Here is a 72,089-nt window from a genome sequence, read left to right on the forward strand (position 1 = left end):
ACCTTTGCCTCCCAGGTTCCAGTAATTCTCCTTCCTCAGCCTCCCAAGTAGCTGGGATTACAGGCACCCACCAAGATTCCCAGGTAAGTTTTGTATTTTTAGTAGAGATGAGCTTTCACCATGTTGGCCCAGGCTTGTCTTGAACTCCTAACCTTGTGCTCCGCCCATCTCGGCCTCCCAAAGTGCTAGAATTACAGGCGTAAGCCACTCTGCCAAGCCTAAAAAGTTCTTTTTAGAAGTAATGTATTCATTGACTTGTGTCGTTGTATGATTATTTCTTCAATCAAAAGATATTTTTATGTGCCAAGCACTACTCATAATTTCTTTAAGGTTAAAGAGTAGCAGCCTACCTCCTCCAAAGACATTGCAAAAACAAAGCTTCCTGGATAATTCAGATGAATAGTCTTGTGTACAAATTTCTCTTCTTCTGCTTATCACAAAATTGAGATAATCAAGTTTACCTTACAGGTTCAATGTCAAAAAGGACCACCAGTGAATCCTTTTTGGGCAGTCAACAATCTAGCTCAATGTTATCTATAGTTTTTAGAATAATGGATATGTACCTTGAATGTCTTAAAACTCTATGAATGGAATTTGATGAATTCATCTTCAGGGCAAGAAAATCATCATTAGATAGATAATAATAGCAAATATATATGTCTTTTTTTCTTCTATCCTTGACATATATATATGTTATGTGTTAACATATATATTTTATATATATATGTTATGTGTTGTTATTGCCATTTTATAGGTGAGTAATCTGAAACACAGAATGGTTCAACAACTTCTGCAAGATCACACAATTGTAGCAAATGGTAGTGACTGGATCTGAAAACAGGCAGATTAGCTGCCCTGCCTGAATTCATAACCACCACTCTCTGTTGGCTCTGGAGATATGATTCAATAAAGAGTCCAACTCTGCCAAAGCAGCACCAAAACAACTAGATGCTGGCTACAGATGTAAATGAATTTGAGTAGCTAAAAGATACTTTACCCCTTCTTTAACCATCTCTCCTCCACCAGCCCACACAGATTCACATTAACACAAAAATCTCCATTTGAACTGAAAGTGAACTTTCATTATTAGAAATTAATTTCTGTGTTCTTTTTTTTGTTATTTTATTTTATTTTATTTTATTTTTTGAGATGGAGTCTTGCTCTGTCGCCCAGGCTGGAGTGCAGTGGTAGTCTCGGCTCACTGCAAGCTCTGCCTCCTGGGTTCACACCATTCTTCTGCCTCAGCCTTCTGAGTAGCTGGGACTACAAGTGCCCACCACCACGCCCGGCTAATTTTTTGTATTTTTAGTAGAGATGGGGTTTCACTATGTTAGCCAGGATGGTCTCGATCTCCTGATCTCGTAATCTGCCCGCCTCAGCCTCCCAAAGTGCTGGGATTACAGGCGTGAGCCACCAGGCCTGGCCAATTTCTGTATATTAAGCTGTGATGAGTTGGTGTTAAGAGCAACATGTTATACATTTTAATTTAGGATAAACTGATTTTGAATCATTTTGATCCAATTGTACTAACATTATTGAGCACATGCTGTATTATAACAACTATGCTAAGATCTGTGTGTGTATGCAAAAGAGCTTGGATATCCCACAGACAACACAACAACACAATTTTATCTTTACAATCCAAGCTTTTGAGGATTCCACAGACTCAGAAAGATTTAGATTAGAAGTGTATATGACTGAAGGGGAAAAGGGCTCCAAATACAAGCAACATACTATTTCATTTGAATAGGAAGAGTCTCATTTTGCTTGGAGATGACAGTTGATGGGAGTGGTGGTTAGGGTGGTAGGCTTCATAGATAAGGTGAAATTTGAATTGATCCTTGAAAGGCAGACACATTTTTGTGAGTTAAGGACATATTATCAGGAGTAGTTAGTTCTAGGAACAAAGTTGGGTCAAGGGTAAGGCTGTAATAACTCTCATTGTTCATTGCTTTTTTGTGTGTCTCATAGTCTTATATGCATAATGATTTCATGTGCTTTAGTCTGTATCAGTCAGGGGACATTGGCAAATAACAAACCATGTTAGGCTGCAAAAGCAAGCTACAGAATGGGCCTCCAAGGTTGACTCCCTAACACCACCACAGAGCTGGCTTGTCTGGGGAGCTCTTTCTCCTACTAAAATAAAGAAACTGAGGAAACATGAAACTGCTGGCTTCACCCTGTCTGTGCTCTAGGAATCAAAAACCTGCTCCCAAATTTGCTGGATTCAAATTCAGATCTTGGTAGCCACTCTCCACCCAAGCCCTTAAGGTTTTCTTCAGCGCTGCCTTTCTTTCTTCCCATATAATTCAGTTGTGAAGTCGAGTTTCACAGTAGTGAACCTCATTGACAGAACATCATCACATCCAGAACCCTCCATGAAAGGGAATGTTGGAGAGGTCATTTTTACATTTGTAGCCTCTACAGTGCAGAGTCACTAAAAGGAAACTGGCATCGAGGTGTAGCAAGCCAATCTACTCTGTCATTGTCTGAGAAGTTATATCAACATATTACCTTCAACTATTTGAAAGAGGCCTCTTTTATGGAATCTCTTCTAGAGGGTGGAGTTGGAGGAAACTGTAAAATAGAGACGTCACATGCCATACCAGACATTGTGAATTGATCCGGTCACTTATACCCCTGAGCTCTAAAAACAACCTCTGGATATTTGCTCCCAAAATTTGCTCCCAAAGTTGATGCATTAGGTAAAAATCTCTATGGCATTTCTGGCTAAGGACATGGAATCATGTAGAAAGACAAGCCACAGAGAGTCAAAATAAGGCACAGAAATATATTGGGCATGCTCAGTAAATGAAGGGTTAAGTCATGCCTCATCACTGTTTTGTTTAAGGCTAACCCCAGAAATAAGAGTTTTATTTAAATCACTACAATTATTTATACTTTCCTCAATCGAGGAACATTATTCCTGAGGTCTTGGCTAGAACTTTATGCAGCCATAGAAAAAGTGGCACAGTGACCTAGCCAGAGAGAATGCATCTAACTTAACTGTGCCTGCATAATTGCTGGCAGCAAGCTGCATTCCTGCAATTAGGGCTCATCAGTCAGGCTGGCAGCTGCCCAGGACGATGCTAGCACACTCCATGGAGCCTGCGGAGAGAGCCAGAGTGCAGGAGCTGGGAGACATTGTCAGGCTGCTTTCATCTGAGTTACAGGAGGAGCCACGTCTGGACCATGTGGATAATTGTTTGTTTGCTTTTTGTCACATTTGGAATCAATGTAAATAAACCCGATCTGCAAAGGAGAAAGCAAAAGCCCAAAGCACCTGGAGTATTTTGATGGAACTCAGGAAGCTGAAAGCTTGTTGGCAGCCATGAGGGGGGAAAATGACAAATGCTACACCAGGGGGAGCAGGGAAATGGATCGAATGGTCACTCCCTGATGGTGTTCCATTTTGCAAATTTCTTGAGAGGTTATAAGGACCCATTAAGACACAGTCTCTGGAATGGAAGAAAGAGGTGATCTGCATTCAGGATGTGATTTATTTGCTCCATATAAGATATAAAATATCTACCCTTAAAAATGTGGGCATTAAGTAATTTGTTTAAAAAGAGAAATAAATGGAGTGTTTATATAGACATAGAATGCAAATTCATGATAAAGGAGGCAAAAATATGAACATCAAACACTTGAAAGACAGGGACAAAGCCTGTGCAGTGCAGAGTGGTGTCTCCGGAACTCCTACGCAGGAGAAACCGGGCTCAAAAGCAAGGATCTGCCCGGAGTAGGGTTGAGGCGACTTATCTAAGAAGAGCACTTGCTGAACATTTTAGATAAGATGTGGGGCGGGGGAGGAGAGAAAGGGGCGGGAAAGCACTTGTCTCTAGTCCCTAATCAAGAAATGGAAAAGAAGAGTGTATGTGAGCTACTTTTCTTTTTCTTTTTTTTTTTTTTTTTTTGAGACAGTCTCACTCTGTCGCCCAGGCTGGAGTGCAGTGGCATGATCTCAGCTCACTGCAACCCCTGCCTCCCGGATTCAAGGAATTCTGGGACTACAGGTGCCTGCCACTAAGCCTGGCTAATTTTTTGTTTGTTTGTTTTTTGTTTTGTATTTTTAGTAGAGATGGGGTTTCACCATATTGGTCAGGCTGGTCTCAAACTCCTGACCTCAGGTGATCTGCCCGCCTTGGCCTCCCAAAGTGCTGGGATTTCAGGGGTGAGCCACCGCACCCGGCCATGAGCTACTTCTTTCCCCTTCTTCCCCGTAGCTCAACATCATTTTGGTACTGCCACTGTTAGAGACTTTTTGGTACCAGGTAGCTTGAAACGTTCATAAAATTATAGATCATGCCAAGTTTATCTCCATAAGCCGAGGCCTCCCATTGTGTTCGCTTTTACCCTCCCATAAGAAATTCCATGGCCCTATGTCCTTCCTCTTCAGAAACAGAGTGACCTCTTACTCCTGCCTTCATCTCTCAGAAAACATGCTGTTTTCTGGAAATAATCAAGTATCTCTTTTTTGAAGCTTGGTCTGAATTTTTTACTGCAATATTTTCCTCCAGGAATATCTTCAGTTACAGGAACTGTAAATTTTAGCATTTGAACTCTTTTTGTACTCTTATCAGTGTTACCTATTCCCTCATTCTCTTCCAACAATAGTACTGAACAAACCAGCCACATTCTGAGATTACAGAGAAAGTAAGAGACAGACACTGTCTTCAAGGAGCTCACTGTCTAGTGGGAGAGAAAGGAAGTCAGAGAAGTCTGCAGTACAGTGTCATAGCTACCAACCACAACTGAGGTTGGAGTGGGGTCTAACGGAGGTTAGGGAAGAAACACATTGCCTGGGAGCATCTTCCAGGAAGTAACATCTGAACTGGATAGTAGACTGAGATAGTTAAGACCGTGAAGAGGGGTGGTTCTGTCTGAAGGAACTTCAGATGAAGAGCCACAGAAGCCGGAAGGCACAGTCATCTGGGGAAACAGTGCAATCACTGAGTGTTTCAGTTCAGCTACACCCCAGGGCTCCTGTGGAGGCTCAAAGGTATTAGGTAAGCGCTAGGTCAGAAAGTGGTGCATTTGCCTTCCTGAGGAGTTCTGACTTTGTTCTAAATTAGGTGTTGAGAAATTGCTGAAGGATTCGGAAGAGGGGAATGAAGGCTATTTACTTCACTCTGCACTGACACTTCTGCCTGAAATTGCAACCCTCACAGACTCTTGCTTAAGAGGTAGTGCTATCTATGAATGATAGGTGTCACCTGACTAAAATCACAGGTGCTGTGACTGGCAACCCACGAGAAACCCTGGATAAAAGTTAAACCAATGTCTTTGCTACCTAACTGTTCAGAACCTTTCTCATGCTCATGTACATGGAATTACTCCAGAAAGTAAAGATTTACAATCAAATGGAATTAGAAAAATTAATTTTCTGAGAAAAACACACTGAAAACCATAATCTCTAGGAGGTCTTTTTAGAAACCTGAATACTTTACCTAGGATTTTTAATTTGGTAACCCCAAGAGAAATGAGAATCCAAAGGGAAACTTTTGCATTTAAAATTTTTAATTTTTCAAGTTTTCACATGAACCCAAAGAGAGAGAATTAATATAATGAATCTCTGTATACCTATCTCCAGATACAGTAACTGTCAACTTTACCCTTTCTTCATTTATCACCCCCTCCTTCACTTTGCTGTGTATTGCTATGTACTTTAAAGCAATTTGCTTCTCAGGAAGCACAAATGTCTGGTAGTCCCACTTTTAGTGATGCAAAGATTGATTCTTGGTTTAGGTGGCTGTTGCCTCATCCCTCTGTTGACAAGTTCCCATCAATCTTTTAGCACGAGTATTTCACTGGTTGTTGAAAACAATGATTTTTCTCTCTCTGTCATTTAGCTGAAATTGAGGGAAGGCTTTCCTTCATCATCTAGAGTTACTTATTTACTTTTAAAAAGTTATTCAAAGCAGCTAGGAAAAATGTAACATTCTCTTTACCATTTTTTTTACAAAAGTGGTTGTTACCATAGGTAGCTACATCCAATTGCGGAAGAATGTGGTTATGTTTCGCTAGGATTGTTTATAGTGTGTTATTTCTCTCTCTCTCTCTCTCTCTTTGTCTCTCTCTCTCTCTCTCTCTCTCTCTCTCTCTCTTTGAATGCATCATGAACTTATGGGTTTTTATAGATATAGTATATATCATTCCATTTTAGTCATTCTTTTGATGCTTAAATTGACCTATCAAAAGCCACTTTTCTTCTGGTTTCTGTGCACTTTTAACATAACCTCCTTAGTCTCTGAAAAGTCTTTGCTCTGGGGCCTCTCAAGGTCTCTCAGACTCATCTTATGCATTCCCTGCTCCAAACTGGATTCAGTCATTTTTTCTAAGGATCCCTGGTTCCAACTACTACAGAAGGATATTTTGAGACCTGCTTCTAGGCATAAGAGAGTACATATCGATTCTAGATGCTCCATGACTGGTCTCAAACTCCTGACCTCAAGTGATCTGCCCACCTCGGCCTCCAGAAGTGCTGGGATTACTGGTGTGAGCCACCGCGTCCAGCCTGCAACCTTTTTAAAAAATTGTTAGGCTGGACGTGTTGGCCCATGCCTGTAATCGCAGCACTTTGGGAGGCTGAGGTGGGCAGATCACTTGAGGTCAGGAGTTTGAGACCAGCTTGATCAACATGTGAAACCTCATTTCTACTAAAAATACAAAAAAATTAGCCAGGAGTGGTGGTGGGCACCTGTAATCCCAGCTACTCAGGAGACTGAGGCTGGAGAAACACTTGAACCCAGGAGGCGGAGGTTACAGTGAGCCTAGATCGCACCATTGCACTCCAGCCTGGGTAACAAGAGCAAAACTCTGTCTGTCTCTGTCTCTCTCTCTCTCTCTCTCTCTCTCTCTCTCTCTGTGTGTGTGTGTATATATATATATATATATACACACACATACATACACACACACACACACGTATATGAACTTCAGGTTTAGTGTTTTGTTTCTTTTGGCAAACATAAGAAAATGTGTATGTACCTTTTTATTTCCTGTCTTACACAGAAATAGCATGTTATATTCAGTTTTCTACACTTCTCTTTATTAACTTAACAACATAATCCTGATATCATTCCATGTCCATACATAGAGCTCTTCCTCATTCATTTTTACAGTTTGCTAGTAATCTGTTCTGTGGATATGGATAGACCATAATTTATTCAGTCAGTGCTCTCTACAAAAACGTTTGTTGTTATTCCTTTCTTTTGCTAATGCTAATAATGCCACAGGAAATAACCCTGTGTTGTATTGTTTTCTAGCGTAAATTTGGGTAGGATTCCTAGAAAGAGGACTGAGTCTAATGATATCTACATACACAATTTTGCTAGATATTTCCAGATACCCCTCTTTGGCGATTGTGCCATTTTGTTAGTATTTCTCCAGCTACAGTCTCCACAGCAGAATATACTGACAACTGAACGGAAACTTAGTGATCTGATGGGTAAAAAAATGGTAACTCAGTGAAGTGTTTTTTTTTGTTTTTTTTTTCTTATTTTGAGTGATCTTGGGCATCTTTTGAACTTGTTAAGGGACAGCTGCATATCTTCCTTCTGAAAAACTGTAAGTTTTGAGAAAGAAGAGTTTAATAGAAGAGAGGAGACAGGTAAGTGTGCAAGCATGGCACCTTCAAACTTTCAACTAACACCACCCATCCCCATCATTTACATTGGAGAGAAGGAGGAATATCAGACCCTCACTTCAAAGTGGACTTTTAGTAACCAGGCAACAGATGAAAGTTTCCAAGCCCTGGAGGGTGCCATGCTTAACAAATGAAATCCCTGGGGTCAAATTACCCAATCTCTCCTGATTTTCTTCATCTTAATTCTTCTCTCTCTTCATAAAATCAAAGAATTTTAAAGCAGCATAGGTCCTTTAAATCTTTAAAATCGAATACCTTTATTTTACAGATAGACCAGAGTGGTGACCGGATGCTTGTTCTCATGATTAATTTCTTGTCTGTTTCCTAGTGCCACACCTTCCTGTCTCCTTCATGACAGGGGTCACTGATGGTAATAAGGAGTGTTGCTTAGCTCTCCTTGACGTAAACAAGGAATAGGAAAGATAAACTTATCCTTTTCCTGGGATAGTAATATTTCCTATTCACACCTTGTTACAAGTTCATACCTCTTAATGTATGAAAAGTGCTTCTCCTCCCAATTCTAAGGGCCTAGATATACCTGCAGTCTCCTTGTGTTTCTCTCATCACATAATTTGTCCCTCATTCAAGAGGAGTGAGTCAATGAAATCTAATTATTTTCAATGCATTATCTCATCCTATTAAATGTGAGCATGTCAGGAAGAACAAAGAACATGTCACTTTCAGCTTTATGAATATAATAAATATAATAGTAACTATGTAGGAAAACCGCAGAACCACATATTGTGGGGAATTAAAAATATTGTTATCTAGGAAATGATTGTCTAGTTGGGAACGTAAGTTATCTATAGGAAAATATTTTCAATGCAGTGCAGAAGATGCTTATCATAAATGCTGCCAAGTTAATATTAATGTGAAGCGAAATAAGGGACTGCCAGGTGGAGAGTGTAGGCTAAGGAGGCTGCATTTGTATTTCAAATGCAGTTGCATGACTTATTTTATCTGTGTGAGACTTCCTTTCTCTTTTGCAAATGGATATTAAACAGCATAACTGACTCATAGTGTCCTATGAAGCTTCAATAAGAAGAATTTACAAGTGCCTTATAGTGAAAGTTCCATAAATGTTAGCCATACTGTTATGATGGCTGAGAGAAGTTAAAGAAACATGTGGGGTAGGGGACCTGAGAAGAATCGCTGGATTGAGTCATTAGCAAGTCTCTGGTGACTTTCAAAGGGACTGTTTCTGCCAACTACAAAGGCAGGAAGGCAAAGGGCAGCAGGTTAAGGGGTAAATAGGCAATAAATACTTGCCATACAGAAATCAATAGAAGCAGAAATCAATAGAGCTAAGAAAGTTCATCCATTTGAGAGACTGGAAGGTGAAAATGAAATAAGTAAAATAGTAATATGATAAAACATGTTTTTTTCCTTAGTTAAGGAACGAGGAAAGTAACCCTGCAGAGCAGAAGACATTTAACCTACAGGGGTGGCAGAGCAGGGTCTGGCGAGACTGAGAGAGCTTTAGGTTAATGCCACAGGAGTCCGGAGTGAAAGAGGAAAGAGGTCCATTCTTGAGAGAGCAGCACACCATCAGATTCATATCCCGCTGGATTAAGGGCATTTTCTTACTAGACAAACTACCTTTCTATTATATCCAAAGCTAAGGGACCACAGAGAATTATATGACCCCAACTAAAGGTTGCAGCAAGCTGTGGCATTAACGAATTGAGTCTCAGGACCTTGAAATGTGTTTAGCTGTCATTTGAACAAATGGTCTTCAGTACAGATTAGGCACTGGATGGTCTGCTGCAAGGAATGTAACTGGCATCTCTGTATTCATTGAGGATTTCAGTAGGAAAGAACTAAGAACTATGAAAAGTATCAAATGTGACTATGCCAACATAAATAGACACATTAAGTAACTAGATTTGAAATAATCTGTTTTGTTTCTGGCTTTAATGTAAAAACTGACCTCAGATACAGACTCCTATATTTAATCTTCAGAAACATTTTTCTGTCCTTACAAAGAGATTGAGAAGCTTGGGTGATCATTTTATTTAATGTCAAAGTCCTATTTTAAAAGCAATTATAAAATAGAGTAGCAAGCAGATGTCCATTCTTTCAGTCTGCTGTGACGAATCACAACAAATCTATCATAACAATTGTATTAAACTATGTAATCTGCTCAGTGAAGCAAGTAAGATAAACCAACATAAACAATATCCAGAAGGTAGTGATTTCACTAGTTATAATGAACGTGTTATAATAGTCTCTCATGGCTAAAAATGTGAGGTTCTTGGAATCATATCACAGATATAATTCCAGTTTATCAGTGAAGACTTTTTCAATTTCTCTGATTCTCAGTTTCCTCATCTCTGAGATGTAAATAATAATCCCCAGGATTAGTGATACAGAGAATATGAATACAAAGTGGCTAACACAGTACACACCACATTACTTCTTAAAAACTGCTATAGATTCTTACATCTGTTTTCCTTACTTGTTCTCTAAATTTTAATCTCAACTCAATCTGAGGGTGTGAATTCCATGAAAAGGCATCCAAATCCACTTATGAAAAATGCTTTATGTTGGTACATCCTTGAGGACAGACACTACCTGCCAGCAAGTCCAAAGCCAGTTTTCTCTCCTACTTTTGGATGGGTGACTATTTCTCTGGTTAAATATTAGACAAAGGCTGTGGACAGTGGCTCATGCCTGTAATCCCAGCACTTTGGGAGGCCGAAGTGGGCAGATCACCAGAGGTCAGGAGTTCAAGACCAGCCTGGCCGACATGGTGAAACCCTGTCTCAAAAAAAAAGAAAAAAGAAAAATTAACTGGGCAGAATGATGGGTGCCTGTAATCCCAGCTACCCTGTCTCAAAAATAAATAAATAAATAATAAATAAATAAATAAATAAATAAATAAGCAACCTGGGCAGGATGATGAGTGTCTGTAATCCCAGCTACTTGAGAGGCTGAGGAAGGAGAATCGCTTGAACCTGGGAGGTGGTTTCAGTGAGCCAAGGTTGTGCCATTGCACTCCAGCCTGGGTGACAGAGAAAGACTCCATCTCAAAAAACAAACAAACAAAAAATTAGACCACCTAGCTGGAGTAGTTGGCTTACATCTAATTTTTTTAAGCCTTTAAAAAGCCATCATACCCAGGAAGCTTCACTTAGGAACTGAGACAGGGGAGAGGAAGATTTCCATCCCCCTAATTTATTCACACACTAAATGGCCTGGGAGTTCACATGGCTAAGAGTGTGACTTGCCTTTTTCTTGTCTGAGCACACATATTTGAACTGGGCTGTAATTATGAGAAAATACCATCTTGGGTGCCTTGGCTGGCAAAAAAAAGACAAAAAACAGGATTGGAAACACTCAGCAATTGGACTCACACCCAGAAAAGTCATTTTGTGCACACCCTTGCTTTAAATAAAAAGCATGTTTCAAATGTTATAGACAGATACATCCACTAAAAGATAAAAAAAAAAAAAAAAGCAAGACTTAAAATTTCTTGTAGGTCCTTTCAAGTATGCCTGAGTGTTTATTCTAAGTCCCTTATGTTATAATTAAAGCCTTACCTTCAAATATTTTCTCTGATTTCCTAAAATGATTTTGCTGTATTTTCCTGCCTCCCTGAGTAGATCTCTGCCTTAGAAAACTAATCTGCCAAAAGGCGTTCCTGTGGAGATATACTGCCAAGGCAGGAAAAAAAAAATAGTAAACATTAGAGGCATTTTTACTGCTAAAGCCCCAGAAGCAACAATCTTATCTCTAAGTCTGTAACATAAGCACATTAATCTGATTTGCATGTCATCTAAACAGAGAATGGGTTTGGAGAGCTCTGTATCATCTCAAGTGAAAATTAGATTAGCAATGTCGTTTAATGTTGGCCAATAAAGAGAGGAGAAAGTATGTTTAAATAATTTTAAATGTAAAAGAGTAAAATAAATGGAAAATGTACAGTTCTTTAAATAAAAAGTAGCTACTGTTCTATCACAATGATATGATACATTATAAAAGTATACAGTCTAACTTGATAAAGGAATAGGGGTTGAGTCTATTTTTCTGAAACAGAATATAACTTTGGATCTTAAACACTCTCATGGATCTATAACAGCCATGAAAATATTCGTTGGTCACTGTACCTAGGGCTTAAAATAAGTTAAGGAAGTGGATGACTGATGAAATCCCCACACATTTTACCTTGTGGTATGCTTTCTTACATGTTTAATTTATGTAGAGCCCTTTGGGGAATATTGACTGTGTTTTCCAGAGACACATTTTTGAGTTCATCATGTCTTTTATCAATGTTATCACTTAAGAAAGTGGTATTACTATTACATCAATATTTTATAAAAACATAGGTCATTTCTAGTGACAAAAAGGACTTTAGTTACTAAACCTGAGCTTCATTTTGATTTTATTTTTCTGAGAAAAGCTTAGTATTACATCGAGTTTCAAGTAGATTTTTTTCACATGTTAACATCTCTCAGAAAGATCATTTTTTATCATGTTCCAGATTGATTTCCACCATCAACACCCTTACGTCTTCCCACCTGAAAATAAAATATGAAATATAACAAGTAAATTACAATCTACTTTGGTAAATAAAATGAATTTAATGATAAAGAACAAATAGGCTCAGGGCCCCAGTTCACTTGTTCAAAGAGGGAAGACACTAGGGTAAAGTCATACTTCCTTTAATTACATAGCTTCAGATGTCATACAGCGTCACTTCTGCTTCATTTTGTTGCTGAAGGCAGTTGTAAAGTTCTGCCCAGCTTGAAGGGAAGAAAAAATAGACTCTGCCTTTCAGTGAAGGACTGTCAATATAACACTGTAAGAAATGCATGTGGGACAGATTATATATTCATTCACTCTTTTTTGAACAATACAATGTCCGATCCCGGGGCTCCCCGCTAGTTGGGTAGAACATAGGCTAAATTTAAGCCCTCACTTCCCTCCTTGGCTATCACCCTTGCACAGTGAGCAACCTTCATAACCATACATGAAGGCCTTATTTAATGGGTCAAAGAGACCTTTGATATTACTTATGCCTCTCTTTACCTATGTGACTTGAGAAAGTTATTTGAATATTCTTTATCTAAATTTTCATACTGTATTGTGGTGAAAATTAAATGAGACAATACTTTTAATGTGAATAACACAATGCTCAATATGAGTTTTCTCTTATCCTTGTGTGAACAAATCCATTAGATTTAACCATATGAAATTGCCATATTTGAAGGTAAAAAAGGGTTAAATATAGGCAATTTCACTAGATTTCCCAACATAATAAATTTTTATTGATAAATCATAAAACAGCATTTTATTCTGTTAAACCGTAAAAGATCCTCAACTTGCATAGAAAATATGTCTTAAGCTATTTCTGATTTTAAATACAGATAACTTATGGACTTAATACTAGAAAACCAAATAAAACCTGTGATTGGAAGAATTGCCCAATTGCCTTTTTTACTATTTGACTTTGGTTCCCCAATTCATTGTTAGCATAGGATGACTCAAAAATTCATAAGCATATGAAAGCCCCTTCTATTGTTGTCATGTTTTTAATTGGACTAAGATTAATAATTTGCATGTTGGAGGCCGGGCGCGGTGACTCACACCTGTAATCCCAGTACTTTGGGAGGCCAAGGCAGGTGGATCACGAGGTCAGGAGATTGAGACTATCCTGGCCAACATGGTGAAACCCCATCTCTACTAAAAATACAAAAAATTAGCCAGGCGTGGTGGCGGGTGCCTGTTGTCCCAGCTACTCGGGAGGCCAAGGCAGGAGAATCGCTTGAACCTGGGAGGTGGAGGTTGCAGTGAGCTGAAATCGCACCACGGCACTCCAGCCTGGCGACAGAGTAGATCTGTTGCCAGATCTACTCCGTCTCAAAAAATATATATATGTTTATAATATATATATATTTATAATTATAATATTATTATTATTTGCACATTGGCTGGATAAAGGGATAATATTTACTACTTTTTTTCCTCATATCTTTTTTCCCCTCAAATGTAAGTTTTCAAACTGCCTACTCTTCTTTTATTAAAGCTCATGCCTTCTCTGCATTCTTTTGAGATCTGCTTCTCAATGTCTAAAAAGTCCATTGTTAGCTCAAATTTCCCCCCTCTGGGCATCAAGATTAGAACCCATATCTTCAGCAATGACAGAACAACCCATTAATCTGTTGTATCCCCCTGGCTCTCTGCCCAGTTTTGCACATTCAGAATGATTTACTGTATTGAAATTTTCCACATTATTCAGCATTGGCAATCCATCATCTGAGCAAATTATATATCTAGCCTCCCATCAGTCCAAATGTGTTTAGATAATGAAGCTTCTCCAAAGCTTCAGTCATCCCAAAACTGTGTTATAGAAAGGTGCATAATTCACAGTCATTGGAAATGTATTATAAAGGCAGGAAGTTTCTCCTTCCTGAAAATTTTTTTTATGTGCTAGAGAAATAAATAAAATATAAAGTCAATTAAGTTACTTCCTTCAAAAGGAGTAAGAAAAAATTAGAAGTGTGGAAAAATGAATAAATAAGAAAGAATTTTATATTTTATTCTTACCTGACACTTCGGCATGTTTCTATTTACATTAAAACCTTATTAATTGCTTAAAGGGTTATCTTTTGTCGTTGCATTGATATGTGACCCATAGTCAATAAACAAAAGAAAATGACAGAAAATGACGCTGATGTATTTAGGGACAGACAGATCCCATCTGAAAGTACAGAGTCTATTATGGCCAGTTATTGGTGAGATTTGTCATCCCTGTGGTTCTGTCTCTCAACACTATTTCCCACAAAGCATTCTCAATACTTAGATTTTAAAAACTGAACATTAATGATTTTCATCGGTTATATTTAGAGTGATCTTTTATTCTGGTCTGCTCAGAATGCTGTAGTTTATACCTGCTGTCCTGTAGCCTGTCTGGTTATTGCCCAAGTCCATCTCAAAAGTATTCTGGTATGGACAATGACATATAAAATCCCTCTCTCTTTAAAAATTATGTTACCCTCTTCTTGTTATGAAGTCCAAAAGAAGAGACAGACCCATTCATAACCAAAATAGATTAGATCCCTCCAATTAAATAGATCTCTCTCTCTCTCTTTGTATTGTTAGTGGAGAATTATAAAGAACAATAAGTTGGACATAAGTGTAGAGGATTTGTATAATATTTTAACAATTTACTCAAATTTAGTAATGAAGGGGTCAAGAGGTAATGTTTCCATTCCTTTGACACGACTAAGATACAGGAATGAATAATGCAGATCACAGTTCAATTAGTCACTGAACCCTTCAGTTACAGCGTTTCCTCTCTCTCAACTGCTGATTTGTTGTTTCCGTCATCTCTCTAATAACCCCAGCAAGTGACCTCCCACCTCTATTTGAACATCGCTCCTCCTATCCAAAACCTAAACCACCTCTGAAATCCTCCTAGGCAGGCCTACCGCTTAATACAGAAGCTTCTCAACTTACAACAGAGCTACGTCCTGATAAACCCATTGTAAGTTGAAAATATCCTAAGTCAAAAATGGGCATTTAGTATACATGATGGGATGTGAAAACACAACACACAATATCCAAAAAGTGCCAGCAACAGAATACACTGGAGAATACTAGCTGCTTACCCTCCTGATCATAGGACTCACTGACAGCTGTGGCTTACTGCCACTCCCCAGCATTGCAAGAGTATTGTATCACATATTACTAGCTCAGGAAAAGATCAGCATTCAACATTTGAAGTACGGTTTCACTTTCGCATCATCATGAAGTTGAAAAATCCTAAGTCAAGCCATCCGAAGTTGCGAACTGGACTGTCTGTACGTTCTTTCTTGTGTTGAACAGAAGTCTATTTCCACATGACTTCTATTTGTAATTACAGATTCTACACTGTAATCTCTTTCTTTATAAAACAAGTCTTAGAAGTTTGAAGTATGCAGTCATATTCTTCAAGAGTTTCTCGTCCTGCTTAAACATCTCCTTGTGACTGTTAAAAAATCTTCCAATTGTTCTATTTTTTTTTTCAGTACCTCTGGATAAGATTCGGTTTGTTAATATTTCATTTATAATGTGGTTCTCAGATCTATAGATTGTTTTATGAAGTTTATGTGATATATGTGTTCCCTCCATTTAGCAAAGTTGGTGTGACGTATAAAAAGAAATAATAAATAATACATATTTAATATTTATATTCTAGTGTCTATGCTTAGAATTTCATATTCATTGTTAATCAAAACTAATTCTAAGAAGTAGTTACAGCAATTTTCCTATTATGCAAAAGAGGAAATTGAGCTCAAGAAAATTAGGTAAAATGCAAGAGATCACTCATGTAAGAAGGTAAGTAGAACATAGAACACAAATCTAGATCTGCCTGATCCCAAAGCCTGCTCTTCACCATCTTAACCTTCTACATGTGTGTTTTTTTCAGACTACATACATTTCCATTAAGTTCTTTATTATTAGAATCATTGGGTTTTGGGGGGTTTTGTTTTTCAGTCTTGTTGGGATTTTTCAATGTTAATTCTTTCACCCTGAATATTGGGTATCTCTTGTAACTTTTTAGCATCTATGCATATGTTCAATTTGCTGATAATACTCCTATCCAAATCCTTCATGAGAATATGCAACAGCACAGGGCTGGAAAAGGGGGTCAGAGTCAGATTGCTAGAGATTTCCCTGCATACTGGTATTGATAAACACCTTGTGTATATACCAGCTTGTATTTAATTAAGTTATTGTGGTTTGGTCTATGTATCATCTTATTTATTTTAAATATATTATTTTAGAAAACTTTAGTAACATACTCATACTGCTGTGGTTTGAATATATCCCCCAAATTTTGTGTGCTGCAGACTTAATCCCCAAATGCATACATATGTTGATGATGATTAGAGGTAGGGCCTTTGGGAGGTAACTAGAATTCGATAAGGTTATCAGGGTGGGGCCCCCATAATTGGACTGCTGGCTTTGAGAAGAAGAAAGGCCTAAACTGACAAGCAAGCATTCATAGGCTCATTGCCCAGAGCCACCTGAGGACTCTGCTCCCTGTATTCTGCTTCAGTGCCCCTCAGATGCCCCACCTCGATAGGCCCCAGGTGTGGCTTAACCTACCACTTCATAAGGTAAAAGCTGTAAACTTTAGCAGCATCTATGTGTGCCAATTCTGCAGCCACACAGTATGCAGGAGCTGTGGGTATATGGTTTCCTCCACCTAGATTGCAAAGCATATCACAAACAGCCTGGGCTCTCAGACAGAGACCTGTCACAGAGGTGGATCCACTGCACAGAACTACTAGGGCAATGCAGATTAGAAATATGAGGTCAGAGATGAAACAGCCCCCACTATGACAATGCACAGTAGAGCCACAGAGGCAAGGCCACCCACAGGACTCCAGAAAGATGGAATAAAGTGGGGCTGGAAGAAAAGAGGGCTGATAGTATAATTCTAAGAAAAAAAAATTAGTAACATGCAGAAGAATTGGAGTAATAAGGAAGAAAAAACAGAGGAGAAAGAGAGAAGTTGTCAGAGAAGTTGAAGCATCGAAAAAGGAAAACTTATGAGTCAATTTTGACAGGACCTTTTGAGCATTGCTTCCTAAGTATTCTCACAGCTTTTCCCTTCCATTTTTTAAACTAATGAAACAATTTGAAACCTTACATTCCAATGTATGTTTTTTGTAATACTTATACAGGCAAAAATGAATTAATACAGAATACATTTGAACTTGTATGTTAATGTTGTCTTATATTTTCAATATTAGCTACTGGTATTTTTAGTTGTATCTAGCTTTTCTCATTTTAAAAATTAAGTTTTTCAAAATAAATTTGTAATTATAACACCCTTATGAAAATATACCCCCCAAAAGGAAAAATAAATGCAAACACAACAAAGAAATAAAATTAATTTTGATAAATTCATATATTTTTAGGGCACTTCCACTGAAATATCCAGAAAATATCTCTGGGGTCTGGGGGAAATCTCAGTCGTGATAGATTAGGGACAGGTCTGAAATTTCAGTGTCTGAAATCACAGATGATTTTATTGTAAGAAACTTGAGACCCTTATCCAATAGTGAGTTCAAATTTTCATTAAAGTCAGGAAACATTTTGATAAAAACAATATTACACAGAAGTTCAAAGCAATGATTACATAAACAACTAGCTCTAGCTATGTCCCATACAGACTGAACTATAAGCCCTGCAGTTAAATGGTGAGTTTCCAATATGCCACAGCTGCAAGTGCTGCTGGCAAAGCAACTCCCTTTGTGTGTAGTTGCATCTACTGGCAATTCTTGAACTGCTGGAAACAAGGGATTACAGCTGAGCAGAGGCCAATGCGTTGGCATGGTAGAGTGATTATAGAAATGGTGCTACCAATTAAAGTATGGTAGCACACAACTTCGGATCCTCTGTGGAATGTGGCTTACGGGAAAGGATTTAAGGATTGAGAAATGGACTGGAAAAAAAGGGAGGGTTTTAAGCTTGGTTCTGTGCCATCCTTATGTGATGTCAGTTCCTTTTTTTTTTCACATGGCATTCCTAGCTTGTGAGAGACCGGAAAGCATTAATCTCTAAAATGAACAGTCTTTACATAGCAGTGGCCTCCACATAAATCACCAAGTCGACTCTTAGAAAACATAAAGCTATTTTCAGAAAGGTCACAGTAAAATGTAGCCATCGTTACATGAAGAAAACAATCACATAAGATATTCTAAGCAAACTAAGGGATTTTTTTTTTTGCCTGTAATAATAAATATTTCATTGAGTTGTCATATATCATGGACAAACTATTAGTTTATTTAGTGAAACAAACTAAAGTATAGTAGAAGTATCATGTCATTGTGTCAGAATCATGTTAGTGTGATTTTCATCTGTCACTTACTTTGAACCTTGGTTTATATATCTGTCAAGTGACACTAATAATATGGCACACGATTGCTGAGAACATTAGAAAAAAATGTATGAAATGCCTAGTAAGTTATGTGGCACATAGGGAGGTCCCAATAAATGAGAGGGGTGATGAAGAAATGAAGAGCGTGTAGAGGAAAAAGAAAAACTTGGGAGATAAGTAATATCTATGTGCCTATCTAATTAGTATGCCTAAGAATAATATGATCGTTTTATTCTTTCTTTTTTTTCTCCTTTCTCCTCCTCTTCCGCCCACTCCTCCTCCCCCTCCTCCTCCTCTTGTTCTTCAAGACTGTAAAATTTTGAAAATATAGAAATGTTTTTGAGTAAGTTGTCATGAAGAAGGTACTTTAGATGAAATTTTGATGATTCTAATAAGCAGAGATTGGGAGAAAAATATTGCAGATCATGAAAAGAACAAAGCCTATGCACTCAATCAGAAAAATCAAGGCATAGAAGAGAATGAATGGTAAACGTGTAGAGCACAGATCGATAATTAGCCTGGAAGGAAGACGACTGAAAACTCCAGAGAAGTCAAAAGATGAAGAAAAGGCTTGATATAATTTAGTAAGCAAAATGTAAGAAGGCAGAAAAGGTTTCGGGGTAGGAAAACTCAAAATGATACCATAGGGAAAATTTTGTTTGGCCAGAGTGTGAAGAAGGGATTACAAGAGATTCTGAAAGCAGGCAGGGATATTTATAATAATCAATCCTATCAAGGCCAAAACTCACATCAGAATCGTGATACCTTTGCCAAACCATTGAAATCACATTCATAAAAAAAAGAAAGGAAAATACAGATATTCATGCTAGCAATTGAAAGTTAATTTTTTGTTTATAAAAAAACATTTAGACATTAAATGTAAATCTCAATAAAGTTAATGTCTATATGCTTATTTTCTAAACGACCTGGATTTCTATGTATGTGTGTGGGGTTTATTTGGGGTTTGGGGTGTTTTTTGTTTGTTTGTTTACTGCTTGTTTGTTTTGTTTTGATTTTTAAGGTTTAAAGAAGTACTGACCTGTCTTCACATAGATATCCCTTTGTTTTTTTCCTTTAGTTTATTTTGTGACTCTCAAATATTAGGGTGCTTAAAATTACTGTAGAGAGTTTTATATGCAATCCCATGCACATTTTATAGGAGACTTCAGGAATTTTCAAGGATGGTTTTGACTATCAGCAGTTTTCAGCACCCTGTCTTGATACTACAATTGCTAATAAGTTTATTTTTTTATTCTTTTATTCTATATAAGTTGCTACTCTCATACTTGAAAAAAGCTCAAAAAATATTTGAAAATTTTATGTTTACCTTGTTGGATAATTTGTAAGTTATAGATGAGTTTGTATTTGGGATTCTAAGTGTGTTATCCCACTACTCCATAAATGTTAATTAGTTGTTTTATAAAAAGAATCACCTTTTCTTATGCGAATGAGTGATATAAATGCAAAGCAGTCCTCTCAGGTTAGAGAAGTGACATGATACAGTAGCTTAGTGTCACTGAAGATATAGGAATTTAAAAATAATGGATTCACTCTGACCTAAAAAGAAAATGAAAAATAACTGACATTACAGTCTTGCCACATGTCTTTGGTCACATAAACATTAGATTTCCTGCTTGATACTGAAACTTACCATTTAACAGAAATGGGTGTTAAAGCAAATTAGTATAGATGAACATTGTGGTTTTTTGGTTTTTTTTTTTTTTTTTTGGTTATTGTTGTTTTTTAAGGAGACTGGCAAAAGACTAATTCTTAGTATAGCAAGTTTGAAAACACGAGTTATTTTGTTACATCCTGTTGTTTTTGTGCAATTCACTGACAGTTTAGCATTGATACCCACTGCTGGCCTTATGTTCTCACATCTGCTGTGTAAAGAAAACATTTTTCCCTTAAAGTAGCATCCACCAACCATACTAATTGTCTTCACTTTTGGTTCATGTTAAGCATTAGATGAGCAATTTGTCTTTCAAGGCATGTAAATGAAATCATTTGACTAATGCAATGGCTTTCTTTTCAATAGGATTCAAAGAGTTTGTAGCTCTAGGACATTGAGATCACCTTCCATCTGAATACTTGCTTCTATTAAATCTAACCCAAACTGAATTTATACAATGCTAAATGAAGCAGCTGAAATGCAAAATGATCCATCAATTGACTCTTCTGTCTACATGACACCAATGTGACTGTTTAGAATAAAAGTTATTTATTGCTCATTTGTATGTCCTATAGACACCATTATCAAGACACATCTATGACTTTCCCTTAAGCACTTTTATATTTCAGTCTCCTGAGAACTACCCATTTAGAACACTTCTGAATTATTTTCATTGCCATTTCTCATTTGACTCATAAACTATTTTAAGTGTCTCTTTTCATTTACAAATATGTAAGAATGTTCTCATTACCTTGTTATTGATATCCAGCTTAATTCTGCTGTGTTAGGATACTACATCAAATATGACTCTGGCCTGTGAAATGTTTTGAGACTTTATGAAACAGAAGACAGTCACTTATGGTAGATATCTATATACTTTTGGGTTAAAAAAGTGAATTGTACAATTATTAGCTACAGCGTTCCATATTTGTACACTAGGTCCGATTTGTTAATTGTGTTGTTTAAATCTTCCATGTCGAAGATTCTAAAAGATCTTCCAAGTCTTCTGTTGTTGCTGTTAAGCTGTTTTGTTGAAATAGATGTATTCTAGATGTGTTCATATCCCTAACCATTTATTTCCTTTTCCCCATCCCCGTGTTTCTGGCTCTTGTTTATATGTATTTTAATTTGCATATTTTAAAGGCAGCAAGATGGTATGATTATTGTTTTATATAATCAGTATTCATTTAGATTTATGTTTATGTTTACTTTGTCCTTTTTTGTTCTTTACTAATTCTATCGTTTCTCTGCTTACATCAGAGATAATTTTCTTTTGCTTAAAGAACTGTTCATAGCTTTTCTTTTAATGTAGGTTTATGGTTGACAAATTCTCTTTGGTTTTCCTTTTCTAGGAATATCTTAATTTTGCCTTAATTTTTTGAAGGATATTTTCACATGATGGCAGTTTTCTTTTTAGCGCTTTAAATATGTCACTCATTTGTCTTGATATATATTCATTACTGCTGAAAAGGCAGCTGTCCCTCGTTTGCAGTTGTAATGATCATGTATCTCTTCCTTTGGTTACTTTTAAGATTTTATTTTGTATTCTTTGGTTCTCACAACGTTTTAAATGATGGGGTTAGGTATGGATTTCTTTGTATTTACCCTACTTTCGTTTATATAACTTTTGGCATCATTGACCAAGAGGCTTTCCTCAGTTTAGGAGATTCTTGACTAATATTTCTATTAATATTGCCTTTGTCCTATACTTATAGATTCTAATTTTACTGCCTAAGAGTCTTTCACCACGTTCAAATGTCTCATATTTTTTTTGAATGTTTCAAATTGTTTTCTCTACTCTTCAATCTGCATATCATGTATTGACCTATATTTCAGTTCATTAATCACCTTTTTTGCTTTTTATAATTCTGCTAGCAAAACTCTCTATCAAATATATGATTTCAGATGTCCCATTTTTTTTTACCTATAATTTTCATTTGATTCTTTTTATAGATATTAGTTTGCTGGTAAAATTCTTTGTCATTTATGTTCTTGCTAATAACCGTTATTTTAAAAACCTGTTTCTGATTATGATATCTAGGTTACTTGGGGGTCTGACTTGATTTTTATTTTTTATCATGATTTTTTGTCATTCGCTTCTGTCTGCTGGCAACTTTTCATTGAACGGATGTAGAATTATGGAAGTTCTGGATTTTATCTTTCCAGAAAAGATTTGCTTTCCTTTTGATCGACTGTTAAACAGGATCAGATTACCTTGATGCAATTTTATTTTGAGATTGTTCAAGTTCATTCCCTGTGAGGTATAGTTTATGTCTGTTTTGCCCTTAATACTAGACTATAGCCCATGGAGGGTTTTGGTTAAATGCCAGTGCTATTGTCCATAGCTTCTACTCTTGGGTGGCCTTTGGTACTGCTTAGCTTCTACCCTTGGAGCAGCCACTTTTTGTTTGGCTTATTTCTTTCTCCATAAATCTTTGGAATCTGCAAATTATTATTATTTTTTTCTTTTTGGCGGTGGGGGAGATGGAGTCTCACTCTGTCTCGCACACTGGAGCGCAGGGGTGCAATCTAGGAATCAGCAAATTGTTTGAAGGTAAAAATCAATAAAGAATACCACTACAGTAGTCCCTGCCTTATGTATGGGGGTATGTTCCAGGACCCCCAGGGAATGCCTGAAACCTTGGAAAGTATTGAACCTGATAGCTATCAATTGAAACATGTTCTACTTCATGTCTCACCCCAAAATTTAATGCCTTTCCATTTTAACTAAGCACTTATCACGCACTGTGGCCCTAACTTTTGCAGTTTGAGGTGTGACAGCAAAACTGGCATGAATTTCTTTATACTTCTTCACAATTTCACAGATAGATTTGTACTTATGGTTGATCTTAGTAACCTCAGTATATGATATCTTTTCTTTCCTTATTGAGAATTCTCACTGCTTCACTTTAAGGAAGCACTGTACAGCTTCTGTTTGGCATATCCAAATCACAGCATCACTACTCTTGCATTTTGAGGCCATGATTCGGTATAATAAGAGTAACTTGATCCAAGCACTGCGATGCTGTGATAACCTGATAACCCAGTCAGCTACTAAGTGACTAACAGGTAAATAGTGTCTACAGTGTGAATAATGCTGAACAAAGGAAAATTCACTTTCTGGGCAGGACAGAGCTAGAAGTTGTGAGATTTCATCAGCTACTCAGAATAATGTGAAAAATTTAAATCTTATGAATTGTTTATTTCTGAAATTTTCAATTTAATATTTTTGGATCTTGCTTGACCACAGGTAACGGAAACCCAATAAAACAAAACCGAAGGCCTGGCACAGTGGCTCACGCCTATCTGTAAGCCCAGCACTCTGGGACGCCAAGGTGGGCGGATCACATAAGGTTGGGAGTTTGAGACCAGCCTGACCAACATGGAGAAACCCTGCCTGTACTAAAAATACGAAATTAGCCAGGCATGGTGGCGCATGCCTGTAATCCCAGCTACTTGGGAGGCTGAGGCAGGAGAATCGCTTGAATCCAGGAGGCGGAGGTTGTGGTGAGCCAAGATGGTGCCATTGTACTCTAGCCTGAGCAACAAGAGAGAAACTCCATCTCAAAAACAAACAAACAAACAAAAATCTGAGGCTAAGGGAAGATTACTGTATTTTGTCTCCTCTAGTCTATGAAATGTCCAGTTACTCTAAGCCACCACTTTTCACTTGTTTTCTAGGCCCTTCAGCATCACCCCTCTCTGCATCCAACAGTATAATGCATTTAAAATACACAAATGCAGAGGGGAAAGCCAGGCTCCTGGAATACAATTCCTTTCTTTCTAAGATCTTGCGTTTATTGAAGGTTGGCTGCCTTGGCTGCTCTCTGAGGCTTCCAAACAGTAAATTTAAAAATCCAGAGTTCCTCCTGGTGGGGTGGCTTATGCCTGTAATCCCAGCACTTTGGGAGGCCAAGGTAGATGGATGGCTTTAGCTCAGGAGTTTGAGACCAGTCTGGACAACATGGTGAAATCCATATCTCCATAAAAACAATACAAAAATTAGCCAGGCATGGTGGCATGCACTTGTAGTCTTAGCTACTCTGGAGGCTGAGGTGGGAGGATTGCTTGAGCCTGGGAGGTGGAGGTTGCAGTGAGTTGAAATGGTGCCACTGTACTCCAGCCTGGGGGACAGGGTGAGACCCCATCTCACAAAACAAAATCTAGAGTTTATTTTAATTATTGGTAGGGTACTAGCCTGAATCATCTCTCAGATCACTGAATAGAACATAGTCTCATAAGAATTATCTTTTAAGCCATGGCGTAGAAATATGGTTAAAGAAGCAGGGGGTGGGGGCAGTGAGGAAGAAAATAAAATGAAAATATAGAAAAAATAAACCTCAGAAATGTATTTGCAGTAGAAAATCTTTGTCCATGTTAACTTCTGTCAGTACTATAATGATTATTATGTATCACCCTTTTTAATTTAGCCTCTGGTCTGCATAGTTTCAAGGTAGTATTTTAAAGAGATACAAAGGCAGATTGTTTCAAACCAGGAACAAATTTCTGGCCTCTGATTGCCAAAGTTCTAGAAAATGATTCCCTACATAATATATGAAATTATTGGAATTAATTCTAAATCTTGCCAAACTATTTTTGAATAGAATGAAACAACATTTTTGCTCAATTCTCAGGCTATAGAAAGATAAAAATCCACTATTGATTTTAGTTTGACATAATTTTAAATGAGAAAAAGTCATTACTTTTGTTCCTTACAAATTTAACAAAGCTCTTATTTATATTGCATAAGAAATAATGTGAACATTAGTTTGCCAAAACAGGAAATTAACCAGGTGAATGCTACCACAAATTCAATTAAAGGTAACAAAAATCAGAAGGATCTGAAACTACCTTTGTCAGTGTAAGGCTGTAACATGCTTGAAAGCAGTTGAATGCCTTAACACCAAGACTGTGGAATTTAAATTCCATTTCCTACTAAAAGGAATCAGGACTCCTTAGAGAAATGGCTGCTTCAAGTCTAGAGTAGGAAACATCAAAATCAGCCCGGAAGACGTTGTCATACTAGAAAGCAAGGAATATTTGATAGACTCTTCAGATCTCTTCAAAAGAGCTAAGGCATCAACTAGAATAATTTCCACCATTAAATATTAACAATTTGAACATCAGTAAAAATAATAATGGTAATATGTTTAAAGTCGTATGTTAATAATGACATGAAATATATATATATGTATATAAAAGTTCTTCAAAACCTGATAGGAAACAAACTCCCTATTTTGAAAATTAGCAAATAAAGGAAAATAATTAAGTATTTCTGTGGCATTTAGTATGTCAACCTTTCCTCAGGGTAATCAAACAGTATTAATGGGTGAACATTTATCCATGCTAAAATATTTCAGCTAATAAATGCAAATACATGATAGGACTAGAATATCACTATACTGTAATCTAAAATGAAATCCTTCATCTGGGCAATGATAATTAAGGATGTCTACCATTTCAAAAATAGACAAACCCACACTATATATTTTCATATATAAAAATACATAGGTAGTTTCTCATGGAGGAAAAAAGCACTACCTGTTAGGTAGCCTTGCCCCTCCAAAATCAAACTTAAATCTTATCAACCTTGTAGAGGTAAGTTAACTACCATCATAGAGAAAATACAAGAGCAGAGTTACCTTCTAAACAGCATCAACAGGATAAACCAGTGATATCTAAACTGTGGGAAATCATATGGAACAAATATTCTGTTTCATTCAAAATAAATGATAAAAAAGCAATCTACATATTAGAAATATTAAGAAAACTCATGTGTGTATGAACTTTATTTGGATCTGAAGTCAAACAAAGTATTAAAATACCTTTATGAGAAAATTGAGGGGAAATGAATATTGACCAAATATTTGATGAAATTACTATTAAATTATTAGCACGTGGTTATATATGTTTAATAACTCCTTATCTTTTATGTATGTAAGCTGACATGTTGATGGATAAAAAACATATATTTTGGATTTTCTTCAAAGCGATCGGTAATAAGAGGAATTAATAGAAATGCAATGAAACAAGTTTGACCCAGGGCTCATAACTATTGAAGCTAGATGATGGGTACATGCAGATTTATTACATAGTTTTCTCTACAATGCCGTCATGTGCCACATAATAACATGCCAATTAATAACAAAATGGATGAAATAGAATGGTGTTCCCATAAGATCATAGTGGAGCCAAAAACTTTCTATCACCTAGTGAGTCATATCTGTAATAATGTTGCATTACAATGGATTAGTCATGTGTTTGTGGTGATACCAGTATAAACAAACATACTCTGCTGCCAGTCTTATAAATGTATAGCACCTATAATTGTGTACAATACGCAATACTTGATAATGGCAATACGTAACTGTTGTAGGTTTATGTATTTACTATACTTTTTATCGTTATTTTAGAGTGTAGTCTTTCTGCTTGAAAAAGAATGTTAGCCTCAGGCAGGTCATTCAGGATGTATTGCAGAAGAAGCCATCGCTATCATAGATGTATTAGTCTGTTTCCATACTACTATAAAGATACTACCTGAGACTGGGTAATTTATAAATAAAAGAGGTTTAATCAACTCACAGTTTTGAATGGCTGGGGAGGCCTCAGGAAACTTGTAATCATGGCAGAAAGTGAAGGGGAAACAGGTACCTTCACAAGGCAGCAGGAGAGAAAGAGTAGGGGAAAACTGCCACTTTTAAACCATCAGATCTCATGAAAACTTCCTCACTATCAGGAGAACAGCATAGGGGAAACCGGCCCCATGATCCAATCACCTCCCATGACATTCGGATGTGGGGATTATACATGAGACTTGGGTGGGGACAAAGAGCTAAACCATATCAATAGGAGATGACAGTTCCATGTGTGCTATTGCCCCTAAAGATCTTCCAATGGGACAAGATGGAAGGTGGAAGGCAGTGATATTATCTTGACTCTCTGTAGGCCTACACTAACATGATCATTTGTATCTTAGTTTTTAACAATAAAAAAAATTTACAAATAAACATATAAAAACTTAAAAAATAGAAAAAGCATATAAAATAAGAATAAAAAGAAAGCATTTTTGTACAGCTGTACAGGGTTTTAAAAAATTAAAAAAGGTTTATAAAGTGAAAAAGTTATAGTAAACTAAGACTACTTTTTGATTTAAGAAAGAAAAACCTTTTTTATTTTTATGTTTATTTTTGAGACAGAGTCTCGCTCTGACACCCAGGCTAGAGTACAGTGGCGTGAGCTCAGCTCAGTGCCACCTCCTCCTCCCGAATTCAAGTGAGTCTCCTTCTCAACTTCCCCAGCATCTGGGACTACAGGAGCCCACCACCATGTCTGGCTAATTTTGTATTTTTGGCAGAGACACGGTTTCACCATATTGGTCAGGCTGGTCTTGAACTCCTGACCTCAGGTGATCCACCCTCCTCAGCCTCCCAAAGTGTTGGGATTACAAGTGTGAATCACCGTGCCTGGCTAGAAAAACATTTTTATGTAACTGTAGTGTAGTCTAAGTGTAGAGTGATAATAGAGTCCACAGTCATGTACAGCAATGTCCTAAGCCTTCAAATTCAGTCCCTACTCACTTACTGACAGCCAGAGCAACTTCCAGCCCTTCAAGCTCCATTCACGGCAAGTGTCCTATACAAGTGTACCACTTTTTGTCTTTTATGCCATATTTTTACTCTTTTTTAAGGTTTAGATATTTTTAGATACACAAATACCATTATGTTACAGTTGTCTACAGTATTCAGTAGAGTAACACGCTATATCTGTTTTTAAGCTAGGAACAGTAGGCTATTCCATAGAGCCCAGGTGTGTCCTGGTTGTACCATCTAGGTTTGTGTAAATACACTCTGTGATGCTCACCCAGTAACAGAATGGCTTAATAATGCATTTTCCAGAACATATTCCCATCATGAAGAAAAGCATAACTGCAAATAGAAAATAATTGAAGAAATATAGCACTGTATGTTATTATTATTTTATTATTATTATTATTATTATTTTTTGAGACAGAGTCTCACTCTGTCGCCCAGGCTGGAGTACAGTGGCCGGATCTCAGCTCACTGCAACCTCCGCCTCCCGGGTTCACGCCATTCTCCGGCCTCAGCCTCCCGAGTAGCTGGGACTACAGGCGCCCGCCAGCACGCCCGGCTCAGTTTTTTGTCTTTTTTGGTAGAGAAGGGGTTTCACCGTGTTAGCCAGGATGGTCTCGATCTCCTGACCTCGTGATCCACCTGTCTCGGCCTCCCAAAGTGCTGGGATTACAGGCTTGAGCCACCGCGCCCGGCCCCATTGTATATTATTTTAAGCTAAGTAAAATAAGGAGCATTTAAGAAAATAATTTAAACTGCCCAGTTCTTCTCAGGAAAGTCATCTCTCAAAATTCCTATTCGGAAAGGCTATCTGTCATTACCAAAATGGTTTTCAAAAAACAATATTTCATGTTGTCATGTGTAATGAAGTTCAATAAGCTTGCGCAATTTTTAATCAGAGGGAGAGAACCACTTAGGCTACTTTACTACCCACAGATACTCTAATGGGGATCAATCACACCCAATTAAAACTCGAGGAATTATGAATTTTTAATAGGTTTATCATGAGATAATTCAACTGCTAAGTCATCTTTAGGTTCATCCTAAGGAGACTCGCTCAAACTGGAAACAAATCATCTTCATGACATCATTTTCAAAGCTGTGTGATGTTCTTCTCCGAAACAAGCACAAAAATCTTTCCGGTTTGAACCATAATGAAATTTTCCGTATATTTATTTGAATCTTTCTAGCTTTACAGTGCTCATGTGAGCCCATGTTTACATTACATGGAATAGCTTTGGTGAAAATAATTAATGACTGTAAATAAACACCTGAGTGACTTTTTGTATATTCCCTTCAATAGCTTAACCTGGCCCTTCTCCATGCCCCTCATTTAACCAATGGTTCATAGTAGAGCTTGCTATTGATTTCACTATAAATCAAACTAAAGTAGCAGAGGAGATGAGCATTTTTACCTCTATCTCATAATGGTCAAGAGAAAATACTTCAGCTTTAGACCATCTAGTTGGACATTTTCGGGGTGAGCAGCATCAGCAACCTCCCCACACCTTCTTTTCCTCATCTGTGAAATCGTCAGAGAATCTTGCTTGTATGTTCAAGGTAAGTGTTAAATGAGATATTATATAAGAAACATTTTAAACGGTGCTCAGTGCATATGGCTCCTCAGTGCTCACCTTCTGACACTGGTGTAAAAAAAACAAACCTTTTCTTCTGTGGCTGAAACACATGATTTACAAACACCTTGGAACGATACTATCATTTTTACTCTCCCCCAGGGCAGATCAGTTCCTTATTCAGTGTGAGTACTTGTGAGTCTGCAGCATGTACACCCATGTGTGTATGTGTGTGTGTTTAGTGTGTGTGGTAAGAAGGAGCATGATGGTGCCTCTGTTGATTATTGGTTTGGGAATATTTGAGAGGATGAACTAGAGGAGAGGAAGGTTCTAATCAGATTGTGTTTGGCAAGAGTATCTACTTCTATTTATTTTTAGATCCGATGAACATTTAAGAGCAACTTCTCACAGCGTTGAGAGGAACAGTCAAGGATCCCTGTTGGAAACATTTGGCAGAACCCCAACCAGCAGCCCCATCTTCATTAAAAATCTTCTCTGTTTTGCTAATTTTATCCACGAATAACTATTTAGACATGACTTTCCCCTAGCTTTTTTCACCCTAGCTGTGGTATATATTTTTTGTAGTATAATTATGCTTGTATTATGAGTATAAATAAGTCATTAAAATATACAAACATAATGCATAATTAATTGATGTGATTACAATAAGGAACAAGCAGGCAGAATACATATTTGTATATAAGGCTGTTCAAGCAGGGAGGCACTGAAAACATTAGAGTTTAGTTGACAAAGAGAATAGCAAATCCACTTATCAATACCTACAAGCAGATACACCATGTGATTAATGAATACATTTCTCATTCTGATTCTATACGTATAAAAAGTTAGCAGTTTTATAGATGCCTTCTAATTTTCACAAGTTTCAAAAAGAGGTCTGATGATCCTGTGCTATCAAGCAATGTGTTATATTATAGACTGAAATTATCAAATTCCAAAAAAGGAAATATCTTAAAAATCTTATTCTAATGTTTTATGTCATGTCAAAATAGCATTTGTTTTTCAAATAGATACATATGCAGTGTGGTTTATTAACCCATGAGTAACTCTCCTCCATTTGTAAGCTAGCAAATGAATTTCTACATTCATTCATCTATTCAGTTATCTACCAGGTGCTGTGTGGGGTGCCACATCGGTGTGTGTGTGCACGTATGTGCACGCAAGTACCCACACATACATGTATCTGCACCCTCAGGAGGTGCCTTTGTAATGGTAAACTTGGGTCATATGATATGTGCTTATTTACCATATTACTTTTGTGTTGCACAAAGCCATGAAATAAGATGGACTGCTTAATATTTTAAATTGAAAAATACATTCTCTTCTGCAAGTACAAATAACTCTTTTTCAATAAGTCATTGGATTATGTATTTGAGTTTCTGAAACTCTGTTAACAGGACAGACACTTAGGCAAATGAGATATTTCTGTAGTTTCACAAAGCTTGCAAGGTTGTTGGAAAGAGTCAAAGGCTTCCCTTTTTCCAGCTTATGTTACAGTGTCTTGAGTGGAACAGCTCAGTTTCCGAAGACAAGCACTTACATTTCTCGTCCAAAATGTTGAGTATTTAGGAGCCTTTCTAAGTTTTTGCTAAGGTCCTCTGACTCGTACTCCTCTTCCTCTGGGAGAAGGACATTTCTTTACTGGTGACGAAGTTGACTTTTTTGAGGTTGCCTATTCGCGTGGCTAGAATAATGGCCTTATATATTGTGTCCCGTTACTAGATATCTGCTGCTACCTGAACCCAAACGTTCCCTCCTTTTTTGTCAAGACTCTGCCCACACTTGCTAAAATAATTCTTTGTATTCACTAAGGCACTTTTCTTGCCTGCTCCCAGAATGGGACATTCCATCTGTCTGTCTAGACTCCTTTCTATCTTTACTTCTAAGTGAATTTTAGATCATCTGTGCCACCCTGGAAGGTATTTCCTTCTTTCTACATTAGCTGAGGCCCTGATTTTTTGACAGTCATCATCATAAATTAGTTTTTTATGGAAAAACCTAGAAGTAATCAAAGATGAATGGTTATCGTATAGTATTTACCCTTAGGATAAATTTACAGGAACATGTTAAAGATCGGGCTACAGTGTTAGACTGCTAGGTCTTAGCTAGTACTACCACTCCCTGCAGTATGACCTTGGAAAAATTACCTGGGTATATTATATTTCAGTTTTCTTTCTGGAAAAGAGAGATGGACAATAATACTTACCTGATAGAATTAAATGTGCTTAACAATAATTCTTAGTGTTATTATTTCCAGGAGTAATATTCAAAATATTTAACAATTGGTACGGATAGGCATTTGCTTACTAGGTTGCCAAGGTCACTGGCAAGGGCACCAGCTCCTCCTTGAGATTTCATCCCCGCTTGTTAGAAAGGACACTTGGAATGGAGGCTGAAATACAAAAGGCTACAGTGAGATGGCAGGCCCCAGGATGAACCCAGAGCAGTGCCGGCCAGCTTAGTGAGGATCATGGTTGAAGCTAGGTGAGCTTTCTTGGGTTTTTGAGGGAACAGAGAGCCGTGCACTGAAGACAATAGTTTGAGGTAACTGAAATAGGTACCTACCAATCAGAATGGACCCAGACTGTAATGCTGGCTCCTGGAGGCTCCTCACTACACCTTTTATTACTAGATTAAGAGGATATATAAGGATGAGGTGGGGTTCAGAGTAGCAACTATTTACCAATCAGTATGACCGTACCTGAATACTTGTGGTATATCAACCCTGATTATTTCCTAAGTTATATTTATTAAAGCCATCACCAAAATAGGCTTTGCATATCTAAGAGTATGAAATTCAGACACATAAGTGAACAAGACTTAACTGCATATTAATTCTTAGAAATGTGTTACCTGGAATCTCAATCTTATTTGGATATCTATGTTTTGAATCTTTTTTCCAGTTAAGTAAAATAACAGTCCTACAATATTATGTGTGATTAGATCATTTCTTTTCAAATATTAAGAAAGTGCATTTAATCTTGAAGTGAACGATGAGATATCAAACTCAGCAAACACACACCCTTGGTTGCATAGTAGCAGACTTACACAAACTCAGAACAAGCGTTCATACATAACCTCTGGCAGTGATAAGAGATGATCTACGAACAAAAACTCTGAATGAAAATGCATTGTTTTCTGCTTCAATGCATTTGTGCCCTGGGATAACCAGAAATAATTATTGAAACAAGCCTCTTGTTAATAATAATTACACTTCGTTCTATGAAAAACAAGAACAAACAGCAATTATCTATAATTTCTCGTTTGCAAAACACTCTCATTATGCTAAGACTCCTTGTCTGTGTTTGATATTATTATGTTATATGTGTTGAAAAGACTCTATAGGTTTTTAAAAAGTATTTCAAGCTATATTGAGCAGTGCTTGATTGATATAATGCAAGCTTAAACAGTTCCTGTTTTAAGACAGAACAGCTTCTTTGGCCAGCATAAGTTATCGAACAAATAATGTCTTTTGGATTCCTTCAAAGAAGGCAGATTCAGTAACCAAAATAAATACACACTGTTTCTATACCAGCAAAAATTGGATCAGGAAAAAAGAAGCAGAGATCAGCCTGGCAGTCATTACAAATAAATTTGTAAGAAAATATAAGGATATGAAAATGAGGAAGCATTTTCATTTTGATACATTTTTACATTATGATATGATATCCTGCCACTCCTACTTTGTATAGTTTTTACTCTATTATTACCTGATACTTATGTGGTTAATTTATATATAGTAATTTTGTATTTTTCCCAAACTTATTCCTATGTGTTATTGCATTTATCTTGATAGATTATAAGCTCTTTGAGGGAAGGAGTAATTTAACTCCCTTTTGTTTCAGTCCTCTGCTATGTTATTCAAATTCATGGTTTGAATAACAGTTTACGTTTTTTTATATCACAAGTGGCTGTTTTTCAAACACCTGGTTCAATAGGATGATGATTTTACCATAATGAGTACTATTTTCCTCATCTAAAAAAGAGATGATAATACCCAATTCTCATGGTTTCTGAAAGGCTTGAACGCAATCATGCTTGCAAAGCGTTTATCCGTGTCTGGCACAAAATGAAGTTCTCAATACATGCCAATAACTGTTCATTTTTATTAGCATAACTACAGAGTTGAACTTAAGTCATATTCCCTAATTTCATTTTTCTAAAAGGCCAAATCAAATTAATTCTACATGATCCAAATGAAGGCTAATAGGACTCAATAAAGCCTCTTAAACAAGCTTAGTTGCGTAAGTAACACTATATAAACATAGTCCCAGTATGAGAGTAACTTCAGATTTGAGCAAATAGAACTAAAATGTACTACTGGAAATATGAGTCAGAGTTTCTGTCTTGTAGCCATATTAATTCTTGAAGAATTATTTAAGGTGTGGGCTTTTTTACATGGTCCACACAATGTTGATGTTAAATCTTCATATTTATCAAAGTAAGAAAGTTGAATATTTCAGTTACAAATGGATCATATTTGCTTCCTCCCTGGAATTTGGTTCCCAGAGAAGTTTTCCAACTTATCTACTGGCTGTCTCTAAAAAATAGAGAGAATTTAGATGTCTCTCTATGTTTTTATAGAGTTTATATGTTCAGAACATATGTCTCTTTTGAACATTTAAAAACATTACTTCCATCTAACTGTAATTGTATATCGTTTGATCAACATCTCCCCATTCTCCTTACCCTCTACCCACCTCAGCCTCTGATACCTACTATTCCACTCACTACTTCTATGAGATCAATTTTTTCAGATTCCACATGAGTGAGATCATGTGGTATTTGTCTTTCTGTGTCTGGTTTATCTCACTTAATATCCTCCAGGTTTATACAGATTGTTGCAGATGACAGGATTCTGTTCTTTATGGCTGAATAGTATTCCATTATGTATGTATGCCACATTTTCTTCATCCATTCCTCCACTGACAGACACTTAGATTGATTCTATGTCTTGGCTGTTGTGAATAGTGCTGCTATAAAAATAGGGGTGCAGATATCTCTTCAACACACTGATTTTATTTCCTTTGGATATATGCCAAGTGGTAGGATTGCTGGATTACAGGGTAGTGCTATTTTTAATTTTGGGGGAAACCTCATACCATTTTCCGTGAAGGCTATGCTAATTTACATTCCCACCAACAGTGTATAAAGGTTACCTTTTTTCACAACCTCATCAGCTCTTGTTCTCCTATGTCATTTTGATAATGACCATTCTAACTGGAGTAAGGTGATATGTCATTGTAATATTGATTTGCATTTCCCTCATGACTATGGATGTTGAACTTTTTTTGATACACCTATTGGTCATTTGTACGTCTTCTTTTGATAAATGTCTATTCAGGTCTTTTGCCCATCTTTTTATCAGGTTGGATTTTTCTTTTTATTGAGATGTTTGAATTTCTTACATATTTTGGATATTAACTTCTTATCAGATGTATAGTTTGCACGTATTTTTTTCCCATCCTGAGTTATCTCTTCATTTTGTTGATTGTTTCCTTTGCCGTGCAGAAGCTTTTTAGCTTTATGTAATAACATTTATCTGTTTTTGCTTTTGTTGCCTGTGCTTTTGAGGTCCTATCCAGAAAATCCTTGCCCAAACCAGTGTTATGATTTCTCCTGTGTTTTCTTTTGGTAGTTTCAAGTTTGTAATCCATTTTGAGTTGCTTTCTTGTATATGATGAAAGATAAAGTTCTAATTTTGTTCTTCTCCATGTGGATGTCCAGTTTTTCCAGTACCATTTTTCTGAAGAGATTGTCATTTCCACATTGTGTTCTTGTAATCTTTGTCAAAAATCAGTTGGTTGTAAATGCTTGGATTTATTTCTGGGCTCTCTATTCTGTTTCATTGGTCTATGAATTGCCATTTATGCCACTACCATGCTGTTTTGGTTACTACAGCTTTGTAGTATATTTTGAAGTCAGGTGATATGATGCCTCCAACTTGGTTTTTTTGCTCAGGATAACTTTGACTATTCTTGGTCTTTTGTGGTTTTATATGAATTTTAGGGTTTTTTTCTACTTCTGTGAAGAATATCATTGATCTTTTGATAGAAATTGCATTGAATCTGTAGATTGCTTAGGATAGTAGAGGTATTTTAACATCACTTCTTCCAATCCATGAATATGGAATTACCTTTATTTTTCTTTCATCAATGTTTTATATTTTTATTGCAGAGATCTTTAACCTCTTTAAGTTTATTCCCAGTTATTTTACTTTATGTAGCTATTGTAAATGAGATGGATTTCTTGATCTCTTTTTCAGATAGTTTTTTGTTACTGCATAGAAATGCTACCAATTTTTTTTATGTTGACTTTGTATCCTGCAAGTTTACTAAATGTATGTATTAGTTCTAATAGTTTTTGGTGGAATCTTTTGGTGGAATGTTTGGCATATATATATACACACACACACGCACACAGGTATATACATGTATATATACATATATACATATATGTACATGTATATATACATATATATGTATATATGTGTGTGTGTGTATATATGCATGTCATTTGCACACAGAGACAATTTAATGCCTTTCTTTCCAATGTGGATGCATTTTATTTCTTTCTCTTGACCAACTGCTCTACATAGAACTTCCAGTGATTTAATAGAAGTGGTGAAAATAGGCATCCTTATCTTGCCCCACATCTTAGAGGAAAATCTTTCAACTTTTCCGTGTTGAGTATGGTGTTGGCTGTGAGTCTGTCATATATAGTCTTTACTCTGCTGGACTACATTATTTCTATACCTAATTTGTTGAGAAGTTTTTTTTCTTTTTTACTAAAATGGTGTTGAAATTTGCCAAATGCTTTTTCTTCATCTATTGAAATGATATGATTTTGTCTCTTATCCTGTTGATGTAAATGATCATATTTATTGATTTGCATATATTGAGACATCCTTTCATCCTTGGAAGGAATCCCACATGATTATGGTGAATGATATATTTAATATACTGTTGAATTTGGTGTTCTAGTATTTGGCTGAAGATTTTTACATCTTCGTTCATCAGAGATACTGATCTGTAGTTTTCTTGTTGTCGTTTTGTGTGCTTTTGTCTGGTTTTGGTATCAGGGTAACGTTAGGTCTGTAGAAGGAATTTGACAGTGTTCCCTGCTCTTCAATTTTTTTGGAATAGTTCAAAAAGGATTAGTATTAGTTCTTTAACTGTTTAGTATAATTCAGCAGTAAATTCATCAGGTTTTGGGTGTTATTTGATGAGAGACTTTTTATTGCTGATACAATGTTTATTCAGATTTTCTATTTATTCATAGTTCAATCTTGGTAGGTTGTATGTGTCCAGGAATTAATCTATTTCTCTAGGTAATTCAAATTTTGATATAGAATTTTTCATAGTAGCCTCATATATATGATCCTTTGTTTTTCTGCTGTATCAGTTGTAATGTTTCCTTTTTCATCTCTGATTTTACTTATTTGAGACTTATTTCTTTTTTTTATCGTCTATCTACAGGTTTGTCGATTGTATCTTTTCAGAAAACCAGCTCCTTGTTTTCTTAATCTTTTGTATTGTTTAATCTCTATTTTATTTATTTCTATTCTAATCTTTATTTATTTTTTCCTTTACTTATTTTGGGTATAGTTTGTTCCTGTTTTTCTAATTCCCTGAGGTGCAACATTAGGTTGCTTATTTGAGATCTTTCTTCTTTTTGATGCAGACATTTATTGCTATAGATTTCCCATCTTAATGTTGCTTTGCTCGTATTCCATAGGTTTTAATATATTATGTTTCCATTTTCATTTAGCTAAATACATTTTTAAATTTTCCTTTTAATATCTTCATTGATGCATTGGCTACTCAGGAGCACGTTGCTTAATTTCCAAGTAATTATAAAGTTTTCAAAGTTCTCCTATTATTGATTTCTAGTGTTATACCATTGTGATTTGGAAAGACACTTGATATGATTTCAGTCTTCTTATATTTGTTAAGACTTGTATTATGGCCCAACAAGTGATCTGTCCTGGAGACTATTTCATGGACAGTTGAGAATATGTATTCTGTGGCTGTTGGATAGAATATTTTATAAATGTCTGTAAGGTATTTTTGGCCTAGAGTGTAGTTTAAGTCCCATGTATCCTTGGTTTTCTGTCTGGATAATCTGTCCACTGGTGAAAATGTGGTGTTATATCTGCCAGTATTACAGGTTCAACATCTCAAATTCAAAAATCTGAAACCCGAAATGCTCCAAAATATGAAACTTTTTGAGCATCAACATGACACTCTAAGAAAATGCTCGTTGGATCATTTAAGACTTTAAATCTTCATATTTGGGATGCTCAAATAGTATAATGCAAATATTTTTAAATCTGAAAAAATCTAAAATCTGAAATACTTCTGGGCCCAAGCACTGCAGATTAAGGGATATTCAACCTGCATTTTATCACAGTCTCTCTCTGTCTTCAGATCTATTAATATTTGCCTAATATATTTAGATGCTCCAATGTTGAGTGCATATATACTTATAACTGTTACATCCTCATACTAAATTGGCCACTTTATTATTATATGATGACCTTTTTGGTCTCTTTTTGAGTTATGTATTTATTTATTTATTATTATTATACTTTAAGGTCTAGGGTACATGTGCATAACGTGCAGATTTGTTACATATGTATACTTGTGCCATGTTGGTGTGCTGCACCCATCAACTCGTCAGCACCCATCAACTCGTCATTTACATCAGGTATAACTCCCAATGCAATCCCTCGCCCCCCCGCCATGATAGGCCCCGGTGTGTGATGTTCCCCTTCCCGAGTCCAAGTGATCTCATTGTTCAGTTCCCACCTATGAGTGAGAACATGCGGTGTTTGGCCTTCTGTTCTTGTGATAGTTTGCTAAGAATGATGGTTTCCAGCTGCATCCATGTCCCTACAAAGGACACAAACTCATCCTTTTTTATGGCTGCATAGTATTCCATGGTGTATATGTGCCACATTTTCTTAATCCAGTCTGTCACTGATGGACATTTGGGTTGATTCCAAGTCTTTGCTATTGTGAATAGTGCCGCAATAACCATACGTGTGCATGTGTCTTTATAGCAGCATGATTTATAATCCTTTGGGTATATACCCAGTAATGGGATGGCTGGGTCATGTGGTACATCTAGTTCTAGATCCTTGAGGAATCGCCATACTGTTTTCCATAATGGTTGAACTAGTTTACAATCCCACCAACAGTGTAAAAGTGTTCCTATTTCTCCACATCCTCTCCAGCACCTGTTGTTTCCTGACTTTTTAATGATTGCCATTCTAACTGGTGTGAGATGGTATCTCATTGTGGTTTTGATTTGCATTTCTCTGATGGCCAGTGATGATGAGCATTTTTTCATGTGTCTGTTGGCTGTATGAATGTCTTCTTTTGAGAAATGTCTGTTCATATCCTTTGCCCACTTTTTGATGGGGTTGTTTATTTTTTTTCTTGTAAATTTGTTTGAGTTCTTTGTAGGTTCTGGATATTAGCCCTTTGTCAGATGAGTAGATTGCAAAAATGTTCTCCCATTCTGTAGGTTGCCTGTTCACTCTGATGGTAGTTTCTTTTGCTGTGCAGAAGCTCTTTAGTTTAATTAGATCCCATTTGTCAATTTTTGCTTTTGCTGCCATTGATTTTGGTGTTTTAGACATGAAGTCTTTGATCATGCCTATGTCCTGAATGGTACTACCTAGGTTTTCTTATACACCAGTAACAGACAAACAGAGAGCCAAATCATGAATGAACTTCCATTCACAATTGCTTCAAAGAGAATAAAATACCTAGGAATCCAACTTACAAGGGATGTCAAGAACCTCTTCAAGGAGAACTACAAACCACTGCTCAGTGAAATTAAAGAGGACACAAACAAATGGAAGAACATACCATGCTCATGGATAGGAAGAATCAATATCGTGAAAATGGCCATACTGCCCAAGGTAATTTATAGATTCAATGCCATCCCCATCAAGCTACCAATGAGTTTCTTCACAGAATTGGAAAAAACTGCTTTAAAGTTCATATGGAACCAAAAAAGAGCCCGCATTGCCAAGACAATCCTAAGTCAAAAGAACAAAGCTGGAGGCATCACACTGCCTGACTTCAAACTATACTACAAGGCTACAGTAACCAAAACAGCATGGTACTGGTACCAAAACAGAGATATAGACCAATGGAACAGAACAGAGTCCTCAGAAATAATACCACACATCTACAGCCATCTGATCTTTGACAAACCTGAGAGAAACAAGAAATGGGGAAAGGATTCCCTATTTAATAAATGGTGCTGGGAAAATTGGCTAGCCATAAGTAGAAAGCTGAAACTGGATCCTTTCCTTACTCCTTATACGAAAATTAATTCAAGATGGATTAGAGACTTAAATGTTAGAGTTTTTTATTTAAAATCAATTTTATCTGATGTAAGAATAGCTACTCCTGGATCTTCTTTGACTTCCATTTGTATGAAATATCTTTTTCCACCCCTTCACTTTCAGTCTATGTGTCCTTATAGCTGAAGAGAGTCCCTTGTAGGCAGCATATAGTTCAGTCTTGACTTAATTTTTTCCTTGTCTTTTCTTCCATTCAGACACTCTGTGTCTTTTGATTAGAGAATTTAATCCATTTACATTTAAGATAATTGCTGACAGGTAAGGACTTACTACTGCCATTTTATTAATTGTTTTCTATTTGTTTTATTGATCTTCTTTTATTTATCTCTTACTGTCTTCCTTTGTGCTTAAATATTTTCATCTAGTAGTATGTTTTAATTCATAACTTTTTACTTTTTGTGTATTTATTATAAATTTTTGCTTTGCTACCATGAGGCTTACAAAAACCTTGTTATGGTTATAACAGGTTAAGTTAGTGACAAGTTAAATTGATCACAAAAGAAAAATCAAACTGTACACTTTTACTCCAGTCCCTCCAACATCTGGAATTTTTGATACCTCAATTTAAATCTTTTTATGTTGCCTATTATTGAAAAATCATTGTATTTATATTATTTTTAAGAATTTTATCTTTAAACCTTTATATTAAAGATGTAAGTACCTTACACATCATAGTAAGAATATTATTCTGAATTCGTACTTCCTTTGACCAGTGAGTTTTACAATTTCAGATGTTTTTGTGTTACTTGCTAGCATACTTTACTTTCAACTTATAGAACTCCTTTTAGCATTTTTTTTTTTGTAAGGCAGATCTGGTGGTGATAAATTCCCTTAGATGTTTGAGAAAATCTTTATTGTTCCTTTATTTCTGAAGGATGGTCTTGCTGGTTATAATATTTTTGGTTGCCAGGTTTATTTTTTTCTTCAGGACATTCAATATTTCATTTCATTTACTAATAGCCTATAAGGTTTTTTTCTGATAAATCTGCTGCTGGATGTATTGGACCTCACTTATATATTGTTTTCTTCTTTTTTCTACCTGCTTTTAGGATCTCCTCTTTGTCTTTGATCTTTGGCAATTTGATTATAACATGTCTTAGGGTAATCTTATTTGGATTGGATCTAGATATGTATATCTCTCTCAGTGTTTGGAATGTTTTCTGCTATTTATTTAAATATGCTTTCTACTACTTTGTCTACTCCTTTTTAAAAACAATACTTGAAAATATGTTTTTTAAATGCTGTGCCATGAGTCACATAAGCTTTCTTCATTCTTTTTTGTTGTTTGTCTTCTGTCTTCCTATTTTTACATGATCTACCTCTGAGTTAACACATCCTTTCTTCAGTTTAATTAGTTCTGCTGTTGATGCTCCCTATTGCACTTTTCATTTCATTTATTGTATTTTCAGCTAGAAGATTTCAGTTTATTTTTGTATTTTTCTCTCTGTTAAATTTCTTTCATACATTTCTGAAGTGTTTCTCTGAATTTTTTGAATTTTGCTGAGCTTCCTTAAAAAAGATATTTTAATTTTTTGTCTAACTCTTTAGGGTACTCATGGATGTCTCATTTATTTTTCTTGTTTAATTACATCTTGTTTTCCTGAATGTTCTTTTTCTTTGTGGTGAAATATCAGTGTCTGCACACTGAAGAAATAGGTACCTATGCCAGATTTTGTAGTCTGGTTTTATCTGGGAATGTTACTCAATAGTAAGCCTGTTGCAGTGAATGCTTCAGCCATTTCAGTGGCCACTTGCACCTAGCAATACAACCAGCAGTTGTGCCAGTTCAACCAACAGTGCTGCCATCAAGATTCATGCTGGTTCCTGTGAGCTTTATCCCCATTCTTTTTTTCTCACTGAGCCCAGGTGATCTAGGGTTGCTGTCACTTCCCATGATTACAGGGGTATACGATAGCTTCCTGCAAAGGACCCCAAAATGATAGGGAAGCTGGGTGTCTATCTCCAATTCTTTCTCCACAGTAGAAACCATAGGTTCAGGGGATTTTTCTGCGTGTAGCACTGTGCCAACTTTGGAAAGCAGAGTTACAGTCATGGAGAACACATTATCTAAGCATTTAATGAAAACCTTTTCTTGCTTCTGAGGTCCGAGGGGGTGTCTTAGCCTCATTCATTCGTGAATCCTGGGATATTCAAGGTAGTAACCCTGCCAGTGGGTAGTTGCAAGTTGGGTTTCTGTGTTGTGGGGAGTGAAGCTAGGAAACTCCCATTCTGGCATCTTGCTGACATAATTCCTCTGATCAAACTAATTTTCAATATTATTGATATGCTATTCACTTCAAAGATGTAGATCTTTCTAAAATGAAACCAGAAAATTCATTTAATCATCTATTCAATTTATGAAAAGCAAAATAATCTTTTCAATTATTTATGTAGAAAACTTTTTTTAAAAGTAAAATAAAAGTTCGAGTTAAGAGAATATCCTGTGGTGTTAATTCTTGCTTCTCAGTGAATTTAAGGTGGCAGAATTTCCTATAATTCTCAAAAAGGTAATATCATTCTAAAAATACTCTAAAATACATCTGCTTAGAATATAAACTTAAATGCCCAAAAATAACTAGAAATGGTGCAGTTATAGTAAAACCTTATTAATACAAATGTTTTAATGGGGACTGTCCTATATCTCAGGACAAATTAAAGAAAATGAAAATATTCAAATATAACTAGCAGGTCAAAATAAAAATTAGTCTGCTTAAATGAGAATTTGAATGCCACATGCATTCAAATAATTATGATAAATTACCTTAGATAAGTTCATATAGATTATCTGCAACTTATTTATGGATCATTAGGCAAAATTTCCTTCATCATTAAGGATATACTAGAATCAATTCTAATTTTCAGATATCCTGAATTTAGAAATGATATGTAAGTTCCTATCAATTTAGGGTTTAGTGTTCTGTGTTACAGAACATCCAAAAAGTTCACCAAAATTGACCTGTTCTTTTAGAAACACTAGTTTTATGAATTTAATACTTTTTTAAAGCAAATAAATAAATAAATAAATAAATAAAATTAACCAGAAAACCAGTATGTGTATATGATCAAGAATAGCTGGTTTGTGTTGAAATAAGTCCAAAGGTCTGAAGTTTGATCCATTTCTTTTTCTGTCTTGTAACATGGTCTGCAAAGAGGGCTTGGGAAACGTTTTGTGTAAAGGATATGAACAGACAACAGTCATGTTTGTTGATAAGCAGCCAACAAACATATGAAAAAAATGCTCAACATCACTAATTGTCAGAGAAATGCAAATTAAAACCAGGATTTACCATCTAACAATAGTCAGAATTATTACTATTTAAAAAGTCAATAAACAACTGATGTTGGTGAGGATGCAGAGAAAAGGGAATGTTTATACACTCTTGGTGGGAATGCAAATTATTACAGCCTTTATGATAAACACTACGGCAATTTCTCAGAGAATTAAATGTAGAACTACCCTTCAATCCAACAATCTCGCTACTGGATAGCTATACAAAGGAAAAGAAATAATTTTATCAAAAAGTCACCTGCACTCGTATGTTTGTCGCAGCACTAATCACAATAGTAAAGTCATGGAATCAACCTAAGCATCAACATACCATGGAATACTAAGCCATAAAAAAGAATAAAATCCTGTCTTTTACAGCAACATGGATGGAACTGGAAACCATTATCCTTAGTGAAATGACCCAGAAACAGAAAGTCAGAAACCACGTGTTCTAACTTTTATAAGTAGGAGTCAAACAGTGGGTGCACATGGACATACGGTGTGGGATAACAGATATTGAGGATCCCAAAAGGTGAAGGATGGGAGAGAGGTGAGCCATGAAATACCACCTATTGGGTACAATGTACACTATCCAATGATGGTTACACTAAAATCCCAGATTTTACTACTGCACAGTTGTGTTTCTATCCATGTAACACAACTACATTTGTATCCCTAAAGCCATAAAATAAAATAAAATTAATTAAATAAAATGCTTATAATGTACCTGTGGTTTGCAAAAAAATTATAGGAGTATCCTGCAAACATTTAAATTTCTACAGAATATTTTCAAAGTTTGGAAACAGATAATTTGCTCTCTTTAGAAACTTTATAACATCACAAGATAAAGAAAATATTTGATGAGTTGAGAAGGGGAAGATTAAGAAAAATGAGTTTTCTTTTTAAATAAAGAGTAACTATGCTTAAAAAAGAAACACAACCGAGTTTGTAAACTATCATGCTAACAGTCCTAATTATTGAGTGTGTCTGGGAGATTAAGACTTTTGTGCTAATAAATGCAAATTATAGCCAGATGTAGAGATAGATAGATGATATAGCTATAGCTATATAGAGAGTTATAAGAAATTCTCTTGTCTCAGCCTTCCAAATAGCTGGGATTACAGGTATGTGCCACCAATCCTGGCTTTTTTGTTTTTATAAGTAGCGACAGGGTTTCACTATGTTAGTCAGACTGGTTTTGAACTCCTGACCTCAGGTGATCAGCCCACCTCAGCCTCCCAAAGTAGGTACTGTTTTTAAAGATAGCATAACAGTTCTGCTGCATTTAAGCAATTCCAGGCAGAAGTGTATTTGTCTCAAGGGAAAAAAAGAGAGGGAGAAAGAAAGAAGAAAGGAAGGAAGGAAAGGAAGGGTGGGATGCAGGATGGGAGGATGGGAGGGAGGGAGGAAGGGAAAGAAAGAGAGAGAAAGAGAGGAAGGAAGGGAGGGAGGGAGGAAAAGAAAGCAAAAAAAAAAAAAAAAAGAAAGATAAGGAAAGAAAGAAAGAGGAAGATAGATGACCCAAAGCAAACCAACCCAAGGACCTGAGGATTTCTATTTTGGCTTTTAGTTATATTCTCAGCTGTGTTTTCTGTCCCATAGCGTAAGCTGTCAAAGTAAATCTTGACAATTTGGAAAATAGAGGGCAATGTTGAATCTGGAGATGTTTAAAAATTTTATAAAGTTAACTTCCAATACATTTTGCTAAATTGGAAGAAAACTTGAATATAAATTGGAGTTACATATCTAGTTCTGAGTCATGATTTTATAAAAACTGCTTATCTGGGAAAATACTTCATAAACTGGGAAAAGATGTATTCAGTCCAATTAATGGTCCTGCTAATGACATATATTGTAACCCTTGCATTTTTTCTCTGAGTAGAATAACTTAGACATTTTATAAAAAGGATTTGTGCAATGATATTTGCTAGTATCATGTCAATTTTTCCTTTTATTCTTGACCACAACTCAGCCCATTATTTGCCACCCAGCCATAATGAAACCTGGATAAGGCAGCCTCGTGTGGAATAACAGTAACAACAATAATATATAAACATTAATTAAGCACTGTTCAATTCTTTATATAAATTATACCAATAACCAACACCTCTCAATAAACATATGAAAAAAGTTAATATAGTTGTCTTTTTTTTTTTAAACTAGAGATTAAATAACGTTCTTAATAAGGTCATACAAATAACAGAGGAAGGATTTGGTTTCAAACCCAGGCAGAATGACTGTAGAGTCTATAATCTGAACCTGTATGTCATCTCTGTCTGATAGGGAGGTAGAACGCTGGCCTACTCACTGAAGATGGCTTTATACTTCCTTTGAAATTCGTAGAGTGACTTGTTAATCGAGTGTCAAGATTAGCCTTTCTCTATTATCCAGTTTCATGTGACACATGCTACTCAGATATCTATTAAAAATAGTTAACGATAAAGGCATATATATAAGCATATATATGTATATTGACATACACCTGTACATTTATGAATATGTATTCATCAGTAATAATGCAAAATATATACACTATGTATTATTTATATCTTTATTTATCTCAAATACAAAGGGCTTATTTTATTAATTTTAAATAAATTATGTAGGAAACTTTTTTAAAGTAAAATAAAAGTTTGAGTTAAGAGAATATCCTATGGTATTAATTCTTGCTACTCAGTGAATTTAAGATGGCAGAATTTCTTATAATTCTCAAAAAGGTAATATCTTTATAAAAATACTCTAAAATACGTCTGTTTAGAATATAAACTTAAATGCCCAAAAATAACTAGAAACGGTTCAGTTATAGTAAAACCTTATTAATACAAATGTTTTAATGGGAACTGTCCTATATATCAGGACAAATTAAAGAAAATGCAAATATTGTCCTTTCAAATATAACTAGCAGGTTAATTTATTAATTTTATTAGTTTTCTTATAAATATCATTTATAAAAATATTATAAATTATATTTTATTTATAATAAAATTATTAAATTTAATTTAATGTTATTAATTAATCCTGCTCATTTAATGTTCTTTTTTTAAGTGCCAAGTAGCTATGTTTTTACTCTCCTTTAAAGATTTTTTAAAATTAAGGAAAGCACAGAGAGGATGAGCCCACCTATTTTTCAAAGCTACATTGGCGAATGATTGACTTTCCATTAAAAAGTAACACACCCACACATAAATACTAAAACTAGGGTCTCTCAGAATGTTTTCAAGGTTTTATAAACAGAAAATATTGCTTTGACACTTCTTTAAAGATTATGGGTAATATTAGCCACGGGACGGAAGAGGCTTTACATAAACCATACCACCCTGTGAAGTGAGATAGGTATTATTTCACTTACATACTTTTCAGTAATTCTAGTATGTCACAAATTGTTTACAGGTGTGCCTATACTAACAACTACCTGTTTTGTAATTATTTCCCCCAAATGATTAACCTATCATCCAGCCTTATTTATAGTTGTCCTTAATCCTTCCCCAGGATATAGATTATTAGGATGCATTTATTTCAAATATATCAAATACACTTTAAGTGTGATAATCTAATGTACTGAGAGGCCAGCTAGACTGAAACCATCATTTAAAGTTTCTATGCAATTGTAAAACTAAATATCTTATTATCAATTGAAAAAAAGGAAACATTAGAAATTCCTGAGATGAGATTCAACATCATGTCATTATCTCTTGATGTTAAAAGAAAGGATTTTGCCCCAACTACTGTCATAATGTATCACATTAGCTTCTAGCCCGAGAATCTGGGGGAAAGTACGTGTGTGGAGGTTTGTCTTTTAGAAGACAGAGTCTAAATCTTCTAATCCTTTATTCCACAAAGATGTTTCCTTTAGACTATTTCTTATTCAGAAAACCACCTCCTACTAATTGGCATTGCCGATACCACTTCTTTTTCCACTTACAAAAAATAAATGTATACACACAGTTATGATTCCAGTCCTCATGTATCTTTTTATTTATCTTATCCTGATCTATCAATCAGAACACCTCCCACTCATATTTATGTTGATTGCTTCACTTTCCGTTGTTGATACTCAGTTTTAATACAAAGGGAAAATAATTTCATTTTTAAATCAGTATTTTCATAAACACAAGTTTATATTTTTAAAATTCATTTTCTTAGCCTAAACACTTTTCCTTCTTCAAATAAATAAGCAAACAAATTGCCACAATGACCCGGTAAATATTTGGAAATTAAGGATCTTCTTACTTTTGTTATTCTATGAATTTGCTGTAAAGGAGATATTTGAAACTTGTTTTAGAAAGTACAGTAGTGGGCTTATGCACAAGAAAATATTTTTCACAATGGCAGTTATCTTGCCACTAATTTGCTTTTAGAGCTTTATGCCTTTCAGCTAATAAACAGTCTACATTTGTTTAATCTAAATTAAACTACTCTCTCAAAATTAACTTGTTCTACTGGCAAATGAAAAATGTTTTCCCTTTGGATTTGTACATAAATGAATTAAAATGCAGGATGCTTTGAATCCCTAAAGAGAGAAACACTTAAGTTTTCATTCAGAAGCAGACAGCTGAAGTACACAAGAATGTCCACTCATCTATATATTTCCTAGAGTAAGAAGCTCTTATTACTTGGTGGTCTGCTGATATTAAAAAGGAGAGATGTAAGTTGCACTGGCCAACACTTATTTTATTGCATTGATGTTAATTTGCATATTTGGTTTAGTTCTTTGAATACATAAGGCATAATTTTACAGTTGTCAAATGTTGCTAGCTGTTAAAGGGAACGGGGAAGAGCAATAAGATCACAATTACAAGTGCTTCATAGCATTTATCCAAACTAGAAAGTTGTAGAATTGTTCAGTTGCTTTGGAACTAAGATTATAACCTCCAGAATTACATGGATAAATCTTCGTTACAGACCCATCATTTGGCGTCAGCTCATACGTACAACACTCCCTGTGACTCTTTTATTAAGACATCTTTATGTCTCTAAATTTTAGCTCAGAAAGGTTACAAAGTTGGTGTCACATAAATGTAACTTGAGTAAATACATTATTTAAGTAGCCTGTCTGTAATTTTTGTAGAACTTAACAAAGTCACAGTGCAAGTTATAGAACCCCCAGACATGCTTAAATAAATGATGGTAAAAGCATGCTGATGATCCTGTCTATGACTTACTGCTAATTTTTTTTCCATTTTCCTGCAAAACTAACCAGAAAAAGCAACAGAACTACTGGATGAAATACCTGTAACATCTCTAAAACTGTTTTATAGAATTTAATGAAATTATTTTCATATTCATTTGAAAACAAAAAAGCAGATAACCATAGCAAACTATATATTGTTGACATTACATCAAATATAGAAATCAGTGTCACAGGATTGATATCTTGACAATATTAAATTTGACTATCTAGGATGCTTCCTAATTTATTAATTTTGTTTTAATATCCTTTAATTAAACTTTGGGGTTACCTCCACATAGGCCTTGGTTATTTCCTAATTTTATCAAAAATATTTTATCTAATTTTTTGCTATTGTTGATAGTTTTTTTTTACTGTATTTTCTATTATATTATTGCTCTTATATAAGGAAGTAAATTATTTTGGTACTTTTGGTAACCAGATATCTTACTGAACTTTTCACCGGGTGTTTCCTCTGTATACTTTAGATGTTTAATAACATGTGCAAGTAAAAATTTTATTCCCTCACTTCAAAGAGTGATGTTTTCTCCTTGATTCTTGTAATATGGGCTAGAAATTTTGAAATATTTTTAAACACTAAAGATGAAAGGGAAGGTTCTTCCCAATTCCTTGACTTTAATGAAATTGCTTTGCATGTTTCACTGTTAGGTATGGCATTGGAAATGAGTTGGGTTAGATATTCTTTGTTATGATTAGGATGTATAAGTCCTCAGTATTTTTTAATGAAGAATTTTATTAAATACTCTCAAAATCAACTCAAATCAGGCAAAATGTTCCTCATATTTTAATACTGTGATTCATTTTTTTTTAAGTACTGAAATTAAATAGTCTTTCATTTCAAATTCTTCTTGGAATTTGCACTAAATATATTCTCCTTTTAATACATTGATAAATTCAGTATACTAAACTTTATTTCACTTTTTGCCTCCATGTTTGTAATTGTTGTTGGTCTGGAGTCTTCTGATTTTTTCTCTCTCAGATTTTCTTACCTGTATTATGCTCAGTATATAAAACAGATTGGGAACTTTCTTTCTTTGTTTTCCTTTATGCTCCACAGGGCCTATACATATAAAAGACTTTTTAAAATATAAACTTAAAGAACTAGGCTATAAAACTACCTATACCTGAAGATATTGTGGAAGACAATTCTCAGACTACTTTTTTCCTTTCAATTTCTTATCTGTTTATTGGTCTATTCAGTTTTCTGCTTCTTGAATATGTTTTAGGTTTTTTTGTTGTTTGGGATTTTCATATTTTTCAGACTCTCATTTTTCCTAGCCATTCTCAAAATTAAGAGATGTATTTCGGCTCTGATAGCATTTTCTCTTCTGTCTCTTCTTTCTCCTCCTGTTCCCTCTCTCATCATAGAACACTGATGTTGCAATTACCAATTCTTCATCACCACCACTATCAGCAGCAACTAACTTTGGCATCTCTGCCAGCTACTAAAAGGAAATGTTTCAAATCTATAAATCACAAATATGTAGGCTTATCACATGTGCATGATAAGATTCTTGCTAAAAAGTTATTAATTTTGTTAACACTTGAATAATTTTTTTACATATTTGTAAACATCTGGCTATTAAAAATATTTTAGTTGATTGACTATTGATCATTACAGGTAGATGTTCCACATAGACAAAGTCATCGATGTATTCCATGTTGGTAATTAAGAATTCCAAATACGGTTGGGAATTACTATGCAGTAATTAAAATGATTCAAATAATTATCACTTAAGGGAAATCAAGCTATTTCTTTTTAAATATATAAAAAGATAATTCCAATAGAATTTCTCCTAGATTGTTTCATGAAATATCTAAAGTTGTACTAAATTATTTTGTTAAAAGAGGTTAAGATTTCCTTCTTTGAAAGTTTTTTCTTCTTTCATATGCCAGGGAGTGTTTTCGGTCCTGAGAATAAGAAAATATTTTATAAAGCAAAGGAGCAAAAAAAAAAAAAGGAAAAAAAAAACCACCTAAAATAAATGTCAAGCAAAGTAGTGTAAGGGGATGCAGTAGTCGGGTGAAGAGGGTTCTTGTTTTTAGTAGGGTGTTCAAATGTGCCTTTTCTAACGAAGAGACATTTGAGGAGAGCCCTGCTAGAAGAAAGGCAGGAAGTCATGTTTGAAAGAGGCACTTTCTAGGAAGAACTAGAAGCAAGCAAAAGGCTTCAATTTAGGAAAACATCTGGTGTGCTTGAGGAACAGCATGAAGGGAGATGAGTGTGCCTGGAGCCAAGTGAATGAGAGTGTAGACTCAGGGAGATACTTGGGGCACAAAGCAGACCATGCTGGGCCTTTTTGCCCATGGCAAAGCCTTGGGGTTTAAATATGAGTGTTATGAGAAGTGTTGAGTGGGTTTAACATCATTCCAGAGTGTTTGCATGCATATAGAAGAATCATCTACCTCCAGATATTTCTCACGTTGATCCAAATAGAAATGAAAATATTCCTTGCCTTCTCTAGAGCTAATCATAAAAGGTGATCATCATCTGCCAAGGAGAGTGGAAAAGTGTGACATAATTCTTCAAATGAGATGAACTCATAGGGTATTTTCTACTTGGAAATCTTATGATTCTGAGACTGTGAGATGTACAGTATACACTAACAAGATTTATCTTCCAATTCTTATGTTTGTTGGGAAGTAGCAAGTAAGGCAACATGATGTATTGGCATAAAGAAAAGGACATTAGGCTTAGATTCTGGAGACTTTAGTTCTAATTCACACTGTGCTTCCCATTAACTGTAGGACACTGGGGACATTGTGTGTGACTTGTTTACTTTTCCAGGCTGTGGCATCAAACAAAAAAATTTTAAGTAGGTAAACTTTAGGATTTTCAGTGTTACCAAAATTTTATTGTTCAATAAAATGCTTATCTGCATTCACCTCTGCTCATTTCTTTTTCCTTTTTTTCCTCACAGAATTTGTGTCTTCTGCTTGTCGTGCTTGTAAACTTGAGAGAAAACTGACTTCTAAAAAACATATTATTTAAAGAATAGCTAGCAATTGATACTACTTATTTTCGTGATACTTCAGACTTATCAAAAATTAGGCCATCTCATTTCCACACCAAAATAACTCCATGTCATAGTAGAACAGGTGTTGCTACTGGTTTTAATAGAGGAGCAATTTAAAGTATCAGTGTTAAAGAATTTGTTCAGCATCACGTGACTATGCCTATTAAGTACATAATAAATCCTAGGGTTTATATAAGCTTTTCCATTAAGGCCAAACTCTGGCTGAAGTAGAATAAAAGTATCATTCAACTCTAAACAGTCTTCCCTAGGCCGTCTGACCAAGGTTGTAAGTAGGTGAAGGCCTGGATCATTTATGTTTTATCTAGTGGGTATTTAGGAAGCATGATAGAATGAGGCCAGAGAAGGATATTCCTCAGATTCCCTTATCTTATAAAATAATGGCTATCTCCAGTGATCAATCATATTTCATTGTATTTCTTCTGCAGATTAATTTGCTTTTTCCATCAGAACATTTTTTGCTCTAGGCTTCTTCCCTTCCAATCAAATATTTTGGCCAGAGAAAACAACACATGATTTGGGTGCAGAGGTAAGTTGTGGGTCTTAAATACTTAATGAATTATTTAAATACATCTCTGAATTATTGCTTCATTGTGCAACTTGTGTAATCTATAGTTTTTGATGGTTTGCCACTTCCCTAAACAGGGTATTCTTATTGTTTCTATCTTCAGCAGTTTTCTTATTCTCCCTCAGTGTGGTTGTTAGAGCGCTGTTTTGTCTGATAAAACAAAATCATTCAAGAGCAGATGAAGCGGTAATTACAATCAGAGTTCATACTTGCAGGAGATGAAATAAAAATTAAAAGTACTAACTCTGTGACATTTTGATTATTTGGAAATTCTCCCAGACTGACAGATGACTGTAGGGCACATGGATAAATTTAAATGTAAGACAAGAGGCTCCTTGTAAATCAAACACAATTGTCTCGGACTAGGTTTTACATATATTTGCCAATTCTCTGATTCTTGTGGAATTCTAGGTTTTTGATTAAGAAGTTAGTTATGAATAATGGACATTTTTCAGATTGTTGGTAAAATGAAAAATATGTTTTACAAATGAACAAAAAGAAGTCTGTTTTCTAAGGAAAAATGAGTGGTACAAGTTTCCACCTTTAAATAAATTATATGTTCTTTTTTTTTTTTTTTTTAATGGTAAATCTAATAACAGAGTTCTACTTTTGCTAGACAGGTGGCTCTTCAATTAAGACACCATTGTGTTGAGCAATAAATCAGTATTCATGTAGTCATATTCACTTTGTTCAAGTTCTCCAATTCACACAGTGGGATCTTCACACATTTTTCAAACAGGAGTGATACAGCCACTAGTTAAATAACTGCAAGAAACAAAAACAGTATCCAAACATTTTGGAAAATAACACCAGACATTCTGTGCAAATCGTCTTTCCACTCCTCTCTTCCCTAACTTACCTTTTAGTGAGTGAGTGATAACATTGTGTGGGGAGAAAGGACCAGGAAATGCAAAAGCTTCTACCACTTTTTGGATGCTTTGTAAGAGAATGGGGCAGTTGTAATATCCTTCCATTGATTCAGTGTCTTCTTTAATAAAATGGTAAATTATTTCTTGCTTAATGATGGAAAAGAATTAAGTGATAATTTGGAAGACAAATTTAAAATGTTTAATTGTGTTATGTAACTATAAAGTGTAAGTGTCAACTTCCAATCAATACTAGTTCTATTCTTCTTTAAGGCTTTTTACATTTCTGTTACTTAACAAAACATACAACCGTAGTAATAGTTTTGACTGGTTAATTGTTCCTATTTTAAATTATATGATTTATTGAAATGAGTATCTATTGAGAAATAAGGTTTTAGTTTCAACTCAACCACTGCTTATTTGGGTACCATGGGCAAAAACCTGATTTTTCGTTTTCCTTATCTTTAAAGTGGGGAAAAGAATATCTGCTACATGAATTCCATAATGGATTAATGGGAAGAAACAAAATCCATGACAGAACTTGGTTAAGGAAATAACAACAAAAAAATGGTACAATGATCTGTGAAGAAACGAAATAGCCCTGGCAAAAGTATGATTGTGAACAACCTGAAAGTCAGAAATACAATGATAAGAATAGGTGTCATTTATTTCAGTGCTTCCTCCATACTAGACTCTATGCCGAGTTCATGCCATACATTTCTCAGTATTACACTATGAGGGAGATAGGGAGGCCAAGCTAGGTTAAATAATTTAATGAATATTAATATACTTCAAAACCAGGATTGTCTGTCTCCAGGATTCTTTAAATCACTACCATTAACCTTCTTAGTAAGTATACCTGCTCTCTCCTTACAACACTTTAGGATGATTGATGTTTCACAAAAGTTAGCTACAATTACTTGGGTGGGATCCTCTTCCATTGTCTCTGTAAAGCACCTAACAGAAAATGAGAATAAGCAAACATTTGTACATGTCTGAAAAGATGAACTAGAAATAAGATTACTAAAATTAAGAAGAGTATGTATTGAAGTCAAATCAAATGATACCCCATCTTTAAAAATGAACAGAATTGGGAGGAAGATAGATCTTGGAAGCAGTTAATCAAAGCCCTTGTCATTTGTATCATTTGCAGAAATAGTTACAGGGAAGAAATTTCAAATAATGGAAGCAGAAACAAGTAGTAGTTCTTCTCAGACACAGATTAATTCTTATTTTGTTATATTACACAGTTACCTAAGTTAATAATTTTTTTACTTATTGATCTAAAAGAAACCACTTATCAGATGTGATTTTTAAATCTTACAGATATCTGTTTATGATGTAGAGAAGTCAATGCCCTATGTAGGATTTAAGATCTAGGATTTTTGTTTTCTTTTTAAACAAAATTGGCGAGTGAGAAATCTGTCTTCTCTCTGTTTTTTTTTTTTTTTCGTTAAAGAAAACAAAAAAGGCTTTGAGAGTTGTAATGTTTTAGACTTTTGTAATTGACTTGATAGATTGCACTTAATTGATTTAAGTTCTATACTCATAACAGGCCTACAAAGGTCTCATTAGACAAAGAGTTTGGAGTTAAGTGAAGAGCCAGAAGCTTTTTCTGCAGGGCTATGTATTTGAATGCAAAGCTAGAGGAGTAATTTTTAAAGAAAATATTAGAGTTACCTTTTCTAGGAATGTCTTTTATAAATGAAATATTATTTTTGGACATCCTTTGTTTTATAGTTAAGCAACTGCTGAGAAAATTTTACAACTTAATTCGAATCCCAGAAAAAACAAATTAACTCCATGGGACTTCAAATTAATTTTTCATTATGAAGATTTTTTGTTCTTGGTCTTTTTGTTTCTTATTACTGTTTACATATCCTCTTAATGAAGTCTTCCACTATATAATTTTTCCTCTTCTCTTTATGACAATGAATCAGGCACTCACAGCTTCAGGACACTCACTTTCTTTGTATATTCCTTTAGTACCAAAAAACTCAACATAAAGAACACTGAACTCTTTCTGCTTCACACATGTCCTTTTCCTTCTGCTCGTTAATAACAACACTATTCTTTTGGATGTATGGAAGCAAAGGTGTCAACTAACAAGAGCTCCACAATGTTCCTACATCCAATCAGTCATAGGTTTCTTAATTTCTTCGTCTCCAAACCAAACCAAGCATATGATAACCTTTCATTATAAACTCTCTTGAGATTAATTCTCATGGAAGAACAACTAAACATATCTTCCCAAGGTGTAGCTCTGATTAGGTTATTACTACGTTAATATAAAACAAAAACCCAATCATTCCTAGTAACTCCATCTGTTTTTTGCTGAGTCATTGTCAGCAGTATTGATGTTCAGTGCAATTTACAATCCACTGTGATCTCACGTTTTTCTTATCTGGCCTTCTTTCTCACTCATTCTGTTGATTCACCATATACTCACTCACCGAGTACTAAAAAAGTGTATTGGCTTTTCCTCAGCCACCACAAAGCTGAGGTGAGAAAATGGTGGGGAGGCTCTTCAGAGAGGAGTCAACAGAGTTCTGGGACCCCACTCTCGCTTCCACCAGAACAGCTTGATATTTACTCAGCTGACAAATTGAGCTTATTGAAGCTTTCATTTAGAGAACTGAATGGTTTAGACAGTTTTAAACATTGCTGCCTCTGGCCAACATTCATACCAACCTTTTCCAAACCCGATGCCTGTTGCCTTCCTGCCCCTAAGTATTAGGCTCTTTTCTCTTCCCTGAAATCCCTTCCACTCAATAGCTGTCCATAAAAAAAGATGTTCAACATCCTTCCGGTCCAGACTCAAGTGACATTTTCTCCAAAAAGTTTTCTTGGATTTTTCCCAGGGAACTATGAATTTTTCCTGTTCTGAACTTTCAAAGTACTTTCGCTACATCCCATATTCCTATGTATTATAAATTCATGTGTGTGTGTCTTAATTCTTTTGGGGATGTGAGGTGATAAGGAGCCTTTTGAGAAAAAAGAAAGCATCTCAGTTTGTTTTAGTGCTCTCCCACTGAGTTTACCATAGAGCTTTGAACCTAGTAGTACTCAAATTTATTGACAAAACATATAGCACAAAGAATATTGGGATGCTAGCACTTCCTTTCCAGGGAACTCACAGAAACTCATTCCGTAGGAATATTCCAGCATATGACACCACCCTTTAAGTAATTTATGAATAATTTGCTTGGGAAATCAAGAGGGTTTCTATATGCTTGGGAAATCAAGAGGGTTTCTATAAGGTGTATATATTTTTTAAAATCCCATTTCATTTATATTTTTAAAGTTATAAAATTATCTATAGGCACTAATATCCTAATATTTACTAATTTTTTCAAAATAAAGATAAAGAGAATAAAAACATCAGAATCAATAAGAAACTTTTAAAAACGGTTATATTTTCTAAGTAATCATAAAAGGGGAGTTGATAGTAAAAAAGATTAATGAGGCCGGGCACAGTGGCTCACACCTGTAATCCCAGCACTTTGGGAGGCCGAGGCAGGCAGATCACGAGGTCAAGAGATCCAGACCATCCTGGCCAACATGGTGAATCCCTGTCTCTACTAAAAATACAAAAATGAGCTGGGTGTGGTGGCACATGCCTATAGTCCCCACTACTTGGGAGGCTGAGACAGGAGAATCACTTGAACCCAGAAGGTGCAGGTTGCAGTGAATCAAGATCACACCACTGCACTCCAGCCTGGCGACAAAGCAAGATTCTGTCTCAGAAAAAAAAAAAAAAAAGATCAATGAGAAGTTTATTCTGCATAAAATAGAAACCTGTAATATATTTATTGGAGAGGCCAACATTTTCTTTTAAGAATCCATTTCTATTTCTTAAATTAGAGTAACATCACTGTCTTCTCTCTATTCCGTGGACTCCAGAGACATATGCCCTGTACCTTGAATGGATCACCATCAGCATAGCCTCCAAACGTTCTATGGACTTGTTCCTTCCTTCTGACATTCTTTTACAATTCTCTTTTCTTTATGTTCTAATCAATCCATGCTGGCCAAAGCTGCAATTACAATTAATCAATGTTCATATTGACAGAGACAGAGCAATAATGAGAAACTGCTGATCAGTAATAAACAGGTTTGGGCCACGTTTTATAAATATCTTGCAGTAAGGGAGGACTAGTCTTACTGACTTAACTCATAAATGACTTATAATTTATTTTCAAGCCTTAACCAGGCAAGTGTATCTCAAAACAAGCAGTAAAGTGGCTGTATTTCTAGTAAGAAAAGCAAAAGGTTTAAATTATTATTGAGGGTGTGAGTGAAGTTGGGATGTAGGTGGGGCATAGGGAAAAGATATAATAATAAGTCAAGGTTTATGCAGCAATAAAATAAATGGTACTTTTACTCAGATTTGCAATTCAAAGTCATTCTTTGAATCTAATCTAACTTTAGTTTTCTATCCAGCAATTAGGCCTTATATGTTCCCAAGATAGTCTTTCGAAAATTTTTAACTGATTAACTTTTACTTACTCCTCCAACTTGTTTATTCTTAAAACAATAATATGTTTAAATCTGCAATTTTTACTTAATGTTTTCTTCTCTCTTCTTTACACATATCAAATCCAGTATAAACACTAAGTTCTACTTATATGTGGTTTCTGTTTATGCAATGCATTTATTATTTGCACTATGCAATTAGTACATTATAAATATACTTGCCTATTCTCTGTGTCTTTCATGGGTATTTTATTCTCAGCAGGACAAAAAGCTACTTGAGGACAGGAACTAGGTCTTAAACTTTATTCACATCCATATGGTTCTCAAAAAAATACTAAGCACCAAGTAACTACTCAGAATTACTTTTCAATGGTCAGCTTTACTGATGGAATTATAAGCTCAGGCTTTAAAAGGCCAAGGAGGTAGTACAAAAAAGTAAGATCAACAGATGTATTTGGAAAGACTTTGCAGGTGAATTTAGCCTAGGGTTACATAAAGAATATAGGCCCTGACCCCAAAAAGTAGCCACTATTCTGCTCTTTTTATTGCTGGAGGAAACATGGTGTTAGCACTATCGGGTATTTTAGCTTTTCTAGAGATAGTATTGTCAAAATGCTATTAGAATTTTTTTAAATTTTAAATTCAGGAAATTATTTTGATTTTGCACCATAAAGCAAGTCAGTAATTTGATGATCTGTGGTTTGCATCTGTCTACATTTTACCAGTTATGAATCTCAGCTTTATGAAAATTAATACTAATACATTGGTAACTTTAGTAAATTTAACTTCTAGAAGTGTGTATGTCTATATAGTTGATAGTTCAAAGGACAGAAATGCCAATTTCTTGGGTGAAACTAAACTAGTATATATATTGTCAGTTTTCATATTGAGAGGTAAAAATTTTGTGTTCAAATGATAATTTCTAGGATAATTTTCCACAGTGTTTATTATGGAGCATCGATTGCACTAAAAAGAAGCCCAGTGTTAATTAACATATGTAGTTATATTGTTTTCAAGAACAAAATACAGAATTAAAAAAATACATAATTCTTAATATAAATTGAGAGAAAATATTTTTTCCTGGATTATTCTGTAAACTTTGGAATTGAAAAGATGCTCTTGCTATGTTCCTCAACTATTCGATTTCTAGACTTTGACCATTCTCTTCCAGCCACAGCTGGGTGAAGGGAATGACAGAGAATGAAAAGAGACTTTAAAACTCTGTAGGTACTTGTAGAAATGGGGAAATAATAAATAGAAAAGATGGCTCTAATTTCCTGGTTCTCTATGCTTTCCTATCAATGGATTAAACAAAGAGACAAAAACACCAACAACGTAAAAAACTATTTAGCAAAATAGAGAAAAATAGAGGTGAAATACGTGTTGGAGCTGTGTAAGAGTACAAACTTATTTTAAGCATTCTCACACACTTCCTTCTTGTTTCAGTATTATATGCTTAGAAAATGTGTTCTTAAAAATGATGGTAAAGGAAATCTAAATGAAAAAGTTTTTACTGTATCAAAAGGAACACATTTGAAAGAATTAGGTGGCAAAAGGCATATCTTTCTCTTAATAAATGATACCTTTACTATGATATATGCTGGCTGGTGATGCACTATATTTACTTTAAATGAAATTCTTTGATGCAATATTGCTTTGATTTATTGGGTGGTTTTTTGATTTAGTAGGAGACAGTTTTGAGTCAGATGGTGGAGCTGATTTACTAGAGAAGGTATTTGATTTGATAGATGATGTATCTTCTTCAGTGTTCAATAAGTAATGATTCAATAGTGAATGTCTGATTTGGTAAGTGAACTATTAGATTTGATTTTGATCTATTTTCTCAGTAAGAGATACATTTATTTTAATAGTTGATATATCTATTTTAATGAAAAATGTGTCAAATTTATGACTCCGTGTTCTTTTTTTCTACATTTGTGATTTATGAATTTTATGACTAACATATATGTTTCAATTAAAGGTAATATGGAACATTCATTACATTCTACAGAGTTAAATTATTCCAAAACCTATCTGAAAGTTTTTCCCCTTTTCTGATAAGATGGTTGTAGTTCGTAAGGTGATAAAATATAACTCAGCTCAAGCAAATACAAACATATCTTTGGCAGAAACAAGTTATGTGTGTGCATATGTATGCATTTAAATTAAGTTAAATTATAATACATACTAGGTTAATAAATAAATCTTCCATTTTTTTCTTTCTGCCCTTCAAAAGTGGCTACTCCAGTTACTATTCTCAAGTTTTCATCTTCTCTAATAAAAAGCTTGCTGATTTTTTTTTTTTCATTTAAAAATACTGATTAGCCTGGCTACTACCTTTCTTTGGATTTACTTTCAGCTTTCCTTATCATGACTTATTGCCTGAACTTTATAGATTGATAGATGAATTACTATACACAGCAAATAATAATTCTACTTGATATGTGTTTGAACCAGCATTCATGTTTGCTTAAGATGTGATTCACTGAATCTGGCTGGGCACGGTGGCTTATGCCTGTAATCCCAGCACTTTGGGAGGCTGAGGGGCAGACCACTTGGTCAGGAGTTTGAGACCAGCCTGGCCAACATGGTGAAACCCTGTCTCTACTAGAAGTACAAAAATTAGCCAGGCGTGGTGGTGCGTGCCTGTAGTCCCAGCTACTCCGGAGGCTAAGGCAGAAGAATCACTTAAACCTGGGAGGCAGAGGTTTCAGTGAGCCGAGATGGTGCTGCTACATTCCAGCCTGGGTGACAGAGCAATAGTCTGTCTCAAAAAAAAAAAAAAAAAAAAAAAAAAAAAAAAGGATGTAATTCACTGAATCTGATTAGAAAAGCTACACATCTTTATCACATAAGCTGAAATATAAAATGTGACCAAATTTTAAATGCCTGATATATATCATCTTAGAGAATTTCATAGTGTGTAAGAAAACAGTAAAAAAAAAAAAAAAAAAAAGAAAGAAAGAAAATAAGATTAAACGCAAATTATGTTCTATGCTTGTTTAATGATGCGGTCTGTTCCTTGGGTAGCTGTGCTTGATTTTCATTTGTTTGACAATAAAGCTAAGTATAAATAGATGCACATTACTTGTTAGTACATCACAAAGAGAAGCAGCAGCATGGCATACAGGTCAGAATACAGACTGGGAGTGCCAGCCCAGGTTTGCATCCTGGTTCTGGCCTAATTCTTTCCTCTTGGGAAGTTATTTAACCTATTAGTGTCTCACTTATTTCATTTTTAAAGTATAGATAAAACTTGTAATGGTTATTAGGGTTAGTATTTGTAAAGAACCTAGAACAGTAAATACTATATAAGTGTTTATTAAATTAAAACACAAATAGGGTTTTCAGAATACCAAAATGAAGACTACTTATGAAAAACCACGTAATTAGTTTACAGAACTGGTTTGTATGATCTCATCTCTTTATTGAAACTCTGTAATTATCCTGATACACATGTCAGTGAATTTCTACATTAGGCATTGAGATTCTGCTGTACTCTTTGATAAACTAAATTTGAAGATCTTAACCTGAATGTCCATGAACTGGATAAAGGACTAAATAAGATTCTGGTAGTTCCTACCACAGATTAAAAATCAGTGGTGAAAAATAATCTCTACATATATTAACATGGATATATGTGTGCATGTTTATATAAAAAGTTAAAATAAAAAGGTATGGAAACACAGTAATAATAACATTTTTCTTGAAGAAGTTTAAGGGGATCAAAATAAATAGTAACGGTCAAAGGAGATTTTTGCTTTATAATACTCTAATTTAAAAAACATCATTTATTTCTGTATTAAATTAATATTAAATGCTAATTTAAAATGGAATATTCCATAAAATGATCTAGTCGATGAAAAAAATTGTAAGAAGCTTTAATCAGTCTTTATTTTTGCTACCATATGCTTGGTTAGCCCAAATTAAAAACACATATTTTTCATATGACTGATTTTTATATTCTGAGTTTAAAAATATCGCAGTTCAGAATTTCCTTTAGGTATATCCTTGTACATTTGCTACCTAAGTAGAAGTCTAACTGAAGTTAATATCATAAAAGGAGTCAATCTTCTGGGTTTTTTTTTAGTTTTTACAATAGCCAACAACGTAATTTTAAGAAACCTCTAGGCATTCATTCTTAACCTGGACAATATCATCCCCAAGGGGTAAAAATTTTGTTCTTGGTAGTGACTGTGGGAACCTTATTATTTCTTGCTCTTTTCATGTATAAAGCATGAGTATATTACATATAGCACATACATGATATATAGTACATCTATGATGTTAATACTGTATTTTATGAGGTGGGATGATAAATGTCTCCAGAAGCTCCTTAGTGATTAATGATGAAGACAAGGTTGAAAAATGCTGCTCCTGGGGATTAAAACATATATTTACTTTTCAATATTCCATGATTAATAATATGTTTAAATACTGAATTATGGCGTGTAAACTGGGTGAGACATGAGACTATAAAGAAGATTGCAGGTAGTAATGGCAGAAAAAGCTCTTGCAGTCTCCACAGTTGCTTATGACATTTCACTGCCATTGAGAGGTAAACTGATACCTAATGGGAATTATACAGGGAAGTCACATACTTCCCTCCAGTCCCTTAGACAACCCAAGTCTAGAGCAACAGGAAGGAGCTATGGAAGGCTTATTAGGGATGGTGAAGGAAACATCATCCATATCCTAGCCTGTGTTTTTAGTTTCAATGATGCATGCCCAGAAAACCTAATTGGCCCAGAGCTTGGAGGAACTACCTTCATCTCTTAAAACCAATTTTTATTTTTTTTCTCAAAAATAAGAATTTTACTAAGAGAAATTAATACAACACCTTTTATTCCCAGAAGAAACACATTATCTTTTTAGAAAGAAAAATTAAATAGAATATACTTCTTTAGTAAACAAAGTAGAAGCAACAGTAATTGCACATCAAGGGCTGACCTTTTTCCAGGCATCATGCTAAGCACTTACCAAGTAAATTCTCTTGTATTCAGACTTTAACTCCTACTTGACAGAAGAGGACACAGAAGTTTGGAGGGTTCAATGAAAGGTGACATTACTATTTCTCAAGGATAATGTAGAAGTATTATCATATCAAAAGACTGTAAGAAATAATCTCCAAGATCCCATTTAAATCTAAGTTTCTAAAATGTGCATTATTTTATTCCATTTTTATTGAAAATGCAGTCCTTAGTTATGCTGATATGCAGATAGACACTCTCGTCCACAGTAATACAGTTAGGAAAGCGAGCTGCCATTTTGACTTTGTGCTCCTCAGCCCTGTTTATGAGCACAATACTTATAACTAGGTAGCGCCTCTGCCTCCCCATTCCCACTGATGCCCTTTCTGAAACAGTGATACTAGGAATAGAGGAATAAGAATTGTGGTAAACACCAGAATTATCTTTCCCTTACGGTTGCAACACGTTATCTCCTTTAATTATCCTAACAACAGCACACAATAGCCTGTAAAGGACATACTGTTTTATGGATGGGGACATGAAGTCCACAGTAGGTAAGTGCCTTGTAGTTAAGATCCCACAGCTAGCGTATTAATTATGCTCTGTCATTTGACTTCTTCTACCCTGCTGCTCTGCCCATTACGCTAATCCCCCAGGCCTAATCAAAGCCCTGAGTGCTGCAGAATATAAACAGAATGTGCCTTAGGAAGGTGAAACTATAGGGGACATTTATACTTTCAAAATTTTGGCCATCCCATAAACATACCAATACCTCATGAAAAACCAAAAAGCAGTCAGCATGCCCAGTTAGTCCAAACAATCTTCAACATGTCATGAGTATCCTTTAATCCTTATTCCAAAGGGTCTGCTTATGACAAAGTCCTCAGAGAGGTCACTCATCAAACTTACACCTACATCCAAATCACACCTGCCTTTAAAGTCCTTCCCCAAACCAAGCGAATTTTCAGTGACTTGCGTTTTAATTTCTTGATTCTCTGAACTCCTGCTGCATTTACATAGAATCTAATACAATTAAATTCTCAACAGACTCTTAGCCTTAAAAAAAATGTGTATTCGATTTTTTCCATCTTATATAATAATGGGAAACTTCTCAAGAAAAGACCATGTTCTAAAGATAGATGTTAATTTCACAAAAGGTGACAAAAAAGGAAAAATATTAGGAGATTCTTAGGAAAGATGCATTGCAGCTCAATGTCACTTCGGTATTCTAACCCACTGTATTTTCAACCTTTCTGTAGAAATAAAATAGGGAGATAATGAAAAAAGAAATAACAGAGTGAGAAAAGATATATTTAAAAAAGAGATACGATTGAAAAGCAGAAGATCATTAAAACAAGTAAAACTGAAACTCACACTAAATTACATACAGTCTTGCTATGGTTTTGACATCTTTCCTGCCCTTACTTTTTAATAGTATGACAATTTTTCCAGTTTCCATAGTAGTAGTAAAATGTTGAACTCCTGAAATGCAGCCACAAATGTGGCCTAGAAGTTGAAGGAATTTTGAATTGTCAGATAGTACATGGATCATTAGCCATTTTCAGGAAGAAAGGGGCCAAAAAATGGATTTTGACATAACTAAAGTTGAGAACATGATTCATGAGCTTGTTCCAAAGACTCTGGGTTATTTAAAGCACTCAGCTGAATAGATTTTACCAGTTCATTTTCCTAAGCAAAGTCATATTTCTTGAGGGGCAGAAACAGTAAAGGGGTGCAGAGAGCAAATTCTGAGTTTTATATTACAGCAAATTATTAAAACGTGACATTTTATGGCTTAAAATAATTTTAAAGAAGACTGTTATTGTCTGAATTGTGTTCCTTTAAAATTCATATATTGAAACCTTAACCCTCTGTGCTTCATAATGTAACTGTATTTGAATATAGAGCCTTTAAAGAGTTAATTAGCTTAAAATGAGGCTGTTGAAGTGGACCTTAATCCAATCAACTGGTATCCTTAGAAGAAAAGAAACTCTGGACACACACAGAGACAACCATGTGAAGAGGCAGCAATAGGACAGCCATCTGCAAGCCAAGGAGAGAGGTCTCAGAGAAAAACCTACCCTGTGGGCACCTTAGTCTTGGACTTCCAGCCTCCAAAACTCTGAGAAAATAAATTTCTGATGTTTGACCACACATCCTGTGGCATTTTTTTAAATGGTAGCTCTAGCGAACTACTACAAAAATCTAGAAGAAAACTTGTGGTACAAGCCTGTTATGAACACCAAATCTGCATTTTCTAAGTATAATTATTCTCACATCCAATTACTTTATGTTTAAGTGATAACTTAATTATTTTTATATAGCTAACTAAAAAGTGATGCTTCTTTTAGAATATTTGCTCTTAAATAAATTAAAAGTGTATAATTTAAATAATTTCCTACCTATGCCTACATTTTCACCATAATTGAAATGATGGAAATACAATGAAGTAATGAAGTTTGGAAGTATTGTATATATGTAGACATAAAATTTTAACTTTTCTTAACATCAACAACAACAAATAGGTGCTTTTATTTGGAGGCAGAGCCATAGGTGAGGACTAGAAAGTAGATGCACCATTATTTTAAAAAGAAATAATGCTCTTTTTTCTGTGCTTGTTTCTTCATTAGCACATGAAAGAACTAAATAAACAGATCTAATATTGTGAAATAGAATTTGCAAGAAAGTACATATTTTGCTGAACTATGCTATAGATAAGTTCTTTACTTATCTTTCCCAAAATATTTTAGTTATTTTGAAGATATAATTAAAATAATTATAAAGAAATAATAGCAAATATTATGCACATCATATATACCACAAATAATGAAATTGGTACAGTTCTTACCCCTATTTTACCTATGAGGTTATTTAAGCAAAGACAAATTAAATAAATTGCCCAAGATTTTGGCTTATAAGCCAGGAATGGATCATAAATAATTATCCTCTAGAGCCCAAACTCTTAGCTTCTATGCTTTATTGAATTAAATTAAATATGCTCTATTTAATTCTTTGAAATCATTTGAAACAGTGCCTTTGCACAAAGACCTAAATATACTGTGAGTCAAATTTACCCTTTGCAACCTTAGAAATAGCATACTGTTAAATCAAAGTTGGTCAGCCTAGAAGGGTGAAACAAGCGTCTACGAAAATTTCCCTCTCTGAGTTATATTTATAAGAAATACTGTATTTAGTATACTTGACCTTTGAATATTGTCTTTCCCTTCCTTCCTAACCATTCAAGTAACTCTTCTTATATTCATTAGCTCAAAAGTAGGATTTTCCTTCCCTCTCCAGTTCATTTAGATTCTAAAGTTCATATTAGATCCTAAGTCTGTTGAAGTTGTTTATACTTTGTGCAAATTTACTTGGTCCCTCTCATTTTAACCTAAAATTCGAAACTCCATTATCTGAGTGCTTTCCTTGAGGTTCACAGCCAATCTTTCTGTTTTCATGAGATTCCATTCATGTAGCATTTTTTTCTTCCACACCTCTGGTTCCTCAGTCAACTCATATTGCTGATTGCTTCCATCCTTTATAACATTTGAAATTTACCTTAAGTGTTGGTAATCCTCTCCCCCGGCTTCATTTAAGGGGCAGGTATCAAATTCCTCTGATGCTGCCATTATATACGTTATAAAATTCCTGTCTACTGAGATTTTGCTTTGTGAAATTTACATTCCAAGTTGCTTAAAAGATACTGATATCTGCAAAGATGCATCATTCTGGATTCTGAAAACATGAATTGGATATAGTTTCTATAAAAAATATGGCTACATTTTAGTTTGAGCATTCCTTCATTGAAAATGATTTTTTAATATCTCATACTTTTCCATCTCTTAAAAAATGTCATATTCTTAACCCAAATTTGGTCTTCTGAACTTGTGGTTGATAATGTCATTTTGTCACTAATGTGCATTTAATTGATTGATTTTATACCTCCAATATTGATCAATTTTGTATTTGCAATTTTAACTATTATTCGGGGTACATAAACATTCACCAGAATCTTCAGGAACTTACAGTTACATAGAAAATTTTTATTAATATTGAAATTATTTTTTGACCTTTGAAAATGAGATTTATTCAGTATAAAACCACTTGATAGTTCTCATAAAATCAATTTCTATTATTTCAAAACAGATATCTTCTTAACAAAATAGAGTCTTTCTTGGTGTTATTAGCATAACTAGGAGCATGGGAGACAAATGCTATTTTGCAATGATTTGCCCTGCATTTATCTGCCTTCTGGAGGAAAATATTTCTTAATGGCACTGGCCTGGTACTATCACTCATGAGAGAAAAGCAACATCTCACATAAGCTACCAAAAAAAAAAAAAAAAAAAAAAACTAAACATGGGATAATACCCACCCATTTACTCTATTTCATTCATTCAACAATATCCATTTTTTTAAAGGCAGGACTACTATGTGCCAATAATAAAGATAATAGATGTTTGGGTTCAGTCAATGAACCAAAGAAACTAGAGACAGACAATAAAAAATAAACATGAAAAACATGGTATGTCAGAAGATAAGGGCCATGGAAAAAATATTTTTTATATAGACCATAAAGTCTATTAATTTTAAAAATGGATCAGAATAGTAAGAGAGGCTGAGCATATGAGAAATGCTCGAATTTAAGGGGATTAAAGTAGACCACTGTATTGAGTAAATACTTAAAAGAAGTACAGAAGTTAGTTTATATGGCTTTCTTAGGGAAGAGAATTCCAAGCAGAGGGCATAGCCCAAGCAAAGAACTGCAGTGGGAAGAAGCCCACATGTTGAAGAAAGAACACAACGGCCACTGAGACTAGAATGAAGTAAGCCAAGAGACGGTGGTAAGAAAGTGATTCAGGTAGGTCAGCAGCAGGGGTTGGGTAGGGAGACAGATCATGTAGGGCCTTGAGGACCATTGTATTGATAAGAATTTGGACTTTGTATTAGAGCGAATGGAAGAGCTAGTGCAGAGTGTAAAGTGAAGGAATGGCACAACCTTGTACTTTACTTTCTGGTTTTTTTTTTCTGTGACAAAACATACTTTCAACAAGGAGAGCAACAAGGAAACTAGAGAGATGACTACAGAAATCCTGTTGAGAAGATGGTAACTGTGACCAGAGCACTATGACCAGTCTAAACAGACTGAGAGCGAAGTGAGTTGCAGTGGTCAGATTCTGGAGACACCCACACAAATATGCTTATGTAATAATCTTTTCTCTTTTTATTATGAAAAATTCAAGCATGAATAATGTTGGAATAGTGCAATAAGCATTCATTTTCCAGCACCTAGGTCTAACACTCTAGATAGATCTAGCAAAAATATTTACTTTGTAATATATTTGAAAGTTGCTGATAGCCTCTCTCTTCATCTTGGCTTACTTCAGCGTCTGAAAAGTAGGAATTCTATAATATCACTTAATATCCAGTTCATTTTCAAATTGTGTGAATTTCGTTCTAAAAAGATCTGTTTTGACAATATGAAGAATGTATATGTGGAGATGTATATGATTCCAAGTCAAGATCGAATCGACATTCATGCAGTATTTGAATGTTAAATCTCTTTTAATATAGAAGTAATTAATAAAAACAATCTCTTTTAATATATTTTGTTTGTCATTTCATTCCCTCGAAGAGTTCAGAAATTTTGTCTTATAGAAAGTTACCCACATGAGGCTGAGTGCGGTGGCTCACGCTCGTAATCCCAGCACTTTGGGAAGTCGAGGCGGGTGGATCACGAGGTCAGGAGATCGAGACCATCCTGGCTACACAGTAAAACCCCATCTCTACTAAAAATACAAAAAATTAGCTGGGTGTGGTGGTAGGCACCTGTAGTCCCATCTATTCAGGAGGCTGAGGGAGGAGAATGGCGTGAACCCAGGAAGCAGAGGTTGTAGTGAGCTGAGATCGCGCCACTGTACTCCAGGCTGGGCGACAGAGCAAGACTCTCTCAAAAAAAAAAAAAAAAAAATTTACCCACATTAGATTTGTCTGATTGTTATTTGTGGTATTATTTAACTTTCTCAGTATGTTTTAGAAATTGATAGTTAGGTGTAATGGCAATTTAAATACTGTTGAGGAGATTTCATTGATACAGCTAGGAACTGGATAATACAACATATGAAGAGGCACATAATACTTTGCTATCCAGCTGTTACAGATGCTAGAATGATGTACAGTCAGAGGCCATTTGAAACATTGTTTTTATTCTGAGTGGAATTTTAGCCATTTGATATATAGGTAGATGACTATGTTTCCATTTGTTTTCAATTGTGAGGTTTGTTTTATTTATTTTTGAATTTATAAAACATTCTCATGGTTCAAAAGTCAAAAAGTTACTAATAAGTATACTTATAAAAGTCTTTCTCCATCCACATGCTCTCTACTTTATACTCTTTCACCCCTGTAGATAAGGGAGTGACAAAATTTGTAAAAGGCCAATGAGTAAATACTTTAGACTTTACAGGCCATATGGTCCCTATGGCACTACACAATTCCGCTGTTGCAGAATTGTGAGAAAGCAACCACAGACAATATATACCTAAATGGGTATGACTGTGGCCCAATAAAGCTATATACAAAAACATGATTGTATTTGGCCTGTGGGTCATATTTTGCTGAACTATGCTATAGATAACCATTTTAAAAAATTAGACTCAGCCACATTCATTGTTTCTTTTTGTATCTTATTTTTCTTCCTTAAACAAAAATAGTGTAGCATATACACTGTTATGTACTTTGTTAGTTTTATTTAAATCACACACACCCAACACACTCCCAAGCATAATATCCATGCATATTCTCCTAATTCTTTTTTATAATTATATAGTGGATAAACACACACACATATGTGTGTGTATATATGTGTGTGTGTATATATATGTATATATGTGTAATGTATGTGTTTGTGTAGATGGATGGATGGATGGATGGATGGATGGATGGATGGATGGATGGATATTCAGAGTAGATTCCTGGAAGTAGAACTGTTGGGCCAAAAGGAAACACATCTGTAATTCTGTTCAGTATTTCAAAATTCCTCTCCACATAGGCTGTATCACTTTCTCTCCCAATGTCAAATATATGAGCCTGCTGATTTTTTTTTAGTCTTGCCAACAGACTGTGCTGTCAAGCTTTTGAACTTTTGCCAAGATTATATATGAAAAATAGTATCTCAGTGTAGCTTTAATTTTCATTTATCTTATTATGAATGAAATTGAACATCTTCTCATACATTGAAGGGCCATTAGCTGTTCTGCTTCTGTGAACTGTCTGTTCTTGTGTGCTCCTTTTTAAATTGGGTTTCAGGATGTATTTTCAAATTAGAGCCAACTGAGTTTCCTAACAGTTTGGAAAATAGATGTTTGAGAAAATAGATAAATCGAGTATAATCAACGTCTTTGTATTTCGCAACTGGAAAGATTAAGCTACCTTTAAGTGGGATGAGGAAAGGTGTGGTTAAGGCAGCTTTCAGATGATCAGATCAAGGGATCAAGAGTTCAGGTTTGTATATTGTTGAGTTAATGCTGTCTATGAAATATCCAAATAAAGAAAAAGAGAGGTTTCAGGATATGAGTCTAGATGTGGTAGAGAAGTCTGTACTAGAGATGGAAAGCCGGGATTCATTGAATAGATGTGAGTGAATACCATGAGACTAATGATGTCACAAAGTGAGTGTGGGTAGAGAGGAGAAGAAAACTAAGGATCGAGCCCTGAATCTTTTGATATTAAAGGTTAGAGAGAAAAGAAACTCCAGTAAACCACCAGTAAGGTAGAAGGAAATCAAGCGAGTAAGGCATCCTAAAGGCAAGGAAAGAATCTGTATAAAAGAGAAATTACATGACCAAGGCTGGTAGTAAGTTCAGGAAGATGAGGACAATAATTTAGCATTTTGTTTTAAATTGCGATATTTACTTATTTATTATTAAATTTTAAATTTAATGGCCTGGGAAGGCAACAGTTTGGTAGAGGGGAAAGCTATAAAATCTGATGATTTTGTCAGATGGAAAAGCAAATTAAATAATCCTTGAATTTAGAGATGGTAACTAAAAGTTGATTGCAGCAGGAAGTCATTCTCATTTTATGTCAGTAATAAATCCCACTTGAACCTATGCAAAATGCTTTGTATAGAAATGTAATATAATATTCATTTTTCTCTCCCCTTCAGCTAAAGTCTAGTATTTGCTATATAACCACATTTTAGAAGGTTCCAAAAAAAAAAAAGAAGAATCCCTTCTTCAAAAAAATTACAACTTATATAGGTAAAAATATTAAAAAGTATAAATTTAAAGAATTACATCTGTAAACAACCCCTAAATATTTCAGTGGGAAAAGTTTACAAAATAGTACATGAATAAGTAGCAAATAAATTGTATAGACAATCATTATACTTTCCATGAATACATTAAGGAAAAGAGATCACTTTAGCACTTTAGGCTAAATTATTTTCTGCTTCTGCAAGGAAAAGAAAGGCTTTCAAAAACAAGGGAGTTTTGAACATTACCAGATAAAGAATTTAGAAGCTATTAATAAAATGTTATTGTTACCATTAAGATGATTGTCTTAGCACTTTTACAAATAATTTTGGATCAAAAAGTATTTGCACTTTAAACAAACCATAAGTAACGCTGTTTCTGTTCCTTCTGGTCAGTCGGTGTATTACTGAGTACCCATGCTGTATCAAGCATGTGACCTGATGGGAGGATGGTGGCTGTTGGCAAGTCAAAAGGGCCGTACTCCTGAAATTCACTCCAGAGCCTCAATTCAGAACTGATTTCCTTCACTCCCATTTTTTTCTAGCTGGCTCTTCACCATCTGTAACATTTATTTGCACAGCAAAACTTTCTCTAGACTCCCAGACAAGCATGTGGTCCTGTCATTTGCTCTCTTTTCCCTCAGAATTTTCCCTTATATAATTTACATATCTTTCTTGAAGCACTATGTCTTTTGCTTGTTATGGAATATAAGCTCCCTGAGGAAAGGAACACATACTTATCTTTGTTGTTACTGGATTGCAAGGTGACTTTGCAGTTAGAAAGTGAGCAACAAAGATTTGTTGAAGAAGTGAAAGAATGAACATTGGCATTTTATATGCCATTATACCTATGAGTCCCTTTATATGCCATCTACACATGTGTAAGTTAAGTGCCCACTTTTATATTTAGTTAGTACTTTCAAGACCAATTTTTACAAATAAAAATTACATAAACCAGGTATTTTAAGGGTAGCAGTAGGATGCTGTTGGAAGGGTACTTTCAATATGAGATATTGGTAGCTAGATAACACAGAAGGAAAATGATTTCATAAATAAAAAAGGTGTTAGGAAATAAGGGTAAATCTGTACATGGTTCATTTTGAGTATAAAAAGCATCTTTCTAAAAAAAATCCATATAAATCCCTGGGGAAAATAAAATTGGTTCCATATACTAAAATGATTTTTTAATTTTATTTATTTTAAAATATATTTTATTTTTATAATTTTATGTAATATATCTTATTAGATTATTTAATTTTATTATATTTTATTTGTTTTAAATTTTTAAATTTTTATTTTAGATTCTAGGGTACATATGCAGGTTTGTTATATAGGTAAATTGCATGTAATGATGGTTTGGTGTACAGATTATTTTAACACCCAGCTAATAAGCATGGTATCTAATAGGTAGGTTTTTGATCCTTATCTTCTCCCACCCTCCCCTCTCAAGTATGCCCTGGTATCTCTTGTTCCCTTCATTGTGTCCATATGTACTCAATATTTAGCTCTCATTTGTAAGCGAGATATGGTATTTGTTTTTCTGTTCCTGTGTTAGTTCACTTCAGGTAATGAATTCCAGCTCCATCCCTGTTGCTGCAAAAGCGACAATTTTGTTCCTTTTTATGGCTGCATAGTATTTCATGCTATATATGTACCACATTTTCTTTATTCAGTCTATCGTTCATGGGAATTTAGATTGATTCCACATC

This window comes from Macaca fascicularis, chromosome 6 (assembly GCF_037993035.2).
Source record: "Macaca fascicularis isolate 582-1 chromosome 6, T2T-MFA8v1.1".
Lineage (NCBI taxonomy): Eukaryota > Metazoa > Chordata > Mammalia > Primates > Cercopithecidae > Macaca > Macaca fascicularis.